At 36.1% G+C, this 72,089-nt stretch overlaps 2 protein-coding genes across 2 annotated transcripts; both read right to left on the bottom strand.

Moving 5' to 3' along the window:
• Positions 1 to 26,192: 26,192 nt before the first annotated feature.
• On the bottom strand, positions 26,193 to 41,292 carry LOC140162689 (partner of bursicon-like). Its single transcript, XM_072185961.1, has 2 exons — positions 40,723 to 41,292; positions 26,193 to 26,751 (listed from the first exon to the last, which is right to left on the bottom strand). Exons 1-2 carry the CDS (start codon positions 40,984 to 40,986, stop codon positions 26,599 to 26,601), a joined length of 417 nt encoding a protein of 138 aa, XP_072042062.1. The 5' UTR covers positions 40,987 to 41,292; the 3' UTR covers positions 26,193 to 26,598.
• Positions 41,293 to 43,571: 2,279 nt separating this feature from the next.
• On the bottom strand, positions 43,572 to 44,945 carry LOC140161764 (lengsin-like). The gene has a single exon (XM_072185062.1). The coding sequence runs from the start codon at positions 44,943 to 44,945 to the stop codon at positions 43,572 to 43,574; it is 1,374 nt and encodes a 457-aa protein (XP_072041163.1).
• Between the last annotated feature and the right edge of the window lie 27,144 nt (positions 44,946 to 72,089).

Genomic DNA, 72,089 nt, shown 5'->3' with positions numbered 1-72,089 from the left:
TTGTTATGGAAATGTATAAAGTAATATTAGTGTATGCAAGAGAGGATCTAGTATTATTATTAAAAGCTATAAAAACCAACGAAACTAATGTTTCAGTGTACAATTATGTTGTATGATTATACTATAGAAATATTCAATTATATAGTGCTCTCAAAGCAGAGTGCTTGAAACCAGATTCAAGGAGTACCAGGTCCCTAACTGTAAAAATCGGACCAGCCAAATTTGCACGCTACCGTGAGCCTGAAAAATAATATCCCGCGAATCACAAATTGACACACTTATGGGATCAGCCATGGGGTGCTAACGGCAATGCGGGGGTCGCCTGGGTGCTAACGAACGCGTCGTCAGCAGAAGCGTCCTACACGGTCAATAACGCGTATAGGGCGCATTCATGTGCGCCGTACGCGACCGATAGTTCGTAATACGCGATGACAAGGTCAATGGCCGCTTCCACCCAGTAACATACTTCTGAACTTGCTGTCAGGGTCCTGGGAGTACCAACTTCCTCTGACATTCAAATATGTCGACTTTAAGAAAGCTTTCTATTTTTTGTTGTGCACATAATGTTAACTAATATATAATTTGAAAAATTGTGCGACATTGATGGAGTTGAAACAACATCAAATATTTAACCAAACAGCAAGATGACCAGTCATAAAAATACATCTTAACTTTAACAAATAATTATACCAGCATTGTTGAGAGCGTGAGAATCTGCTTGGGACAGTCTGTATCTTTAAATACTGTATCAGAGCTAAATGTTAAAAAATAATCTAATAAAGACATCCAACCACTTTATGTTATTTGGTATTATCTTCAAATTATTTTCTTTGATGTTCAATTACCCTTCAATTATAATAAGCCCAATCGCCATTGTAACTTCTGGTTTTTGAGAGCAGTTTGGGACACTTTGACCTCTAACATATCGGGGAAATTGATTTAATTATTATTTATTAATTTATTATTGTCATAATGTTATCATTAAAAATATTCAAATAATTAATTTATCAAATAATAATGTTTTATAAGTTTGATTTCATTTTTGTAAAACATTTTAGATTACATTTTGTACGCCCGAAAACCAATTTTTCTGAATTTTTTCAATAGGTCAGAGGGCAAAGTGTCCCAAAACTGCAAAGATTTTCCCACAATGCATTGCAAACTTCCAATGCCGATTTGGCTTATTTCCACAGCAAGTATAATACATGCTTCCAATTAGTCCTCTCTTCTAATATAGACAATTTCTGGATACATGACTTTTGGGCATTATTTTGTCGGGATGCTCATCCTACCCAAGCATCCCGCCAAAAACTGCTTTTGTTGCAAACCCCCATATATCAGTGAATTTTTTGATGATTTGATGATGTGTTCTCAAAATTGGGCAAGTGGATGTAAGGGGTTTTGAAACTAAGCTCTTTATATTTAAAATTCTATAGACATAGGTATATAGAAGCTCATTATCCTCTTCAACAGTATGATTATTGATTGGTTTAAAAGGTGTTTGACTGCACTGGCGCTATCAAAATGAGATACATGTCGCACCAAATTGAGGTACCTATAAATACGACCTTCATTGACATTTTTACACTGTAACTTAGAATATAATTTCGGATATTTACGGCTCATTCGTGGTGTACGGTCACATTTTATGGTCATTTCAATTTTGTCTACTTACCCAACAATAGACTATGCCATAGTCGAATTTTATTAAAAATATGTTATTATTAGTCATGATGAACCCATTTCGTTGAACTCAAAATTATACTGATGTTTATTAAAATTAAAGTATTCAATAGTAAAATGGTCAAGAATTAAGAATATCAGATGATTAGTGACAATAAAAGTAATTGAATGCAACATTATCTTGCATAATAGCTCATAATTATAATGGCTCACTTTAATACTGAACAATTCTGATTTTGGAATCTACCAGTTTATTGATAGCGAACCACGAAAATCCGACTATGGACTTTGAATTTTAAGCAGAACTTTGCCCCGGGACTTTGCTCTCTAAAAACACACTGTCAAGCATACTTGTTTATCAGTCCATTAACCACAAGTACTAAGCATGGTATAGTACAAGACGCGCTAGATGTTTGATGAGAGATTAACTTTCTCGTCAACACAAAAGCGCCGCAAATACCACAGATAGTTGTGTACGGTGTAGTTAATGGTAATGGCGCGGGCCGGCCCGGAAGATTTAAACCATAGCGAGATATGGGCGACCAATCACAAGGCAGATCCATTTAAAGATGCATTACATCATGGCCAATTTTAATTAGGCCAGAAATTGGCCTAACTCTCCATAGAGTCCCGTGTTAAAAATCTTAACCGCAAGGCAAAGTCAGTAGTCCACTTGGGAAGCTAACAGACAGAGGGAGTGCGGTGACTGTAAAGATCAGATACAGATATGAAAATCTATCAGTTGCACACAAATCAATATAAATCAGAGTTTTATGCTTAAATGTAATAGCCAGAGTATGCAAAATGGGCAAGTGGACTACGGAGAAGTCTAACCCAACAATAACAAGACGTTTTACAGTAAACGTTTAAATCTGATTTAAATGTTATTTTTATTACATAAAGGGTTCAAAACGTTTTTATAACACCCGGGAAACACTTTATTTAAGTTTTCAAAATATTTTGCCAAAAAATCAAAAAAAAAAAGATATCAAAACAATTAATCAACAATAAACATTCTCCATGTTCTGATACAGACAATGCGCCGTAGAAGTAGTGATGTAACAGGATTAATTACCATAGCGATAGGTGAATACAAGTTTTGTAATCGATACGTCACGCCTACCTTTTACAACCTACAGTCCATTTAGGGACCGTTCACAAACACTTGTTGGGGGCTGATGCGAAAAGAGGGGGGGCTGAAAAGTTTTGACACTCCTAAGGGAGGAGCTGAAAAAATGACCACACATACCTCAAATCGGGTCAAAGTGTATAAAATTCAAAACTATATATATATATAGGTTTCAACAATTCCAACAGGTCTATTTTTTTTTATTTGATTTTAATGTCACGCATATCTTTACCAGAGGAGCCACGGGCAGAGCGGACTTTTTTTTTCTTTTTTGGTCCTGGGGAATTGAACCCAGGACCTCTCGCACCAAAGGCAAAGATCTTAACCAGTGCACGATGCTCCCTTCCTTATATCAGGATTTTTTTTTTAAAGCGCAGTGATTTATAGTGTGCTACGCACAGGCACAACGCCTAGACGTTGATCCACAAGCCTCAGCACACTTTACCATTATAGTTCAAGTGGAATTGCGATAACGGTGCCAGAGGGTGTTTAGATGTTAAACGTAATAGCCCATTCTAGGAATACATCAGAATAATATTAATATGAAACTTAAACATCAAAAGAAGAAGCTATTTTCAGAAGTATTGATAATGTGGAATTGAAGAAGAAGAAGAAGAAGAAGAAGAAGAAGAAGAAGAAGAAGAAGAAGAAGAAGAAGAAGAAGGGCGCATTCATGTGCGCCGTACGCGACCGATAGTTCGTAATACGCGATGACAAGGTCAATGGCCGCTTCCACCCAGTAACATACTTCTGAACTTGCTGTCAGGGTCCTGGGAGTACCAACTTCCTCTGACATTCAAATATGTCGACTTTAAGAAAGCTTTCTATTTTTTGTTGTGCACATAATGTTAACTAATATATAATTTGAAAAATTGTGCGACATTGATGGAGTTGAAACAACATCAAATATTTAACCAAACAGCAAGATGACCAGTCATAAAAATACATCTTAACTTTAACAAATAATTATACCAGCATTGTTGAGAGCGTGAGAATCTGCTTGGGGACAGTCTGTATCTTTAAATACTGTATCAGAGCTAAATGTTAAAAAATAATCTAATAAAGACATCCAACCACTTTATGTTATTTGGTATTATCTTCAAATTATTTTCTTTGATGTTCAATTACCCTTCAATTATAATAAGCCCAATCGCCATTGTAACTTCTGGTTTTTGAGAGCAGTTTGGGACACTTTGACCTCTAACATATCGGGGAAATTGATTTAATTATTATTTATTAATTTATTATTGTCATAATGTTATCATTAAAAATATTCAAATAATTAATTTATCAAATAATAATGTTTTATAAGTTTGATTTCATTTTTGTAAAACATTTTAGATTACATTTTGTACGCCCGAAAACCAATTTTTCTGAATTTTTTCAATAGGTCAGAGGGCAAAGTGTCCCAAAACTGCAAAGATTTTCCCACAATGCATTGCAAACTTCCAATGCCGATTTGGCTTATTTCCACAGCAAGTATAATACATGCTTCCAATTAGTCCTCTCTTCTAATATAGACAATTTCTGGATACATGACTTTTGGGCATTATTTTGTCTGGATGCTCATCCTACCCAAGCATCCCGCCAAAAACTGCTTTTGTTGCAAACCCCCATATATCAGTGAATTTTTTGATGATTTGATGATGTGTTCTCAAAATTGGGCAAGTGGATGTAAGGGGTTTTGAAACTAAGCTCTTTATATTTAAAAATTCTATAGACATAGGTATATAGAAGCTCATTATCCTCTTCAACAGTATGATTATTGATTGGTTTAAAAGGTGTTTGACTGCACTGGCGCTATCAAAATGAGATACATGTCGCACCAAATTGAGGTACCTATAAATACGACCTTCATTGACATTTTTACACTGTAACTTAGAATATAATTTCGGATATTTACGGCTCATTCGTGGTGTACGGTCACATTTTATGGTCATTTCAATTTTGTCTACTTACCCAACAATAGACTATGCCATAGTCGAATTTTATTAAAAATATGTTATTATTAGTCATGATGAACCCATTTCGTTGAACTCAAAATTATACTGATGTTTATTAAAATTAAAGTATTCAATAGTAAAATGGTCAAGAATTAAGAATATCAGATGATTAGTGACAATAAAAGTAATTGAATGCAACATTATCTTGCATAATAGCTCATAATTATAATGGCTCACTTTAATACTGAACAATTCTGATTTTGGAATCTACCAGTTTATTGATAGCGAACCACGAAAATCCGACTATGGACTTTGAATTTTAAGCAGAACTTTGCCCCGGACTTTGCTCTCTAAAACACACTGTCAAGCATACTTGTTTATCAGTCCATTAACCACAAGTACTAAGCATGGTATAGTACAAGACGCGCTAGATGTTTGATGAGAGATTAACTTTCTCGTCAACACAAAAGCGCCGCAAATACCACAGATAGTTGTGTACGGTGTAGTTAATGGTAATGGCGCGGGCCGGCCCGGAAGATTTAAACCATAGCGAGATATGGGCGACCAATCACAAGGCAGATCCATTTAAAGATGCATTACATCATGGCCAATTTTAATTAGGCCAGAAATTGGCCTAACTCTCCATAGAGTCCCGTGTTAAAAATCTTAACCGCAAGGCAAAGTCAGTAGTCCACTTGGGAAGCTAACAGACAGAGGGAGTGCGGTGACTGTAAAGATCAGATACAGATATGAAAATCTATCAGTTGCACACAAATCAATATAAATCAGAGTTTTATGCTTAAATGTAATAGCCAGAGTATGCAAAATGGGCAAGTGGACTACGGAGAAGTCTAACCCAACAATAACAAGACGTTTTACAGTAAACGTTTAAATCTGATTTAAATGTTATTTTTATTACATAAAGGGTTCAAAACGTTTTTATAACACCCGGGAAACACTTTATTTAAGTTTTCAAAATATTTTGCCAAAAAATCAATGGAAAAAAGATATCAAAACAATTAATCAACAATAAACATTCTCCATGTTCTGATACAGACAATGCGCCGTAGAAGTAGTGATGTAACAGGATTAATTACCATAGCGATAGGTGAATACAAGTTTTGAATGTATTGCTCCGCACTAGGCGTACGCTGTAACTTTGCATCGCACCATTGATTATCAAAGAATAGAGATAAAGACCTGGATGGTAATTATATATAGAGATTTCAAATTAAGCTGACATCACTCAATAGATATTTCAAATTATGCTGATATCACTCACACCTGTACGATTAGTGTCTTTGAAAAGAGCGGTTTTGTATTTAATCTATGATTGCACAGGTACACAGACATAACAGGTGATTAGTACAGCCTACTTGTAGTGCTGGGCAAAACATTCAAAAAATATATTCATTATTCGCTGTCGTAGTGCACGTTAGAATATGACCGTTGCCAGGTCAACTGGATCACGCTTTCTTTGTTACGAACCACTGATCGAAATGATCACAACAAACAGCCTATGGCATATCAAAATTCGGAACAGGTGTAGGAGTGAATTGCTGTGGTAAGTAATCATGTTACATCACTACTTCTACGACTAAAAAAAGTCGAGAGAAGGACTTGTTGACACTTTTGTGTAGAGGCATTGTAGATAATATATTTATATCACCTTACACTTGTAAATTAACTTAACATCCGATTATATAATAATACCTCCACCAATACAACAAGATAATCATCTAAGAATACAGCACACTGATTGCTTTTTCAAACTTGTTTATATAATATGTGTGATGCGATCAAGCAAAATCAGTCGGAAGCTGTCCCAGGTCAATTTTGTGGTTCTTACATTTTCATTATTAGCGTATTCAAAGCTCTACGTTAGTGAAAACCCCATGTGAATACAACCTTTAGATACAAAGTCACAACAATTTGAACACCGGTACATAAAAAAGAAAGGAACGGAGAAAATTTAAACATGTTAAAGAGTACTTTAATTCAGTCATTTTAACACATTTTAAACACACCTAAAATACATGTAAATACATAGTCTCAAGTTAGCAACGATACCTTTGGTCTAAGATATGGATACGAAATTTGGCATGATTTATCCAAAGCAAACAAAGACTAGAGATATTTAAGAATTCTATGGACATAGGTAGAAGCTTATTATCCTCTTCAACAATGATTATTGATTGGTTTAAAATGTGTTTGACTAGCGCTATCAGAATAAGATACGTGTAGCACTAACTTGAGTTACCTATGAATACGACCTTCATGCACATTTTACACGGTAACTCAGAATGCAATTTAGTACATTTACGGCTCATTCGTAGTGTACGGTCACATTTATATTATACTTCCATCGCGTCTTTACCTAACCCATGAAGACAAAATCAGTCAATAGAAGTTGACTGACTTGGGATATTGTTCAAAGTAAAGACCAAAACATTATTATTTACCAACCAATCTTGTACAATTTTCACCTGATTTTTGGCTGAATTTAACAGGACATCACTATAATGAAAGGCATAGATAAAAAGACTAAAACTAAAAGCCGACCTGCCCAGTACGGCATTGTCTGTCTAGTTGTCAGAATTTCAAACGCGAACTAGTCTTTTTATCTCTGTCTTTCATTATAAACCTCAACATCAATTTATACTCACTTGGAATATTTTTGTAAGAGCAAAAATAATTCACTATGGACCACAATGGCCTCATCTCAATGGCATAGTTCATTAACCTCAACAATCATAGTGCAAAATTTGACTTCAAGTTACAGAGTATGAGTTTTTGTCCTCAAATTTTCATAGGTCATTCAATGAATGTACAAATGTATTGGGGTTAAAGAACTGTGCCTTGATAGATGAGCATGTTGTGGATCCTAGTGATTATCAGTGGGTTTCTCCGTACGCTCTAAGTTTGGTCGCCCACACGTGGTAGCTCAGTGTTTCCACTACAATAAGCGCAAGGTATGGTCATTATATTAATAGATTAGACAAGGTCATTTGTTTGTTTTAATGCTGAAGTGTTTAATTGCACTGGAAAAATATCTATTAGGGACGAGGGTTGTGGGTTCTGGCATCTGATTATGTGTAGTACACTTATCCATAGACAATGTGTTGTAATTACTAATTACGTTCTTGAGTACCAGAAGGTAATTCAAATTTTACGATAATTTTGCTAAACGAATTATTCTGCAAGAATTTTTTGTACATAAACATTATGTAGCCAGAGGTTTCCAATTGTTTAAAAATCTCAACTATTTTTGTGAAAAGTGGGAGATGATGCTGTGGATCACGAAATGGCCTTTTAAAGTAATCTAGGAGAAAAAGCCGACCATCGTATGAAAATTTTGAACTTTCGTATTGAAGAAATATATGAAGTTTCTCAAAATACCTACAAGGTATATTTCAAACTTCATGAATATTTTAAACATCGTTACTGGGCGGGAAAAACCTCTGTACTTTTGGACCTTGAACATGGATAAAGCCTTGCAGGTGTAGACTTTATATTGAAGAGGTTGCTTCATCCATGTTTAAGGGCCAAAAGTACATGCAGGAAACACCTCATATTTACTTTTGGCCCTTGAAAATGGATAAAACCTTGTCGGTGTAGACTTTATATTGAATGGTTTGCTTCATCCATGTTCAAGGGCAAAAAGTACATATGAGGTTTTTCCCGCCCAGTGACGATATGAAAGGTAAAGTTTGTCCTATGGTCGTCGGCTTTTCATCCAAGCTACATACACTTTAAGTACATGCATTCGATTTTACTTCGAGGACGAATTGTATCGCGAATTTCAAAACATTATTGGATATCGGACACATTCCTTGTATTCAGAATGCAATTTGGTGTGTCTGATGTGCTCTCAGGTCCCACAAAAAATACTATGCAAAGGTGGGTGACACAGGCCTTAAAGGTGCATATAAATATAACAGATGTGGAAATAGGAGTATAAACTGACCAGTAGATACCAGTTGTAGTCCTACTGTAGGCCTATATGGCATATTGGATGGCCTAGGGGAAAGTTAGCCCATATTTGCAAGACTATCCTTGCCTTCAAGGTGAAACAAACCTACTCATGTTACCCTCTGGCTATCATACCCTGCTGTCAGATCTTTCCCAGGGAATGATGACATTCCAATATTCCCCTTTAAATGAATAGCAGTAGTTTTTGATATCTGTTGCTGATTATTACGTCCTTACGGTAAGTTTAATAAGGTCAAATTAAAAAAATGTGCCTCAAAGCTCATCCGATGTCGAAAATCTAATGCAGAATGTGGTTTTTATTTTAACAATGTGTTTCGTTTTCATATTATCGGCAACTTATTGCCAAACGCATTTCGTACTGATATTCAATATTTATATGCGCATGAACATGACACAGTGAAGAAAATTCAGAATATTGTTGTAGATATCTGCCTTCTTTCATGTCTTAAAGGGTGAAAAATTAAATCAAAAGAAATCCCCATAACTTTTTGCCAATATTTAGGCGTGATTAACACGCACAAATTTATTAATGCGAGCTGAAGCTTTAAGAAAGTTGGTTTTATGGTCAGCACAATAAAGAAGGTAGCTGTTCATGAATCCTGGCCTTAGCATTCGAAATCAAGATAACCAAATTTGTCTGGGTGTACTTTGTTGTTTCTTAAATTGATGTAAAGCAACATTATTTTGTTAAGATAGTATCAATATGTAACAGATATCAGTTACTATGGTTACAAAGGTCTTGGATCAGATTCATAGCAGAAACAAGTGTCTTATTCCGCGTGGTATCAGCAAGGTTTGTAATCGATACGTCTTGTAATCGATACGTCACGCCTACCTTTTACAACCTACAGTCCATTTAGGGACCGTTCACAAACACTTGTTGGGGGCTGATGCGAAAAGAGGGGGGGCTGAAAAGTTTTGACACTCCTAAGGGGAGGAGCTGAAAAAAATGACCACACATACCTCAAATCGGGTCAAAGTGTATAAAATTCAAAACTATATATATATATAGGTTTCAACAATTCCAACAGGTCTATTTTTTTTTATTTGATTTTAATGTCACGCATATCTTTACCAGAGGAGCCACGGGCAGAGCGGACTTTTTTTTTCTTTTTTGGTCCTGGGGGAATTGAACCCAGGACCTCTCGCACCAAAGGCAAAGATCTTAACCAGTGCACGATGCTCCCTTCCTTATATCAGGATTTTTTTTTTAAAGCGCAGTGATTTATAGTGTGCTACGCACAGGCACAACGCCTAGACGTTGATCCACAAGCCTCAGCACACTTTACCATTATAGTTCAAGTGGAATTGCGATAACGGTGCCAGAGGGTGTTTAGATGTTAAACGTAATAGCCCATTCTAGGAATACATCAGAATAATATTAATATGAAACTTAAACATCAAAAGAAGAAGCTATTTTCAGAAGTATTGATAATGTGGAATTGAAGAAGAAGAAGAAGAAGAAGAAGAAGAAGAAGAAGAAGAAGAAGAAGAAGAAGAAGAAGAAGAAGAAGAAGAAGAAGAAGAAGAAGAAGAAGAAGAAGAAGAAGAAGAAGAAGAAGAAGAAGAAGAAGAAGAAGAAGAAGAAGAAGAAGAAGAAGAAGAAGAAGAAGAAGAAGAAGAAGAAGAAGAAGAAGAAGAAGAAGAAGAAGACGACGAAGACGAAGACGAAGACGAAGACGAAGACGAAGAAGAAGAAGAAGAAGAAAAGAAGAAGAAGCATAGATGTAAGACATAGCCATTTGCAATATTATTCTTACTCCCCTGTGTATGATACTTCCAAAATCTTTCTCAAGGGTTAATAGTGACATGTGAACTTTATTAAATGGAATATTCAAATAAACACCTTAGCGGTGTTTTAAAATGATTTTTATTTTGTTTTTTTTTATTCAAACACAAAATGGCTTTTAGATTCGAGGGCCATTAGATTGAAGTTTAATATCACTCATTGGAGAGAATATGCATTATACCACTTTTGGTTTTAAAATACCCTTTTAGCTTCCGAGGTGTCATTAAAATCTAAACCCACTCGTCAAATATTGTTTTCCAATGGCTTCCGGTTCCGAAGCCCTCCGAAGTAGAAAGATAATTATCATAATGAGTTAATATGCGTGCTGAGCCGATAAAGTCTGGATTTTGTAAGTGATACACTGATTTATCAACGGTAGCCTGAACACAGTCAAAACAATCCAAACAATGTCACCTTCTTTAAGACCTTTCCATGTAGAATACCATAATATCCGCGTTAAAAGCAGGTTTGGCACTATATAAAGTTATTTATAAATCATGATTTAAATTAAATGATTTTTAATCACTGATTTTAAATTAAGGTTTTAAGTCTTTACCATTTTTGATAAATGTAAGTATTTCTTTATTAAAGTTTTACCGCATTCCTAATGTTTCTACAACTTTTGGATACAATTAAATTACTCGATGATATCATTTGATCTATTGTTAACAATTCATCTTCAAGGTGCATAATTCATTACGGCTTTACTTATAAACCCATGAAGACAGGTAGACATTTATAAGATCCTGTGTCATATACTGGGGTACCCAAAAAGGTGGTTTTTTTACATTTTGATGTGCAGCTTGGATTTTAAAACACTTTCTCTTGAGTGAGTATTCCTTCACTTAGAAGATTCAATTAGGTCTTAAATTGAGGCTAATTTATTCTATATTACTCATGTTTTTTATCCTGTTTTAAAATATTTTTAAATTATTTTCTTATGACGTTTGGCATGCAATGTGCCAAGGGTGGTTGAGGATTAGGAGGAGGAGGATTAGGAGGAGGGATTCGTATCGTAAACTTGATCTAAAACCCCCATTAAAAATTTGAGTCTAGTAAAAAAATGTCTAAATGAACTCCCAGACATCTAAACCAAGTAAATAAATACAGAAGGTCATTTAAAAGACTAATACTTGCTCAGAATGATTGTAAATGTGGAAAAAAGAGGTGGGGTTAAATCCCACCTACTTTGTGATTGTTTTTGCCCGCACTCTCTCATTTTTTAACCGATTTCCATAAAAAAATGTGTCAAAATGCTCAGGAGGATGAACCACTTCAAATGAGACGTGTAGGTAAAATGTTTGAAACATTTCATTTTTCTACTATGTAACACAAAGGTACCCCAGGATGTTACACAGGACCATAAGAGTTTGAAAGAACAATCAGTTGCTGGAACTTAGATATACTTTTTGAAGATAAGGAAAGGGTTATGGTTCTAAGTTGAACTAGATTATGAATAGTCTACTAAACAACCAGCTCCCAGCGACTGAGAGTCATTTGGTGATATGTTGTATCAAAAAGGGTTTGAAATGGCGACAATTGAAAAAAGGGGTAGTATTGAAGAATTGTGAGACACCAAAGATAGCCTACAGATCCTAAGTTTTGGTGGCAATAGGTCTTACGAGTAGATAAAAATAATATTATCCATGTTAACCCCGTATTGCTAATTTTAATAGTGTAATAGGCTTCGTACATGATTTAAAGAAGTATGTTTTGTGGTAACAGATCCAAAATATTTTAACCCCATGAGAACTACCTGCCGATTGGCCAAAAAGAAGGTTTCATTATCAATTGGACCAATCCAGTGGCGTAGATTTCTTTTTGACATGGGGGGGGGATGAGGTTGGAAAAAAAATCTTGAAATATAGTGAATCCGTCACCTTTTGGCGACAGAATAAGTTTGGTACAAATTGAGGGTTGAAATGGCCAAATATGAGGTTAATTTGGTCAGAAACCCACATACAGTCATCAACATTGGGGGGATGATTGTATGGACCATCCCCCCTGGCAAAATATTGGGGGGGATTTACCCCCCCCCCCCGGATCTACGCCTATGGACCAATCAGTAACATTGTTGAATAATTTCACCACGCAAAAAATTGGGGTGGATTATTTGCAAAGCTCCATTCTGATTGGTGATTAAAGTGAAGCTATCACGTAATTGACCAGTCAGAGGTAATGTTATATCGGCAGGTAGTGCTCAGGGAGTTAAAACATTTTAAAAATATTATAGTCAATGTTTTCACTACCCGCTAAATGTGTGTCAACATCAACTCTTAATAATCGCAGTGCGAACACCATTTAAGTAGCTGTCTAACACAAACATGTGTACACGGAAGGTGGCAGCATATTAGAATTTTAAACGGTCTCAATGTGCTATAAATAACGCTTGAATGGAAGTGTGCTGTTTAAAGGTATTCAGAAGTCAGCTCGGTGTCCCGGTGTTAACCCCTTGGACACTAACTTGTCATCTAACAGCATTTCTGATTGGTTGATAACTTGTAATGCTCATTTCAATCACCAATTTCAATCACCTATGTTCTTCTATCATCACAGCGCACAGCACTCAGAGCGCACAGCACACCTGCTTATGTAGTAGTCCGAGGTGCTCTGACGATAATTAGCTCGTTCACGTAGCGTTTTCGTGCTAACGTAGATTGCCTGGCGATCGGAGTGTTATCGTCAGAGCACCTCGGACTACGCTACGTGAACGAGCTACTTATGTAGGGGAGAATGGAATGTCAGTGGTGTGTTATTGTATGTACATACCTGCTTATAGGGGAGAATGGAATGTTAGGTTGTGTTATTGGAATGTGCATACGCTTTGGCTACGCGTATGCGCTCCACCTTGAGGTAAACAACTTGAAATATTTGGGCAAAAAATTTGATATTTTCTCTTTAAATCACACTATTTTGTGGTAATAGAATAGAAATAAAGGGTGCAGCATTATCCTTTACACGCAAATAATGTGTCCTCGGCAGTAAAACGTTTAGATAATGGGTTCGGCTGCGCCTCACCCATTAATTACGTTTTTACTGCCTCGGACACATTATTTTCGTGTAAAGGATCATGCATTACCCTTTATTTCTTAAATATAATTAGCTCGTTCACGTAGCGTTTTCGTTGTCCCTACTAACGTAGATTGCCTGGCGATCGGAGTGTTATCGTCAGAGCACCTCGGACTAAAATATAATGAGCAGAAAGTTGCACAGAGATTGAATGCAGCTTCACCAGATTTGTCCAATGAAATGGTAGAATAAATGATAACCCATTACAAACTCTGCTTAGACTGAATTAAAATTAAAATTTAAGTCCCATTAAGTGAAAAAATGCACTGTTTTCGGGACGTATTCTAAATCGAAACTATAGCCATGATAGGAACGTGGTTATTTATTGGGCAGAATTAGGGGAGACACATTCGCCCACGTCTAAATTTGAGATTTCTTGATACAAGTTTATGAACACTAAGAAGTATATTCTTTCACTTGAAACTGATAATATACAACTTTCTAATATTTCCTTCCATTGTTTCTTCCATTGTTTCTTGATTATTTCACTCTTTCCAACCATGATGCAGTCATGTCTACAGTAGAATTCACCTCGACCTTTGTAGGACTTAAACCCCATTAAAAGCTATTAAACCAAGATAACACTCATTGAAAACAGCTCAACTGATTAAATCATAAATTATCTTCTCTGGTTAAATACACACAACATATGTTTCTGCTTTACACGTACAATGGAGCAATGAGATGGGATTATAATTTCAGTTGGGTGAACGATTATAAAGCGAGCGCTAGAGAACAATTCTGTGTGGTCTTTGTTTACGAAATGAGACAATACGTGCTTATTGTTAACCAGCGTTCTTGAAAATGAGAAGCATGGTGGTTTGCAGACTTAACACGGTTTGGAAATAATTTCTTCATATTTTTGGTGTTACCTGTCGTTTACATATCCTTCCTAAAACACCAACACAGCGACGTTAACTAGGCAATGTACTATTACCTACAACATACACTAAAACACCAAAGTACGCATATTTCCAAACATCTAAATTAGCTAAAAATTAAGGACATGTTACAAAACTATATTTTCTAGAACTTTAGAAGAGTACTTTTAATATTGGCCGGTTATTTTCACACAGCGACGTTAACTAGGCAAATCCCCATACTTTTAACGTAGGCTATTTGTAGAGGTCACGCGTCAATGGTAAGAGCACTGTGTGTATTGTGTATAGGAAAACGGACAGTAACTGCAGTATGCTCTAAAACGTCACATGTCTCAAGACAGGTGAAGTGAATTGGCGGAAAAATATGAGTCTGGAATGCGCGAATGCGAAATATTGTGATTAAGACGTACCTGGCAAGTTCGGGATCAGACACTTGACCTCAAAACTCGATCGTACACTCTTGATAACTTATATCGGCCCCATCACGGTTGAATGATGATTGGTTAACCTTCGGTATCTTAAAGGAGTATTTCGTGATCCTAGCATCCTCTATTTATGTCATTTTTCATTAGATATCCACGGAAAAAACCTATTCCCAAAATTTCAATTGATTCCGATTTTACGTTCGCGAGTTATGCATGATTATGTGTATTACACTGCTCCATAGACAATGCGTTGTAATTTCGTTCTGGTGCACCAGAACGAAATTCAAATTTCACGATATCTTTGCTAAACGAATTAATCTGCAAGAAATATGTTGTACATAAACATTATGTAGCCAGAGGTTTCCAGTGATGTAAAAATCTCAACTTTTTTTGAGAAAAGGGGGGGATGAGGCTGTGGATCACGAAATGCCCTTTTCAGATCTCACACCACCAAATCAGAGTCCCATAGAGATATGTGCTAAATTTGCCTTAAGAAAACGTCATTTTTTCTTCACAGGAGCGACTCAGTTTTAAGCGACAGCTATGATGGTTGAAATCAGCCCTTGCCTGATCCCTCTGGCTGGGAAAAAATATAGGTTGACCGTCATTATTTTTTACGACTGGCCCTCGAAGTCTACGATGTCTGGGAATTGCCTATTTTACAGGCAAAACCATGCCAGTGTTTCTGTAAAGAAAAGGCTGCTTAAAATCATTAAAAGTTATTTGATATCGCCCATCTGTGGTACACTTGCAGGAAATAATATTACTAATCATGACCAATCCAAATTTGGCTAAAATTATGCAAATTTCTGCTCATTTTAATGCTTAAATTGAGAATACATGGGTTTTTCTAAGAAGTGAAATTAAGGGCGCACAACGATATAATTCTATTTGGTGGTGTGAAATCTGAATGATCCAACATGTTTCTGATTGTCCTTAATTTCAGACTATTTCAATCTAATTAACTTATTTTTAGCATAATTTGAGCAAGAAGCTGGTTAAAAAAAAATTTCAAGCAGAATCATTGTGTCTCTGACATGTGCTATCTACTGAAGATAGCATTGTGATTACCAAGTTAAAAGTTCACCAAGACTTAGGCTTTCAGAAATTTACAGTCAAGAGGGACAAGAAGCCAGGCAGACACACAGAAACAAAGAAGAACATGTCCACAATGCCTGAATTATAAGTGTTGAATTATATGACCTATTAATTGTGAAATCTTAAGTCTACCCCCCCCCCATAAGCTTACCTGATCCAAGGGCACATTTTATGAGCTCCAACCAGTGCCCTAGCCCACGTGCCACCATATACTGATGTCTTCTCCATCTGGTACTGAGTCACTGCATACCATCATGATTGTAAACATTACATGGGTTACCAGTAGTGGAATCATATTCATAAGCTTAGCCTACCCCCCCAACAGACACACACAAACCGTAAGCTTACCTGATCCAGGCGCCTATTTCATGAGTTCCGACCAGTACCCTAGCACCATACTGGTGTCTTCTCTATCTGCCACTGTGTCATTACATGCCATTGATGATTTAAGCTTACCAAATATTATGATTGTAAACATTGCATGGGCCAAAGTCACTCTACGAAATGGAATCTTTCACTCAAACACACATTTCGGGTCAAAACTCACCTTAGCACTGGTATATTTGTAGCAAATGTTGCAGTTCTCTTCAATTTTAGCCTTTAATTACATAAATTCAGTCAATGCACTTCTTCGGTGGATGCAAACGCAAATTTGGAACAGGGCTAACTTGCTCAATCAAAAGTTGAGACTCACACACACAGCTCCATTCAGATCTCACACCACCAAATCAGAGTCCCATAGAGATATGTGCTAAATTTGCCTTAAGAAAACGTCATTTTTTCTTCACAGGAGCGACTCAGTTTTAAGCGACAGCTATGATGGTTGAAATCAGCCCTTGCCTGATCCCTCTGGCTGGGAAAAAATATAGGTTGACCGTCATTATTTTTTACGACTGGCCCTCGAAGTCTACGATGTCTGGGAATTGCCTATTTTACAGGCAAAACCATGCCAGTGTTTCTGTAAAGAAAAGGCTGCTTAAAATCATTAAAAGTTATTTGATATCGCCCATCTGTGGTACACTTGCAGGAAATAATATTACTAATCATGACCAATCCAAATTTGGCTAAAATTATGCAAATTTCTGCTCATTTTAATGCTTAAATTGAGAATACATGGGTTTTTCTAAGAAGTGAAATTAAGGGCGCACAACGATATAATTCTATTTGGTGGTGTGAAATCTGAATGATCCAACATGTTTCTGATTGTCCTTAATTTCAGACTATTTCAATCTAATTAACTTATTTTTAGCATAATTTGAGCAAGAAGCTGGTTAAAAAAAATTTCAAGCAGAATCATTGTGTCTCTGACATGTGCTATCTACTGAAGATAGCATTGTGATTACCAAGTTAAAAGTTCACCAAGACTTAGGCTTTCAGAAATTTACAGTCAAGAGGGACAAGAAGCCAGGCAGACACACAGAAACAAAGAAGAACATGTCCACAATGCCTGAATTATAAGTGTTGAATTATATGACCTATTAATTGTGAAATCTTAAGTCTACCCCCCCATAAGCTTACCTGATCCAAGGGCACATTTTATGAGCTCCAACCAGTGCCCTAGCCCACGTGCCACCATATACTGATGTCTTCTCCATCTGGTACTGAGTCACTGCATACCATCATGATTGTAAACATTACATGGGTTACCAGTAGTGGAATCATATTCATAAGCTTAGCCTACCCCCCCCCAACAGACACACACAAACCGTAAGCTTACCTGATCCAGGCGCCTATTTCATGAGTTCCGACCAGTACCCTAGCACCATACTGGTGTCTTCTCTATCTGCCACTGTGTCATTACATGCCATTGATGATTTAAGCTTACCAAATATTATGATTGTAAACATTGCATGGGCCAAAGTCACTCTACGAAATGGAATCTTTCACTCAAACACACATTTCGGGTCAAAACTCACCTTAGCACTGGTATATTTGTAGCAAATGTTGCAGTTCTCTTCAATTTTAGCCTTTAATTACATAAATTCAGTCAATGCACTTCTTCGGTGGATGCAAACGCAAATTTGGAACAGGGCTAACTTGCTCAATCAAAAGTTGAGACTCACACACACACAGCTCCATTCAGATCTCACACCACCAAATCAGAGTCCCATAGAGATATGTGCTAAATTTGCCTTAAGAAAACGTCATTTTTTCTTCACAGGAGCGACTCAGTTTTAAGCGACAGCTATGATGGTTGAAATCAGCCCTTGCCTGATCCCTCTGGCTGGGAAAAAATATAGGTTGACCGTCATTATTTTTTACGACTGGCCCTCGAAGTCTACGATGTCTGGGAATTGCCTATTTTACAGGCAAAACCATGCCAGTGTTTCTGTAAAGAAAAGGCTGCTTAAAATCATTAAAAGTTATTTGATATCGCCCATCTGTGGTACACTTGCAGGAAATAATATTACTAATCATGACCAATCCAAATTTGGCTAAAATTATGCAAATTTCTGCTCATTTTAATGCTTAAATTGAGAATACATGGGTTTTTCTAAGAAGTGAAATTAAGGGCGCACAACGATATAATTCTATTTGGTGGTGTGAAATCTGAATGATCCAACATGTTTCTGATTGTCCTTAATTTCAGACTATTTCAATCTAATTAACTTATTTTTAGCATAATTTGAGCAAGAAGCTGGTTAAAAAAAAATTCAAGCAGAATCATTGTGTCTCTGACATGTGCTATCTACTGAAGATAGCATTGTGATTACCAAGTTAAAAGTTCACCAAGACTTAGGCTTTCAGAAATTTACAGTCAAGAGGGACAAGAAGCCAGGCAGACACACAGAAACAAAGAAGAACATGTCCACAATGCCTGAATTATAAGTGTTGAATTATATGACCTATTAATTGTGAAATCTTAAGTCTACCCCCCCCCCCCCCCATAAGCTTACCTGATCCAAGGGCACATTTTATGAGCTCCAACCAGTGCCCTAGCCCACGTGCCACCATATACTGATGTCTTCTCCATCTGGTACTGAGTCACTGCATACCATCATGATTGTAAACATTACATGGGTTACCAGTAGTGGAATCATATTCATAAGCTTAGCCTACCCCCCCAACAGACACACACAAACCGTAAGCTTACCTGATCCAGGCGCCTATTTCATGAGTTCCGACCAGTACCCTAGCACCATACTGGTGTCTTCTCTATCTGCCACTGTGTCATTACATGCCATTGATGATTTAAGCTTACCAAATATTATGATTGTAAACATTGCATGGGCCAAAGTCACTCTACGAAATGGAATCTTTCACTCAAACACACATTTCGGGTCAAAACTCACCTTAGCACTGGTATATTTGTAGCAAATGTTGCAGTTCTCTTCAATTTTAGCCTTTAATTACATAAATTCAGTCAATGCACTTCTTCGGTGGATGCAAACGCAAATTTGGAACAGGGCTAACTTGCTCAATCAAAAGTTGAGACTCACACACACAGCTCCATTCAGATCTCACACCACCAAATCAGAGTCCCATAGAGATATGTGCTAAATTTGCCTTAAGAAAACGTCATTTTTTTCTTCACAGGAGCGACTCAGTTTTAAGCGACAGCTATGATGGTTGAAATCAGCCCTTGCCTGATCCCTCTGGCTGGGAAAAAATATAGGTTGACCGTCATTATTTTTTACGACTGGCCCTCGAAGTCTACGATGTCTGGGAATTGCCTATTTTACAGGCAAAACCATGCCAGTGTTTCTGTAAAGAAAAGGCTGCTTAAAATCATTAAAAGTTATTTGATATCGCCCATCTGTGGTACACTTGCAGGAAATAATATTACTAATCATGACCAATCCAAATTTGGCTAAAATTATGCAAATTTCTGCTCATTTTAATGCTTAAATTGAGAATACATGGGTTTTTCTAAGAAGTGAAATTAAGGGCGCACAACGATATAATTCTATTTGGTGGTGTGAAATCTTTAAGAAAGAACTAAAGCTAATCGGAGGGGAGCATGAGTTCGCAAAGTTGCCACGGAAAGTGGAAATTTACGTAATTGTTTGTTTTTTCCTCAAAAGTGGGGTGGGGGCTGGGGGCCTGGGGGCAAGAAAAATATTGTGGGGTAATGCCCCTTTACCCCCCGTAGCGCCGCAACTGCTCATGAATGTATCCTGTGATGAAAGAAATGGCACACGCAGTAGAACAATTCTGGTATAGTTGGTATTCCATTTTAATCACAGTAATTGTCCATGTATTTCATTCATGTGTTATTATATGATACACTTAGTTTAATAACTGTAGGCTTTATTTTTACTTAAACTACAACCAAAACATTTAAGATTTCACACCACCAAATAGCATTATACGGTCGTGCGCCCTGAATGCATTTCTCAGAAAAAAAACATGCATAGCCTAAAGTAAGCATTAAAATGAGCAGAAATTTGCACAACTATGGCTAAATTTGGATTGGTCATGATTAGTAATATCAAAACCTGCAAGTGTACCACAGATGGGAGAGATCGAGTATTTTTTAATGATTTTAAGCAGTCGATTCTTTACAGAAACACTGACATGATTTTGGAGGTAAATTAGGTAATTCCCAGACATCATAGACTTTGAGGGCCAGTCGTAAAAAATTATGACGGTCAACCTATATTTTTCCCAGTCAGAGGGATCAGGCTAGGGCTAATTTCAACCATGATAGCTCTCGCTAAGAACTGAGTCGCTCTTGGGAAGAAGAAATGATGTTTTCTTGAGTCAAATTTAGTACATATCTCTATGGGGATTTATTTGGTGGTGTGAAATCTTAACATAAGTAACATTACATTCATGGCAATTCGACATGAACATAATTTTTTTTGAATTACAGAACATGCAGGACATCGATAACAGATAAACTGAGTATGTTTGTCACATTAAATGTTCAGTAATTAGATAACTTTAAAGTGAAAAACATTGTTTGTGTTAGAAAAACTTAGGTTTTCAGTTTGAAACTGTAAGCGTTTTCGTTTTATCTAATCATTGAATACTTTGCGTGATCAAATTAAGATAAACTGAGAAGGACTTATATCAAATCATCGACGTATGTTAACGTTAGTGCTATGTATGATTTTACCTACTCTCTGCATATTCACTGTAAAAACAGCCCCATCCCAAATTATATAAGCCTGCAATTCGAGCATCTACAGTAAGAGCTCCAAGAGCATGTATTCAAAGAACAAAAATTTTGAGTAAAATGATAATTCAAAAATTCAACCACCCCGGATTTGAAGGAAGAAAAGGAACCGCCTGTCCTTGTAGACAAAGTCAGCCGATTCCAAAGCTGCACAATGCGATTAAAATAAAAAGTCATGTGCGCTTCGGTTTTGCAACGTTGAATTTTAAGTTTAAATGGATCGGAAGATAATCTAGTGGTGGGATGGTCCTGCCCATTACCTTGGCTGAATTTAACATAATTATTGATATTAATATCATAGTATTAAATGTTTAGCATTTAAACATTTTAATGTTTAGATCCTAAACACACTTCATATGATTATGTGTTTATATGTTTATGATCTAAACATTAAAGTGTTTAAATGCTAAAGATTTAACTTTCTAAACACCAATTTGTCCCCGATTTCTAAACACTGTTTTTTATAGTGCACAATGTGCACACATACAGTACATTCAGCAGTGCCCTGTGGTTTTTGAGTTATGTTGTAAAGAGGGCTGTAACAACAACACTTTTGTAAAACGTACATAACTCATTAACAACAATAAATCAAGCAAGTTTTCAAGATACATGTATATGATTTGAATGAACTTTTGCAAAACATTAAAGTGTTATTTTCCAATACAATGAAAATAGATTTTTTTTTTTTACTTCGACAAACAAAAGATCGCGTCGCCTTAAGGACACTTATTTCAGCCGTGACTTTCACGTGATCAGACAGAAAAAATAAAAACATCTTAACAATATTTGTTCGACACATCCTTCTACTGTGTTATAGGCACATTTTTAAGGCAGCATTATTTTAGACACATGTTAAGTTCTTTTGCAAGTAGTTTTCATAATGGTACTTGTTTTAATCGTTAAATAATTTAGAAGTTTCACCAGAGTTTAGTTTTGTACCCATTCATCAACAAAATTGCATTAATTATCGGCTGACTGACACGCATCGATACTGAGGCACTGCAATAAAATTTCGTTTTCCCTTTTTTGCTCGGTTCAATATTACAGGACCACATATCTGATTGTAAAAACTAATTTCCAGACCCAATAAAACATCAAATTTTGTTTTTGTTTACGTTGATGATGTCAAATTATGTTAACTAGTTTCAAAAGCACTAATAGCTCCCTGCGAGCTAAATATTTTCACACCATCACAATACACTAATGCTCAACATAAGTCTTATGTCCTGTCAGCTGTCTGAAGATCATATGCCTGTAGTCTAGATACGGTCGCTGATGTTTACAGGGAGGGTGCCGCTGATACCTTCAGAAACTTAATCATTCAATGGTCATAACATTTCATAATACCTGCAACAATCAAATCCAAACTCTATGAATTTACGAACCGCGAAAGACGGGTGATCTCCTAGTATACAAATATTGACTGCTATAAGGGGCATGGTTAAAATTATAGGCCCAAGGTGATCTCAAAACCATGACTATGCCCCGAGGCGTAGCCGAGGGGCATAGTCATGGTTTTGAGATCACTGCGGGCCTATGATTTTAACCATGCCCCGAATAAAAAGCAGTCAATATTTGTTTTATATACCAAATCTTAAGATTCTTGTCATCTGTTTGGTTAAGCATCGATTTTAGGAAATTAATAGTTTCAAAGCGAACGGCACACAGATTACAATCTGCGATTTATGCGTAATTATAGCGCGTGAAAACATTAACGCGTGCGTAATACCATTTTACGCTGGGAAAAACGCGCAGTTTGATCGTGACGCACGTGACCGGTCCATAGTTCATTTCCATGGACCGGTCCATAGTTCATTTTGCGGGCATAGTTAATTCAATGACTGCACTTTCAACCAATCAGATGACAGGAATCTATATATAAGGTATATAATTGACGCTAGTAGTACTAATTTCATTTTGACCACAATGCTCCAATGGCACTATTATAACCACGCTATCAATAATGTAATGTAATCATTATATTTCTTATCACAATTTGTATCAGATTACTGTCATTAATTTCCTGCCATCAAACCTTTCAAATGGTGGCCCACATGTCAGTCTCACAGGCATCAAGATTTTTAATAATATACACAATTTTGTTTACCATAAAGAGTGAAACAATTCAGATAAATATACAATGTTATCACGTTTACATCAAATATTTCTTTCAAAATCACCTACATTTTACGTTTGTTATTACATTTTTGATCAAAATAAAGCAAATATTATTCTGCATATACATGGAAAACAAGTTAATTACAAAATATCAAAGTTCAGATTAAAGATTGCACAACTTACAAGCGTAATAAAGTTTGAAATCATACCCAGCAAACACAAAACGTTTTCGACATCATTCCCAAAAGGTTATAAAAGGCTGTCAGAAAATGTCGGGTTATATAAAGGGTACATTAATGGTATAAAACGTTTTATAACATTAAATAACATTTGTTGGTAACTTACTGCACAGCAAACACAAATGTTTTACAGAAAACATTTAAATGTCGGGTTATATAAAGGGTATAAAAACGTTTTAATAACATTCCAAAAACATTTTTGAAAACTTGGTAGAAATCATTCTAAACAGAATGTTATTTTGGGGTTGAAACAATATTTTGCAAAAAATGTTTGCCCAAAATATTTACAATAACGTTTTTAAAATGTTTTCAGGACCTTTATATAACCCGACATTTAAATGTTATTAAAACGTTTTGTAAAAAACAGTTTAAGAACATTTCTGTGTTTGCTGGGTGCAAATATTTAAACATAAGGTTATTGAAGTGTTGACGAAATGTTTGGCCAAAAATGTTTGCAAAAATAGTTTACAATGACATTTCGAAAACATTTAAAAAATATTGTTGTAGTGTGTTTTCATACAAAACCTTTTAAAACGATTTCATGACCTTTATATAACCCGACATTTTAATGTTATTAAAACGTTTTTACCTAAACCAAAACCCAAAATAAAACTTATTTAAAACGTTTTAAAAACGTTTCTGTGTTTGCTGGGATATTTAACCATGCTAGCTATCGTCTTCTTTATCAACATGACTGACATTTAAAGCCATAAAGGTAATTAAGGTAAAGGAGATGATCCTGTATAAACAGTGATCGGAGTGCCCATCTCTCTTTCATTGGCGATTGGGCCAGACTCCTCCATGCTATAGGGGGATCGCTACACCACAGCGAGTCTGTTACCTTCCCATCATTTAAGAATACCGGTACCCATTTATACACCTGGGTGGAGAGGATAATATAAATATAACGAAAGTATAATTTTTCATTTTACCATATTTATGTGTAAAAATGGTTTATAAATTATCTGTACATTAACAATTACTTTTAACAGTGTATACAACTACAGACCGCACAAAAATTAAGGTACCAATTATTTTTACCCCAGTATAATTTTTATCCTCAAAAAAGACAGATGTCAAATTCAAAAGTTGCAGTTTGCTCCATTGCATGCCCTGTTGATTTGTGCATATAGCGTTCTCGTACACGAGAACTGGCGCTGTGCTTTCATTTATTTTATAACAAAAGTGCAACTTTTGATTTCCTTTCTTCCTTGGGTTTTAGATCGCCGTTTCTTTAATACTCAATACATTCAATAAACGAGGTTTTAAATAAGAGCTAAAGGGTACATGTACTGGATACTTGTTTGGATTTTGACATATTTTTCTTTGTTTAGGATATAGAGGGTGAAAATAACTGGTACCTTGATTCTTTTTGTATTTTATCAAATTTCATTCATGTTGCATGAAGTGTCCGTTTAAATGCCGACTGGCAGAAGCCTCCTTCATGTAAAATTGTGTTCTTATTAGGTTGTTTTTGGTCTTATCTTGCATGGGTATGCTAGCACGCCCACATTTCTTACAAAAATATAATATTTGATTATTTTTTTAGCTTCATGATTTAGCAAGCACTGAAAATAAATAAATCTTTCACGCAGGATCAAAACCAATTAATCAAGCGAATCAATCTGTATACGAAGACAAGGAGGCAGTATAAAGAACACTCTCATGAATGCAGACGAGTATGGCAAGCCAAGGGGGCCAAAAGCGTGGAACAGCTACGCGTAGCTTCTTTCTCGTTACGAGCAGCTGTTTGACCAATCAAAATAGTCAAATTTAATCACGTGGTTGGGTCGTTAGCTGCGCGTAGTATAGTTATAGGTATCCTCTTTCACAATTATTATCTTGTAATTAATTTACGGAATTAGCATAGATAACGAACGGGTAAAGGAGGCCAAAGCACAGCACGTGTCAAGAGAACATGTTGCTAATGCCTGGCTAAAATGACACAAAGCATATTTATTTAGTGTTACCAAGTTTACACCGTGTTTAATAGCAAGTAACTTTATACTCGGGCTGTATTAGCGGTGCAGGGGATATGAAGGTCAAACAACAACTACTACTGATGTAAAGCGCTGTGTAAAGATATTGCAGGGAAAGCGATATCACATGCCATTGTGTAAATATGGAGAGAGTAAAATGGGTCATCATTTTTTTCTTTTTTGATGGGGGGGTCCTAAATTTACAAAAAGTCGGCGTCAATAAATTGCGGCCCTCACTATTTCGGCATCAAAATGTTATGACCCCGACTCCCACCACCGATACACCTTACCCCCTAGACAGGCTAAAATTGTATTGAAATCAGTCTTTTTGAATACAATAAACACACTATCTGTAGTCATCTTGTGACTCCCCTACATTTTGTCATTATCAATTTATGACCCCCCTCCCCTTATTTTTCTTTCCAAAAAGTATGACCCCTATATTTGGGATCCCTTCCGAAGAAAAATGATAGCCCCTAAATATAGAACAATCATCATTCTGTTCAGATATTACTTTAATAGCACCTATACCATTTTTTTTTTGATATACTACAAATATTTTCATTTACAAAAATTAACAACGTAATATTTGTGAGAGAGGATGTTTACATCAGCTCCACGTGTTTAAAACCGCGAATCTGATTGGTTAATAAGCTGCACGTAACGAGAAAGAAGCTGCGCGTAGCTAGTCCCACGTTCTGAGCCGCTTAGCTTGCCATAGACGAGGGCCCTATCAACTTAGTCATTTTTGATTAGCCGATCTAGAGGGCGTCACCCAGGGACGTCATCCAATGATGACCAAGATCAGCTGCCAGTTCAGTTTGAGAAAATATCTTGTTATTGTTTTTTTAAATTTCCAGAAAATTTGGAACTTGTCGTCTGCGAAGGTTTAACCCCATGAGAACTACCAGCCTATTGGTCAAAAAGGAGTTTTCATTATCAATTGGACCAATCAGCAACATTGTTAGAATAATTTCGCCGCGCAAAAAAATGCGGGTGAATTATTTGCAAAACTCCGTTCTGATTGGTGATTAAAATGAAAATATCATGTAATTGACCAATCAGAGGCAATGTTAGATCGGCAGGTGGTGCTCAGGGAGTTAAAACATTCTATCAAACAAATTCTATCGTTATCCCGTACACTGTTGACATCTGCAATGGACTGGTTCCGTTACGATCACACTGTGTCCTTTTCCAGGCCTCATGACGCCATCTAGCGTGTGACACTCAGATAGATACACTTTCCGCTCTTGCACTTTGGTCTCTCGACAGCAGTGACATTTCTGGAAAAAAAATGAAACGAAGGGGATAAACATTGAAAATATTAAGGGGTGTCGTCGCATGGCAGGAAAATGCTCCTAAGCTCCTAATGCTCCAAGTGCCATTTTGTAGATCTAAATCATTTGATATCAGACAGTCAGACGGCAGGTCACGATCTATGCATTACGAGGTCACAGTTTCTATGCTCGCAATTTCTCAACCCAGTCACCGGACTGATTTTTCCGAAGTTTGCCGAAGTAAAGGCCCATCTTAAAACCATTTTCTGATAGTTATGGAGTAGTCATCAGTTGTGTTAAAAGCCTCAAAAGTATGTTTGTAGGTTTTACCTTGTCTTATCATGCAAAAAACTGGTATTCATAAAATATTTCTGGAAAATAATTGCGTTAAGATAATATGATAAATTTGAAGGTTTCATGAACTGTGCCCAAATAAACCGTGGACCTGACCGTTTACAACCTTCCCCTAGAAAATAACCATAGGTAAATTGCTCATAAAACATTGATCTGTCAGTTAATAACAAAATCAGAAGTGTTCAACGATTTTCATTAGGACAAAAATGGAAGTGAAAGTATATAAAATTACGACTAGATCGGGTTTTTACGCCATAGAATATTATGGAATCTGCACCCTCATAAACATGACAAAGTCGGGCAGTATCACAATGGATTTTTGTCTAATAAAGCCATTGCGACTTTATGCATGTTTTGTTGTAGCAGGTCTGATATTACACAGTTTTCCGAATACCACGAGTCAATCCGATCGGTTGAATTCGCCACTTGCACAGTTCCGCCATTATGCACTATGTGCGGGAGAGCCTCGAACTGGCAGCATACATGAATGGGAATTGAACCAGTCATATAACATTCTGTGTAAGGTTACGTAATTCTTCCTTTCATGTATGCTGCCAGTTCGAGGCTCTCCCGCATATAGTGCATAATGGCGGAACCGTGCAAGTGGCGAATACACGCGCCTGTATAAACTCCACGCACGATTGGTTCTATGTCCTTGTCTACTACAAAAGCAATATTGATTGATTCCGTGGCTTCTACACAGACGAAATTTGACAAAATATTTTATATGCGTTTTTTGGACTTTTTTCGTGGATTTGACCGTTTACAACGTTGATATGATATAATTTTCATGGCTTTTGGAAGGGAATGATGTAAAGTTTGTACACTGAAAAAAACAGAAGTATCTGTCTGCTGGAGATATGCTTTAAGACAAAAAAACTACCCGACTTTGTACCCAAAAATTGAGCAATCTGTTTTGTTCCAAAATCACATTTCTTCACTCATTTTCGCTAAAGTGAAATCTGGTAATGATAGATTGGACCCTGTACAACCAGAAAACCTTTATTATTTGTCATTCAAAAATTAATAGCATTGCAAAATTAAATAAATACAAGGTTATCTCCACTTAATTTGTACAATTTCACAGAGGATAGACCAAGTCAGATGCACTCAGAAAAAAGAAAACAAGGCCTATATCTGTGACCGGCCGGTTGACTGCAGAAGGACATTCCTCGTATTCAAAATGCAATTCGATATGTCTGATGTGCTCTCAGATCCCATAAAAAATCCGTGAAAACGAAACTATCCGAGCCCTTAAGACACAGTCAATGAATATGGCTAATATGGCAATTAGGTGTATGTTGTTTAATAAAAAAAGATGTTTGGCCAAACAATTTTTTTGTTACGTTGCACGAAAAAATTTGGGCCAAAAAAACCCGTTTTGGGGGATTTTCTCCAAAAATGAGCATTTTGGCCCAAATTGGACCTCACAGATGAATTCATCAAGTCATTTCCATTCTAAAAAGGTATACTTTTATATTCTTTAGACTAATAATTTAGCAGTTATGAGGCCCGAAAGTTTTCATAATTCCAGGGTTCAGACCAACCTTAAGGGATCTAAAATGAACGTTTATTGCGTTTCGACAGTATTTTTTATGGGACATGAGAGCACCTCAGACCTATCGAATTGCATTCTGAATACGAAGCATGTCTTTCTGATATCAAATAATTTTCATTTTTCGAAAATCACAATATAATACAAATTTTATGACAAATTATAAAAATTTGATATTTTTCAATTTTTGATATATAACAGTCCTCGAAGTAAATTATATAAATCTAATGATATATTCTTAAAGTGTATGTAGCAGGGAGGAAAAGCCGACGGTCAATTGAAAATTTTGACATTTCATATTGAAGATATGAATTTTTTCCCAAAAAGACCTAATTTTTTTTGGTGTTTTTGGAAAAAAAATCCATATCTTCAATACGAAAGGTCAAAATTTCCAATTGATCGTCGGCTTTTCATCCCACCTACATACACTTTAAGTATAAATCATCAGATGTATAAAGTTTACTTCAAGTATACAGTTAAATATCAAAAATATCAATTTGTAATGATTTGCCATAAAATGTGTATTAAATTGCGAATTTCAAAAAATCAAAATTATTTGATATCAGAATGACATTCTTCGTATTCAGAATGCAATTCGATATGTCTGATGTGCTCTAATGTCCCAAAATAAATACTGTCCAAACGTTCATACCCCAGCCCTTAAAGGGATAACATAACATAACATAACATAACATAACAACGGCGCTTGATATAGCGCAATACCAAAAATATGAACATTGCGCTTTACATACAAAAATAACAACAGCAAAATACATTAGATAAAAATTCCCTTTAAAAGGGAAGGCCAGCGTCAATGCAGAAGAGGTCTTGTAAATAGTTTGGGTCACCGTGAAAGGCATTTTTTAGGATCACGCTTACATCCATGTTACATGACCATCAATGATGACAGTTCACCAAACCATCAATGGTGAGAACATGCACACTGAAACAGCAAAACACATTAACTCCTATAACTCCTGTCAACTCTTTAATTCATTACTCCAAATTGTTCTGTATTTTTGTCTTTACTGCTTTTTACCCATGCTTATTATAAAAATCAAGAAATACACTGCAGTTGTTAGTTATTTCGCTATGTTAACTCAACTTACATGCACATTTTATTTTAAAATAATTTTATATTATTTCGCAATGTATAGTTTACTATAAAGTAGATAGTGGCAAGCACATGATAAAGGACTGATCATTCACTACAATCTTCACTTTTAAACTGTATTTTTTGAATGTGTTGATTGTTAGTCCGAAACTCCTGCAAAGCTATGGACATGGCATCTTACCTACTCCATTCTGTAGTCTGCATTGTGTGTTTTCTCAGTCTTCAATCATTTTGTTGAATGTAATTTTATGAATCAAATAAAAAAGATAGAAATTGGCCTCACTTTAGTTATGTGTCATTTTACAGTATTTATCATTTATAAAGTAAGACAATAATTTATTTATTTTCTATAAGTGCATGTCAAAATATGGGATATATTGTTCAATATTATAGCTAGCCCTAAAAACTTTATTTTCAATCGGATTTTTCCCGTTGAAAAGACAAAACTGATGTTAAAGATAGCAATAATATCATCAATAACATTTTGAGTCAATTTTATCCATAAAACGATACAGGATAGGATAGATAATTACTTTGACTTCAATGTGGTCCATATAATGAAGATTTTGATTCCACAACATTATTAGATCTGTTATCAACATAATCAATTATGCACTCACAGGCAACCAAACATCATGCTATGCTCCACTGATATGACCTCGTGATCATTCCCCCGCTTTGACCATGTCATTTTTTTGATATGCTGATTGCTGAACAAGTTTATGTTTATATGTGTAGGCCTAACCTATGATAACTTTTTAAGTCATAATTAATTCAAACATAACTTTGGCAATACTCAATCGTTTTCGTTCGTTGAAACGGCAAAACATACTTTCTTTTCCTTGCAAATCGAATTAGCAGACATCAAAAACATTTCCACCACGAGAAGTAAAAAAAATAATTCATACCAATAGAAGAAGGCTATAATCTTAGCTAATCTTTAGTGTACACAAACCCCATCTCAGAATTAGGTACCAGCGCCCTATGCGCTGGCGAAAATATACGTTTTAAGACCCTTTTTAAAAGATTCAACTGTGAGAGCAGTGCGAAGTGTAGCCGGTAACTGGTTCCAGAGGGTTGGACCAGACACACTAAATGAACCATCACCAATTTTTCTCTTACTCCTGGGGATGACAAGGCGAGTAATATCAAGCTCAGGGCGAAGGCCCTTCCTAGGTGGAATGTAGGTAGCGATGTAGTCAGTGAGATATATCGGTGATAGTCCATTTAGCACTTTGAATACGTGAAGAATAATTATAAATCGAATTCGTTTATCAACCGGTAACCAGTGAAGCGAGTTTTACAAAGGAGATGTACAATGACGTCGCGGAACTTGGTAAACTATGCGAGCCGCCCGATTTTGTAGGCGCTATAGACTAACAAGATCTTTTACGTTGCATCCAAACAGGAGTGCATTGCCATAGTCAAGTTTAGATAAAATAAGTGCCCGCATGGCATTTGAGGAAGCATTATGATCTATGAATGCACATGGATGTGATTTGATTAGACATAGTCATAGCAGCGTCAAAAATGATACCCACATTTTTAATGGTGGGAGATGGAACAATATCAGCGCAACCAATTTGTATTGTGATCGCAGACAATCTGGGGATGGGGTATGAACGTTTGGACAGTATTTATTGTGGGACATTAGAGCACATCAGACATATCGAATTGCATTCTGAATACGAAGAATGTCCTTCTGATATCAAATAATTTTGATTTTTGAAATTCGCAATGTAATACATATTTTATGGCAAATAATTAAAAATTGATATTTTTGATATTTAACAGTACTCGAAGTAAACTTTATAAATCTGATGATTTATACTTGAAGTGTATGTAGGTGGGATGAAAAGCCGACGATCGATTGAAAATTTTGACCTTTCGTATTGAAGATATGGATTTTTTTCCCTAAAACACCAACAAAAATTAGGTCTTTTGGGGAAAAAATCCATATCTTCAATATGAAAGGTCAAAATTTTACATTGATCGTCGGCTTTTCCTCCCAGCTACATACACTTAAAAAAAATATATCATTAGATTTATAAAATTTACTTCGAGGACTGTTATAGGGCCTATATCAAAATGTGAAAAATATCAAATTTTAATAATTTGTCATAAAATTTGTATTATATCGTGAATTTCAAAAATGAAAATTATTTGATATCAGAAAGACATTCTTCGTATTCAGAATGCAATTCGATATGTCTGATTTACTCTCATGTCCCACAAAAAATACTGTCGAAACGCTCAAAACGCATGATTCCAGATCCCTTAACAAAATTAAAATATTAAACGTTGGTATAGAACAAATATTGCAGGTAAAACAAACATTGGCAATGTTGGTGCATTAAGTTCAGAATATAAATTATATAGCGTACATGTACAACTAAATACTGCATTATAGAAGTGCGCACCTGCTTAAAGCCATAATGTGTGATTTGCTTCACAGCGACGCCCTCAATTTTACTCGGATTTCTACTTTTTGCATAATTATAATGCCCAGTGGTGTACTAAAATACTACATAAAAGACTAAGCCTGAAGTGCTTTAATAACAGTAAAATTTAACTTTTTTTAAACCGGGTCGACCCGGTTTTATTCAGAGTTCATCGATCGACTGCTTGCTAACATCTCCCGTGGATGTCAGCTTTATAATGTGTACACACGTCGAGCGCGATGCTCCGTGCAGTATTACCATACTGCAGTTACTGTCCGTTTTCCTATACACAATACACAGTGCTCTTTCCCATTGACGCGTGACCTCTACAAATAGCCTACGTTAAAAGTATGGGGATATGCTTAGTTAACGTCGCTGTGTGAAAAATAACCGGCCAATATTAAAAGTACTCTTCTAAAGTTCTAGAAAATATAGTTTTGTAACATGTCCTAAATTTTTAGCTAATTTAGATGTTTGGAAATATGCGTACTTTGGTGTTTTAGTTAATGTTATAGGTAATAGTACATTGCCTAGTTAACGTCGCTGTGTGAAAAATAACCGGCCAATATTAAAAGTACGTTTCTAAAATTCTAGACAATATAGTTTTGTAACATATATTGGAAATATGCGTACTTTGGTGTTTTAGGAAGGATATGTAAACGACAGATAACACCAAAAAATATGAAGAAATTATTTCCAAACCGTGTTAAGTCTGCAAACCACCATGTTTCTCATTTTCAAGAACGCTGGTTAACAATAAGCACGTATTGTCTCATTTCGTAAACAAAGACCACACAGAATTATTCTCTAGCGCTTCGCTTTATAATCGTTCACCCAACTGAAAGTATAATCCCAGCCATTGCTCCATTGTACGTGTGAAGCAGAAACATATGCTGTGTGTATTTAACCAGAGAAGATATGATTTAATCAGTTGAGCTGTTTTCAATGAGTGTTATCTTGGTTTAATAGCTTTTAATGGGGTATAAGTCCTGCAAAGGTCGAGTTGAATTCTACTGTAGACATGACTGCATCATGCATGTTACGATCGGCGAGCATAGTACACGTCTTGTAGGCGCTGGAATAAAATCGCAATTTTCTTCGTCATACCTCAATTGTTTGGCTCGAAATTAAAAGGGGATAATGTGATCAGTGAAAACAAACATTTGAATAGGAATCTATTCCTTTTGCAAATCACACATTATTGCTTTAAGACCAAAATGAAAAAACAAAGAAAAAAGGAACGAGAAAAAAGTAAAGAAGAAGAAAACAGAAGGAGCAGATGACAATAGAACGAATAAAAAAGAGATAGAAAAAAAAACGGCAAGGGACAAAAGAAGAACAAGAAACTCTGATGAGATATATTTGGAAGAAATTTTACTTTATTCGATAATCACATTGTTTAGTTATAAAATAATTGATATTTGTACTTCAAATGTGTAAATCAACCACAATTTTATGCAGTGTACTTTTGAACATTCAAAAATGACATCTTTATTCACAAGGAAAAAAACGGATTCTGCATTCGTTTGTGAAACTGTCATGGGCTTTGAGACATAATTATTTTTGTTTTACAATATAACAACATCAACATAATATTATTTATAGTGAGTTTAGTTCACATATTATTTATTAGCATGTTCCTTGTTCATTTTCTCAATAATTACGATAACCAGTGTATCAAAGAAGGACACTCTGTCGCCATTTTACCTCACAATTGTGTTAAATATAATTATTGAAATCAATAATTTCAGAGAAATCGATTCAAGCCATTTTATTAAATGGACACAAATTGGCGCCAAGTTGACCTTAACCTCCTGAAACCATTAGTAAACGTAATGTACGTCGTCTGCTCACAGTGTCGTCTGCTCAAGCGTACGTCGTCTGCTACAGGAAATATCTTGGCAGTACTCAGATCATTGTAAAGACGCATTATAATGCCTGTACACCTGACTATAAGGCCAAAAGTGTGTTTTTTGGCCTCACTTGGTTATAAAAAGGGCTTGTCATTCGGTGACCTTTTTTTTACATTATAAAGTAAAATCTCTAACTGGTATACCTGTAGTTGCCTAAATGTGTAACTTGCTAAATATTATATGCTATTGTTTGTGCTTATTTTACATGTTAAAGCAAATTTAAGTGATAAATGCTGTTTTTCAACTTAAATTTTCAATTTCAATTTAAAATTTTAATGCAAAAAATATGGACTAGAAAAAAGGATTTTCAGAAATTAGGTTCGGTATTATTTTGTACAGTAAAAATGTTTTTCCCATTATTAAAAAAGAGGGTCGGTCGATAAAGCGAAACGAAAGATACTCAAGATAGCTACTCTTATCTATTATCTCTTATCTTGCTATCAACTGAAGTAAGATCATATAAATGTTGTTATCTACTGAAGATAGCCTTTGTCGGATCATATTAATGCTGCTATCTACTGAAGATAGCTTTTGTCCGATCATATTAATGTTGCTATCAACTGAAGTAAGATCATATAAATGTTGTTATCTACTGAAGATAGCCTTTGTCGGATCATGTTAATGTTGCTATCTACTGAAGATAGCTTTTTTCCGATCATATTTATGTTGCTATCAACTGAAGTAAGATCATATAAATGTTGTTATCTACTGAAGATAGCCTTTGTCGGATCATGTTAATGTTGCTATCTACTGAAGATAGCTTTTGTCCGATCATATTAATGCTGCTATCAACTGAAGTCAGATTATACAAATGTTGTTATCTACTGAAGATAGCCTTTGTCGGATCATGTTAATGTTGCTATCTACTGAAGTTAGCTTCTGTCAGATCATATAAATGTTGCTATCTACTGAAGATAGCCCTTGTCGGATCATGTTAATGTTGCTATCTACTGAAGTCGGGTTTGTCAGATCATATAAATGTTCTTATCTACTGAAGATAGCCTTTGTCGGATCATGTTAATGTTGCTATCTACTGATGTCAGCTTCTGTCAGATCATATAAATGTTGTTATCTACTGAAGATAGCCTTTGTCGGATCATGTTAATGTTGCTATCTACCGAAGATAGCTTTTGTCCGATCATATTAATGTTGTTATCTACTGAACATAGCTTTTGTCCGATCTTAATAATGTTGCTATCTACTGAAGTCAGCTTCTGTCAGATCATATAAATTTGGATATCTACTGAAGATAGCCTTTGTCGGATCATATTAATGTTGCTATCTACTGAAGATAGCTTTTGTCAGATCATATAAATATTGCTATCTACTGAAGTCAGCTTCTGTCAGATCATATAAATGTTGTTATCTACTGAAGATAGCTTTTGTCAGATCATATAAATATTGCTATCTACTGAAGTCAGCTTCTGTCAGATCATATAAATGTTGTTATCTACTGAAGATAGCCTTTGTCGGATCATGTTAATGTTGCTATCTACTGAAGTCAGCTTCTATCAGATCATATAAATATTGCTATCTACTGAAGATAGATTTTGTCCGATCATGTTAATGTTGCTATCCACTGAAGTCAGCTTCTATCAGATCATATAAATGTTGTTATCTACTGAAGATACACTCTAATTTTACACTATTTAATTTTTTGAATAGAAACCCTATTCATTCATTTTTAATAGGTATATTATCACTTTGAACCGAAAAATAATCTTATAATAAATATATAGTTTCCGTTTTATTTTAACAAGTAACTTTCCAAAATCATAAGATGTTAAACTCATTATTTGATCAGATTACCCATTTCATTTTGAAATGTTTCTGTTAAGTCCCCCTCTGATAAGACAAACTATTCAATTTTTTCATTTTTGATAAGAACCTATTCAATTTTTAACAAGAACCAATTTATTTTCGATTTTACGTCATCAAACATTCGTTAAAACTAAAAACACTACTGGAAATAGAATGGCAATAGATTAAGTAACGTAGATAGGTTACATACAATATTGTAGGTCTAATAAAAAGTCTGCATACTGCTTAAGAGAATGGTTTTTGTATAGAAACCTTTCCATATGTAAACAAAACATATGCAAAGTCAATCTAGAAAAACTAAAATTTTATGCAAAATTGAATTCCAAGACAAATATGGGGCCCTCTCTTAAAGAGAACGCTTCAAACGCAAATAATATTTTTCTCCGGATCCTTTACCATGTTTGCGGGGATAACTGATAACCTTTAGTATGTTATGTTAAAATAGATGCAAGATTGAATTTGAATGGTAAGAACACAATTAAACTTAGAACAGAATGACCTTCTTGAAATTACCTGAATTTGGCTATAAAAACAGGTAAAGATGGTGCATTGATTATACTAGATACTTGAAGTACTTTTGAATAGCACTTGCCTATTCATAGCAAGTGAATGAATTAAATAGAAAATTGTCAAAATCAACTCAATAAACATCTCAAAGACAGTAACTTAACCCCCTTAAATAATCGCAATTATTCAAAAACGGGCAATTGTATTACAAATCTGTAAAATGTGTTGAAAGCAGAATTTATTTGTACGCATTTTGACACCTCATTTGTATCAATTGTCTAAATATTGACGTCACAGCGTACATTTAAATCAATGTATTCCAAGATTTGAAAGTTGCAGTAAATTCTATTAATTTGTATTCAGTGTAATGGAAGGAAATCTGTGTAATGATATCTGAGTGTTTTTGTATATTGTTGTAAGTGCAACTTTCAAATCTGGATCTCACTACATAAAATTGACCGGTGTTTTATTGTTTTCTGGGCTATCGTATCAAATGAGGTGTCACAATGCGCAGAAATAAATTCTGCTTCCAACGCATTTTACAGATTTGTAATACAATAGCCCATTTTTGAATAATGGCCATTATTTAAGGGGGTTTAGTTCATTTTTGTTTAGATGTTTATTATGTATGAACGTGACGTGAAAGCTATGTCAAGTATTTGGTTTTAATGGTTTGGGTTCATATTTATAAATCGGTACAAACGAATGAAAAAAGAACGAAAATTTCCAAGAAATTAAGGTCACCAACTATGTTGCGATTTGGTAGTTCACAGCATCTTGCGATTGGTAGTGAGCTTTGGCAAAAATTGCAAATATCACAGATATATTTTTGTAGGTCCTGTGGTTCTTAAGTTATATGTTATAAAGAGGGCTGAAACAACAACACTTTTATAAAACGTACATAACTCAATAAAAACAATAAATCAAGCAAGTTTTCAAAGCATATGATTTGTATAATGAACTATTGCAAAACATCGAAGTGTTATTTTTTTAATAATATATTGATTCAGATAATGAAAATCTATTTTTTGGCTGCTTCGACCAAAATACATCATGTACCCTTAACCAAAATTATTGTATGCGAGTTTTATACGCTTTTCATCTCCTTTATACCAAATTGAATGAATGCTGGATTAATTTTTATAAATTATTCATCGTTGCAGGTGAGAGAAAAAAACGTGTTTCCGCCCGAGCTCGAACTGGGTACCTTGCACGTGTAAGGCGCACGTGCAAACCGCTACACTACGGAAACCACTGTGACCGATGAGGGATTTTCCTATACTTAGGGTACACTATATTAAATTGCGTTTCCAGCGAATTTATATTTTTATCTGTTCTAAGAATTACCAACCTTAAATGTGAATTCTCAGAAATAAAATCAAAAGCTTAAGGGGTTTCATAGCAGTCTTTTTTTTTCCAGGTTACACCAACTATTAATGCGTGAGAACTACCATGGGTCAGTAGGAAAATATTTTTGGAAAATGTTTTTTACGTTTTTCCAAGAAATATTTTCGCACAAGAATTTTCGTTGTTTATTAATAAATATTTTCGGAAAATTGTTTCTACGTTTTTCCAATAAATACTTTCGCACAAGAATTTTCTTCGTTTTTTTGGAAAATATTTTCTGAAAATTGTTCAAAAATATTTTCGCACAAGCATTTTCTTCTTTTATTAATAAATATTTTAGAAAAATTGTTTTTTACGTTTTTCCAAAAAAATTTTTTTTGAAATTCGCAATGTAATACACATTTTATGGCAAATGATTAAAAATTGATATTTTTGATATTTAACAGTATTCAAAGTAAACATTATAAATCTGATGATTTATACTTAAAGTGTATGTAGGTGGGAATGGGATGAAAAGCCGACGATCACTTGAAAATTTTGACCTTTCGTATTGAAGATATGGATTTTTTTCCATAGTCTTTTTGGGAAAAAATCCATATCTTCAATATGAATGGTCAAAATTTTCAATTGATCGTCGGCTTTTCCTCCCAGCTACATACACTTTAAGAATATATCATTAGATTTATACAATTTACTTCGAGGACTGTTTTATATCAAAAATGTGAAAAATATCAAATTTTAACAATTTGTCATAAAATTTGTATTATATCGTGAATTTCAAAAAAGGAAAATTATTTGATATCAGAAAGACATTCTTCGCATTCAGAATGCAATTCGATATGTCTGATGTGCTCGAATGTCCCACGATAAATACTGTCTAAACGTTCATACCCCACCCCTTAACAAAGTCACAAATGTCCCTACCGCACCCGCACATACCCATAGAAACAGCGCATAAAAATGACAAAACTAAAATGAACATTTCCAACTATCCTCTTCTGAAAAGCTGCACTTTATAATACAAACCATCATGTCAACAATTTAAAAAGTTTAACATCAAGTCAAACAAATACAAAATTAAACATTAGTCGGAAATGTTTTCTTTCCCAAAAATACCACATCTGTTCCTATCCAAAAAGTGGTCCACTACTTTCCATATATTCACATTTTTCATCACACAATAATCTCACAAGCCGCACAAAACATTTGCAACAGTTTAACAAAGTCACAAATGTCCCTAGAAACGGCACATATCCAGAAAAACCGCAAATAAAAATAATAGAAAAAACTATTTCATCATCCTCTTCTCAAAAGCTCCACTTTCTCCCACAAACCATCATTTAATAATTTAAAAAGTCCCACATCAAGTCACAAAATTTATATTTAAACAGTACTCTTCATTGTTTATTCTACCTATACACACACATTTGCTTTTACACAAAAAATGTGTCTTTACCTTCAACATATTCACATTTTTCATCGCATTCTTCTCAAGAGCTGCACATTCACATACAAGCCATTCGCGTCATTTTACCAAAGTTGGATAAAGCTAAGACCCCTATGCGACTCCTTAAAAAAGAAGATGATGAGCACAACAATATGTAACACGCGCCAATAAAATACGGCACGTCAACGACTAAGTTATTCTTAGAATGCAGTACGCCGCGCGCCTCCACTTCATGACTTCTGTTATAATAATTGTACTAAAAGTGCGACTGGTTTTTTTTCAATTGTGCAATATTTTATCCCAAAATTAAGGAAAAGTTTAGTATTCAATTTTATACTATAGCAAACCAACTCATGGGGGGGGGGGAGGGGACAGGGCCGTAGCAAGCGGGGATGCCATGGCCGCCCAACTTTTTGAGAAATTTGTTATGTTTTTCTTTATATCTTTATTTCAATTTGGTCATATATTTGTATTTTGACCGCCCCGTATTGGTCATGGCCGCCCCACAGTTTACAACCTTGCTACGGCCTGGGAGGGGGTGTGAACCCCGCCCCCGCATGTATATACATGTATTTGTGACAGGTCTTACAAAACCCAGTATGTGTCTTTGTATATTATGTATCTTTGCAACGCCTATATTTTTGGCATGCTGCGACAATCAAGTCCAAAGACTTGTACAAAGACTAATTTCAGATTACGGGTTATAATTTTTGGAAAACATAATTATCTATTCTCTTTTATCAACATTAACATAAAATATTAAAATTCACACAAACTCTTAACTTATGCTCAAGATTTTGAATGTGTAGACTTTTGACAAATACTTAAATTGTGTGCCTTAAGGGGGTACTACACCCCTGCCCAATTTTGTGCCTATTTTTGCATTTTTCTTAAAATTATAAAACATTGATGACAAGTAAGATATTATGTATATTATAGGGGCAAGGACTACAACTGCTACACTGGAAATTTTATTTCAGCACAGACAACAGAAGTGGAGTTACAGCCAAAAATGAGGGAAAACCAATATTTGATCAATAAATTAATAAATACTTGCGTTGAGTTGCTGAATTTTCAGTGCAGTAGTTGTAGTCCTTGCCTCTATAATATACATATCTTACTTGTCACCAATGCGCTATAATTCTTGAGAAAATGCAAAAATAGGGGACAAAATGGCCAGGGGTGTAGTACCCTTAAATCGTGCAATTGTAAGAATTGTAGCCAAAATTGCACGTTTTTGGAAATTTTTCCCTCAAATGTAATTTAAAAAATACTAAAATTTGACTTTTATTGCCAGTTGGTGTTAATTAATAGCTTAGATCTTAGCCCCGGGAACTTAGCTATGTTTCCTTCAGTAAAACAATCTACCCCCAAAAAAAAAAAAAAGAAGAAGGAGAATATATATTTATATCTGGAATCGAGAGTAGTTCACTAATATTTAAACAATAAACATTATTCTTTTAATTGATATTACATACCTTTTCCATTCCTGATAAGACACTTGGTGTAGTCTCAGACACGCATTGTCCCTCGCAGCTTGCTAGCGTCACGTTCCCAAGGCATATCAGTACTTCCAAATCATTGTCAAAAGGCACCACTTTTCTCTTCAATTCCATTTTGTACGGTTTAATCTTACAGCCAGCGTCCTTTGATTCTACAATTAGCGACAATGTTGTGAATACAATCAGTAGTCTTAACGCACTTGTATGTGTTACATGTGCAGATGTCCTCTTTCGCGGCATTTTTCCACAACAATTTTCTCAAAATTGTCACGAAACCAGGGATGCTGTTACAATATAATGACGTTATTCATTAATTACATTAGAATCATGAGGAGAGTTGAATGTATTTATTGTCCTCCGGAGTCAAGAGCAGACATGCAGGTTACATCTGTATATGAGTTGTGTGGTTTTTCCGGATGTCGTCATACTCACGGCTTTATGATTAAACGCAGCAGCAAAATGGATATACATCAAACAAACAGCGACCTAAAAGGAAATTTGATTAAATCTCGCTTGGTTGATCAAAATGAACTTGTATATAATTATTATTAGAATGAAGTGTCCTTTTGAAGGTTATTATTATATACTTGATATTAGGTTATAGATGATATCAAAAGATAAGATATCACACTTAAATTATTGATATAATCAAAACTTAATTACCAATACACCCCCACACCATGTCGCCCACCACTTCTATAATTGTAAGACCTTTTTACAAGTAACATTGTTTTCTTTTTTGTTCACGGAGTGAACATTTCCCCCACTTGAACCCATATCTCATATGCACAGTTTATCCCTTACATACACTGTGTCTTGAATAACTATTGTAGCCCATCAACCCTGTGGATAAGAGGCTAGGAAATAATTCCTAATGTCTCATACCCAGGTTTGTATCCCTTTATCTAATCTTGCCCCACATGACAAGGACTTTTTAGCACATCTTATCTTGTATTGAGACAATGGTAGCCTTTTTTCTAAGCATGTTTACTATTGGATTGAGCCATCACATGATTAAAATAGGCTTTACTGATTGGTGGGTAAGGTCAATGCTATTGTTTATTTTGGGATAAGGCTGAGCATATTACTGCATATATGATAAATACACTGCTATTTTGATACAGGCGATTTACTCAATTTAATACTTCCAACTGACACAATTTAGTTCCTGTTATCTACCCAGTAATGTTTGCTTATCTTAATTGGAACCTAAATAATTATTGGGCCAAGGTTATTATCTGCATTGTATATTAATTGAATTCCATGATAGTGATAGGCCTATTGATTTTAAAGTTTGTATTTCAATGAGTTTCTTGCTGGATGGAGAGTTATATAAGCCAGAGTCAGGATGTAGGTAGCATTATGCCTCAAATCACTAATTTATTGTAAGATCAGTGCAGAGTAGGTTAGATATGAAAATGGAAAGTTAGAACAAATTACTATACACACCTGATCCGTGAACTGTGTCTTTTGAAAGACTCTTCTTGTTACAAGTAACATAGTTTTCTTTTGGGGATTGGAGGAAAACAATTCTTGAAGTATAGTGAATCCAACACCTTTTGGCGACATAATAAAGTTATGGTACAAATGCGCGAAAAAATTATGCCATATGGAAGCTAAAATGGTGAAATGAGGTGCAAATGTGGCACAAATTCGCGGGAATAGCGCAACATTTTGGCATAAAATTTGTATTTCACCGCGAATTTTAAACAAAAATCAAAATTATTAGATATCAGAAGGACATTCCTCGTATTCAGAATATAATTCGATATGTCTAATGTGCTCTCAGGTCCCACAAAATAAAAACGTGTCGCAAATTGCAGAATCAAAGGATGCTGGCTGTAAGATTAAACCGTACAAAATGGAATAGAGAGTTCCCGTGTTTTCAAGCGGAACGGACTACAATAGTGTTTATAACGTGATTCGCACCGCCGTATTCCTCATTCCTTTGATTTGGTCAATGACCCTATTGGTGCTACATTCTACAAAATAACATTTGCTAATTATTGCGCGAGTGTTGGTATTCTGAAAATTGTAAATGGAGTTTAGGTTTCCCTCCAAGATGGCGGGTAACCCAAAACACGGGAACTCTCTATTGAAGAGAAAAGTGGTGCCTTTTGACAATGATTTGGAAATACTGATATGCCTTGGGAACGTGACGCTAGCAAGCTGCGAGGGACAATGCGTGTCTGAGACTACACCAAGTGTCTTATCAGGAATGGAAAAGGTATGTAATATCAATTAAAAGAATAATGTTTATTACATGCTAAAGTATTAGTGAACTACTTTCGAGTGGACAAAGCACACTTTAGCGCGTGCGTTGACGCGATACTTGTACTCGCTATTTGAACCAATCGGAGGTGCATAGCAACAACGGGACTGATCGATTCCAAGCCCAAGTTAAGTTCCTTGTAAAATGTAGGATTTAATTAATTTGATTAAAATTTGATATATATACTTCTGATTAATATATTTATTTGAATTGAAGTGTTTAAGAATGAGGATAAACGTGTTGTTTTTTAACTGCTGTCGTGCATCTATCGTCTCATACGTATAATACGCGACATTATTATTTTTGGCGTAAAACCTTCGCCTCGTTGTTTTATTTTACTTCAAATATTGCTGTCGCCCATGTTATATGAAACGATAGAAGCACGACAGCGGCTATAATACATTTATTCTCTAATTAAACTAAAAGTTATATAAATGAAGCTACATTCTTACCAAAAACGATGACAGAAAGTCGCTTCATATTTTGAAGAAACATCAAAACACGTTTCCACTTCTAATGTTTAACATTCATTATAATAATATTCCAAAATTAGTTACATTCTTTCAAATAGGAATTCTCTTTCCCAACTTGTGTTTCCTTTTTCTTTAGCTTCTTGCTCCATGAGTATTTCACTCAATTTGAAACCAGTGTAACACTGGTAGAAGTCTTCACCGAGTGCTTCACGTATACCATTATCATTGCTGAAGTGCTCCAATGCAGTTTTCATATCTGTAGGAAGCATGGCAGTCTTCGCTGGGATATTTGCAGGCTCACATGCATTCCCTTTGACATCTTCAGGTGGTTCCATCTCATGCTTGATACCATCAATACCAGCTGCAGCAGTTGCAGCAAGTACAAGATACGGATTTGCAGCTCCAGAACTGAGTCTATTTTCAATGTACATATCACCGTTGGTGTTCTGTGTAACGCGGAGTGCAGTTGTACGATTATCGAAGCCCCATGTAACTCCTATAGGCGCGCACGAATATGCTTCATATCGCTTCAGACAATTATTTGTAGGTGCCATCAGAACAGAAATGGCAGGTGCATGGGCCAAGATGCCAGCTATCCAATTCCGGGCAACCTTAGATAACCCATTGGAACTATTTTTATCCATCATCTTGCTATTCTGACCCTGGACATCCCACAGAGAGTGGTTAAAATGAAGACCACTTGCGTCCTTTCCTGCCCAGGGTTTAGTCATAAAGCTTGCTATGTAACCATGCTCCAAAGCAATTTCTTTAACAGATATATGGCACGTGTGAGAGGTATCTGCTGCTCGGATACCAAAAGAAGGCTTGTGAACGATTTCTACTTGACCAGCTTCGAATTCGTTCTCGAACACTTCTATATCAACGCCGACTTCGGGAAGATCTGTAAGGATCTGATGTGTAAACTCAGGATCTGCGTAATTGCGAAGCGTTGATCGCGCAATGTTTCCCTTGCTGTACGGCTCCAGTGTATCTTTATCTACGATAAAAAATTCGTGTTCAAAGGCAGATAAGAGAGAAAATCCATGTTCCCTCAAGACGTCAAGTTGTCGTCGAGCTACGATTCGTGGATGTGCAGTAAGCGGCTCACCATTAAGTGTTGGTTCAATAAGAATTCTTCCGGTGTTCTTCCGCCACGGAATGGTTACATAAGTATCCAAGTCAGAAAACATTACAGCATCAGGACGAATTCCAGCAATGAAAGAGTACTTGGGGATTGGTAGTGAGCCATCATCACGGTAGTCCCATCCTAAATAGCTTGGATTAAATTTCAGTCCCCGTGTCGCTTTCTCTATAAAATGAGATATTGGGATAATCTTGGAGCGTGAAACACCATACATATCACCGAATTCAAACCTGACGAATTTGACGTCGTCAGTTTTCATCTTTGATATGATTCTGTCGAGTTGTTCTGCGTGTTCTATCATGGAAGCCATCGAAGAAAAATTGCATAAAATGCACGCATGTGCCTACAATTTCATATAATTACCTCTACGCGTGTGACGCACAGCCACAACGCCTGGTAAATAAATGTATTGTACAGACAGGGAAACTAACAATACACGTGTATTTGCTGCTATGCACGCCGATACAAAAATTCGGATTTTATATGTGCAGAACAAAAAAAATGACTGCTGCCCTCATTCGTCAACCCCGCAGGGCCCAGAACATAACACGGTACTAGGCGTAGTGTAGACCACTGGTAGAGGTAGTCTAAAGCAGATAACGTACCAGGTCAGTGACAAGGCTATTGTCAATAGCCTTAGTCCCTCGGCCCATGGTCTCAATCAAAACTATTAAACAGGTCGGAATAAAATGGTCATACGTGGCAGTTGAAGAAATAGTGCCTACCATCATCAAATGATCATGGCGATTTCTGCCATGAAGATATCATGAAGTTCATCCATAAATTTCCATTCGGTAACAGCAGACGATAGCAGCCAATCAGAGACGTTTCCATGTACGTTTCAACGCAGTAAATACGCGATGCACGCCTAAAAACGCTCTCGTCAAAGCTATCATGACTATTGAGAGCATTAATATAACCGCACATTCACAGTTTCACATAACTACAGAACGGTCTCTATAATATTTGGCAGTAAACCTTTGCAGATATATTATGTAGATATGAGAGAATGAGCTATTAATAGAATAGGGATTTTCCTGTTTTCTTTACTATATAACACTTGCGATTGTGGGGCAGATTTTCACTACATGTGACATTAAATATATATGTGATTATAATCTATGTTCAAGGAAAAGTGCTTGTAAGTCAGGCATATGTCTTTTGTGTAGTTAATGTGCTAGCAATTAAGCTAAATTATCCAGTTGGCACGAAGGTGACTCGAAGTATGCCAAACTACACATCTTTCCCAAAATGGAATATATTCTTCTGTCGACTTGCTGAAGTCTGGTTTATGAAACAACACATATCTCAATATAAGTGTAAACATAGTGAATGAATGTCTGTTTGCTGAAGAAATTGTGTGAATGCTGAAAGCAGCGCCGTTTTAGAAATTGTCTGCTGTGTAAGGATTCTGTACGCAAAGGACGCAAGTCTACTGTCTACAAGTCTACTTCGCTGGATAAGTTTGAAACATGATATATATCAGTCATCCGGAACATTGAGAGCAACAAAACTTTATAATCAGCAAAGGGAAGACTACCAGATAAGCATGATAATTTTGTTAACAATCTAACATTGTAATGTTGTAAATCATTGCAATTCATTGTTTATAACCCGGTTATAACCACATTGTCAAAAACAATAATGGAAGTAGTATTAGATCTAACCCAATGCTACTTAAAGTACGCATCTATAGTGACTGATTTTTACAAGCCGACGACAAAGTCGGCTTGTTCTGTCTTACGCCAATTCTTTCTTTCTTTCTTTCTGGCAACCAGCCTCTTCTTCTACAAATAAAATGTGCTGAAGCTCTTATTAATGCATGTTGGTCATCAGTACTGGCATGGGTATTCAGGGTGTTCACAGCTTGACAATTGCTTGACCTTTGACCTTATGCAATACAAACTAAATTTGAACAACAAGATATGTCAAGTCATAGTGCTGCATATGATAGACCTTAGTGAGACAAAACAAAAAGTCAATGGTGACCTCCTTGTACAATGTTTACTTTGGGGTCAAAAGGTCAAAATGTGTAAAATTTCAAACAACGAGGTATAGCAAATCTGAGTGCTGTATATGATAGACCTTAGTGAGACAAAACAAAAAGTCAATGGTGACATCTTTGTACAGTGTTTACTTTGGGGTCAAAAGGTCAAAATGTGTATAATTTGAAACAACGAGGTATGGCAAATCTGAGTGCTGCATATGATAGACCTTAGTGAGACAAAACAAAAAGTCAATAGTGACCTCTTTGTACAATGCTTACTTTGGGGTCAAAAGGTCAAAATGTGTAAAATTTGAAACAACGAGGTATGGCAAATCTGAGTGCTGCATATGATAGACCTTAGTGAGACAAAACAAAAAGTCAATGGTGACGGTCAAAGTTTAGGGGTCGAAGGTCAAATTTTGAAATTGGTCAAAATTGACCCATTAATGTTATATTTACTGCCGGCGGCTTGTACTCAGAATCTATTGACTCTAGTTCTTCATGTGTTAACTTCATTATGAAAGTATAATAGTTTGAAAGAGGCTAGAGCAATTAGTTAGTGGAATTTAGAGATGGTTGAACCCGGGACCTCCTATTGAAGTTTAAGGTTGGAAGTGTTTGTATTGACCATCTATGCAGAAATTGTGGGAAAAATTGTAGATTTTTACATTAAAATGATTTTGATTAATTGTACTTTAAGTATCATTGGGTTAGATCGAATACCGTAAACGTTCGCCTAATGGCGCTTTTGGATTCTTAGAAATGTGAGAGCGCCATCCTTGTAAAATCTCAACAGCATTAAGGATACGTGTATGTTAAATTGAGCAACCTGGACATAATGCCTCAGAAAAAAATATCGTGACATGACCCAATACTTTAGGTCACTAGGTTAGTTGCTAGAGCAGCAAATGTTTTGGGGTTTCTTCAGGTATTCTTTCTCAAAGTGCCATTGGACTTAATTTGTAAATCGATTCATACGTTATACCCCCTAACTCATTTTGGTAAATATTTTTATAACATTGTAATTTCTTCATATTTTTTTAATATTCTTCAGTTCAAAACTACACCCTTCTATTGTCTGACCCGTTAGCTCAGTCGGTAGAGGGTGCGCCTTGAATGGTGAATGGTGCTTGTTCGAATCTTGATTTCTGCCCCCACTTTTATGTGAAGAAGGGTCAAGAAATGTTTTTGGATTTTGTCCCCATTTTACGAACGAATTGTGAATTTTTTTAAATTTAATTTTAATTTTCTTATTTTTTTATAGATAAATAGGCACTGCGAACAAACGGCAACAAAAAACCGCTGACAAAATTTGCTCCACCTGCTACCTATCAATGCGTGATATATTCCACTACATTTAACAGTTAAATGACCTTTGAAAAATAGAACGGCCTCAATGTTTCAAATTGTGTAACCACATTACTTTATTCATTTATGCATTATAAATGATCAGCTATTTTTTCTTTTCTTAAAAGGATCGAACCCAAGTAGATCAGACCATTGATCATATAACTATCAGACCACGAAGTAGTTACGTAACTCCGTGATGGTATCGGAACCAAGCACTGTTTGTATGGCGATCATTACGATCACGCTATTTTGGTATGCCTTTTTTGTGTACTGATTGTTTCGATCGTGGTTCATTACGTGATCCCGTTGACATAGTAACATTACGTAACTTCGATACCGGGTTTCGATACTGAATAGTTGTTGAGTGCACATAATATGGAAAGCCATTGGGGTATTGTGTGCCTTCCAAAGCGCCTTATAACATGTTCTCATTGTGTTGTGGAATCCTAGCCAGTATTCAACGATAGCTATAGAGGCCTTGCGTTTATCGATTGGCTCCAAACAAAGGATTTGAACCGGTTTCTTCCCCGTAATCATGGCGCAGTGCAGTCCATTCAATCAAATGTTGTCATCAACCTATTTGATCGTAGTGCATTTTGTTATGTGTGTGAGACGAACTGTCGCGGTAGATGCAATCATGCTTTTGTTGAATGCATTTGAGTAGTCCGCCATATTTACGGGATGATACGTCATATGCACAGCCACTATTCAGTTGGTCGTTGTATGATTTTGTTCGTTCACTCATTCAAATTTTATTTATATCATTTGAAGACTGAGCCTATTATGATACATCCTCCGTGGAACAGTTTCAAACAAATATAGCTAGGGATTACTGGGGCAGAGGTTATCTTTTGAATCCTCTTAGAGGGCTATCATTTTTTTTCGGAAGGGGGTCCCAAATTTACAAAAAGTCTGCGTCAATAAAATTGCGCACCCCCTATTTCGGCAACAAAAATTTTATGATCCCAAACCCCAAAATTGTATTGAAATCAGTCTTTTTGAATAAAATAACACACTTTCTGTGGTCATCGTGTGACTCCCTACATTTTGGTCATAAAACATTTTATGACCCCCTCCTATTATTCTTTCCAAGACTTTATGACCTCCGTATATTTGGGACCCCCCCCCCCCCTTTCGAATAAAATGATATACCTCTTATGACCACTGATGCATAGGCAAGGACACTCGCGCGAATTGAAAGACTTGTCGCACGCGACAGTTCGTCTCACACACATAACAAATGCCTATATACAATCAATTAGGTTCATTACAACATTTGATTGAATGGATTGAGTTACTCTAAAATGAAACGATAAAAACAAAGAATCATGAAAAAAGACACATACAAGATAAAATAATAAAATTATTTAAACAATGTTAAAGATAAAATCAAGAAAATAGAGAATAAAATTTCCTCAAATCAGAAAAAAAAAACATTGACAGACATCATAATATGTCAGAAATTACTGCATGAGATTCGAACCATCAATCTTCTCCACAAGTTCTCTTTATCCTCGCACTATAGTCTAATGCTCTGCTCACTGGGTCACAACGTATCAGGTGAATGATTACCGCATTATCATGAACAAGTTTGTTCGATCTTGTTCATAATAATGTGTCGATAGGTTTCACACCTTTAACTACACGTACCCTTAATGATCAGTGATAATAGTCGGCTTTTACAGGGATGGCGCTCTCTCATTTCCATGAACTCCGTAGCGCCATTAGGCGAACGTTTACGGTACTTCCTTTATTATTAAAGTTAAAGTTGAACGACTCGAAGACAGAGCTTTTCCTGATTGCATCTACTTGGCATACAAGTGCTGTATCTCACCTTTATTTGAAAATCTGTGAGTCCATCTACTTCTATTAAAAATCTTGGCATTGTTTTTGATAATAGGCTTGCAATTAAAAACCATGTTACCTCTTTGTGTAGAAGTGTAAACTTTCATCTGCAAAATTACTACTTGTGCATATAAGCAGTGAGATTCTTTCTCGCCTCGCCTGGGCTATGGCAACACTTATTATGCTTGGCGGTTTGTCCGTATCCGGTATTCAGCGTCTGCAAAAGCTGCAAAATTATGTGGCGCGTCCTCTAATTCCACTGGTTGCCAGTCCAGCAGAGGCTTGCATTTTAGACCTTAAGGGAGCGCACCACCATTAAACGCGCCCATTGAAATACACGGTAAAAGGCCTACATTTGGATCTCGTTTGGCACTTGAATTACGTATTTCAACTATAAAGCTTGGTATCAGATTAAAGCTGATCATGTGTAGAATATTATTCTTTTAACGGAATATATTGCTAACCACCGACTTTTTCTGTTATTTTGCCGCAAAGAAAAATTGTGCAAATTTAACCCTAAAAATCACTCAATTTTGGAAACCGGACGTTGTTCAAATTCGCGCCAGAACTTCAACTCTGAAATAAAAATTGGGACTTTTTCTCCGAATTCTTCATGTATATACTTGTCGGAAGCAAATGAGCTGAAAACGGGCAAAATTTGACTATACGTTTAGAAAATAAAGCCGAAACAAGCTCAAATAAGCGGTGGACTATTTTAACCGAATTTCACTGTTACATAAATCGTGGAGTGATTTGGTGGTGCGCCCTCTTATAAACGTCAATAGTTATCAAAATCCAAATTATTACTTTTTCAAGTAAACTAGAGATAGTTTCTAGTCATTTTGCAAAATTTCATCCCTCTGCGACATTCCGTTCGGAAGATATGATGTTTTAAAACTCAGCTCAGAATCACCAAAAAACCCAAATTTCATCATGTTCATCAACATGCAGAGTTTTGCAGAGGTTGGACAGAAAATTGAATGATTGATGCAAAAGGACACTTTCTAATTTAAAACTTTTAGTTGAGAAAAGTACAAAATATGTGTATTCATGTTTTGAATATCTTTAATATAGGCCTATTTCCTTAATTACGTTCAAAGTACCCCCCCCCCTCTTCTCTGTCTTCAAAACAAGGCCTACTGATATTGGCAATTTAAGCAAAAATACAAGTTGTATGCGTTATTCTGATCTGGTATAAATTTACAGCAAAAGCACTCACGAAAGCGATTTTTCATGCTTTTCTTGACGTCAGAGACCTGTATTTTTGGGTAAATTTTTAAACAAATGTTCCTAAAATTCATCACAAAAGTTATTTAAAGCATTTGTGACTGAAATAAACTGATTTTTTAAGACTTCCGCCCTTATTCGATGTCTTTTTGTACAGAAGCGCGAACATAGTAACACATCTTGAAAGCCTCTTATAAGGGAGCGCACCACCATTAAACGCGCCCATTGAAATACACGGTAAAAGGCCTACATTTGGATCTCGTTTTGGCACTTGAATTACGTATTTCAACTATAAAGCTTGGTATCAGATTAAAGCTGATCATGTGTAGAATATTATTCTTTTAACGGAATATATTGCTAACCACCGACTTTTTCTGTTATTTTGCCGCAAAGAAAAATTGTGCAAATTTAACCCTAAAAATCACTCAATTTTGGAAACCGGACGTTGTTCAAATTCGCGCCAGAACTTCAACTCTGAAATAAAAAATTGGGACTTTTTCTCCGAATTCTTCATGTATATACTTGTCGGAAGCAAATGAGCTGAAAACGGGCAAAATTTGACTATACGTTTAGAAAATAAAGCCGAAACAAGCTCAAATAAGCGGTGGACTATTTTAACCGAATTTCACTGTTACATAAATCGTGGAGTGATTTGGTGGTGCGCCCTCTTATAAACGTCAATAGTTATCAAAATCCAAATTATTACTTTTTAAAGTAAACTAGAGATAGTTTCTAGTCATTTTGCAAAATTTCATCCCTCTGCGACATTCCGTTCGGAAGATATGATGTTTTAAAACTCAGCTCAGAATCACCAAAAAACCCAAATTTCATCATGTTCATCAACATGCAGAGTTTTGCAGAGGTTGGACAGAAAATTGAATGATTGATGCAAAAGGACACTTTCTAATTTAAAACTTTTAGTTGAGAAAAGTACAAAATATGTGTATTCATGTTTTGAATATCTTTAATATAGGCCTATTTCCTTAATTACGTTCAAAGTACCCCCCTTCTTCTCTGTCTTCAAAACAAGGCCTACTGATATTGGCAATTTAAGCAAAAATACAAGTTGTATGCGTTATTCTGATCTGGTATAAATTTCCAGCAAAAGCACTCACGAAAGCGATTTTTCATGCTTTTCTTGACGTCAGAGACCTGTATTTTTGGGTAAATTTTTAAACAAATGTTCCTAAAATTCATCACAAAAGTTATTTAAAGCATTTGTGACTGAAATAAACTGATTTTTTAAGACTTCCGCCCTTATTCGATGTCTTTTTGTACAGAAGCGCGAACATAGTAACACATCTTGAAAGCCTCTTATAAGGGAGCGCACCACCATTAAACGCGCCCATTGAAATACACGGTAAAAGGCCTACATTTGGATCTCGTTTTGGCACTTGAATTACGTATTTCAACTATAAAGCTTGGTATCAGATTAAAGCTGATCATGTGTAGAATATTATTCTTTTAACGGAATATATTGCTAACCACCGACTTTTTCTGTTATTTTGCCGCAAAGAAAAATTGTGCAAATTTAACCCTAAAAATCACTCAATTTTGGAAACCGGACGTTGTTCAAATTCGCGCCAGAACTTCAACAAAGAAATAAAAAATTGGGACTTTTTCTCCGAATTCTTCATGTATATACTTGTCGGAAGCAAATGAGCTGAAAACGGGCAAAATTTGACTATACGTTTAGAAAATAAAGCCGAAACAAGCTCAAATAAGCGGTGGACTATTTTAACCGAATTTCACTGTTACATAAATCGTGGAGTGATTTGGTGGTGCGCCCTCTTAATACATGTCTACAAATGGGCTATTCCATTTAAAATCTACACTACCCCTGTGGAAGATTTAGCTAAAGTCTTCCACAGAGGGAGTATGAGTTTTGAATAGAATAGACAATTGGGTAACTTCCATTTGAAATACTCACTCCAGTTGTGGAAGATATATATAGGTAAAACCATAATACAGGGGGAGTATTGAAAAACATGCTCCCCCTTCCAAAATCTTCCACAGGGGTAGTGTGGATTTCAACTAGACTAGCCCTTTGTGTAAATAGTTCAGCACCTACCTATTTACAACATAACCTTACTAAATACAAAACTGGTCGTCTAGGAAAAGGGCTCAGATTTAACCAAGAGCATACCCGTATAACCACACACTCAACTGAACTATATTTTCTGTTTTAGGGCCCAGACTATGGAACAACTTGCCTGTGTATGAAACAAACGTGCGTGCTGTTCATAACGTACAATGTTTTAAAAACTATTCTTTTTACAACGGTTTAAACCGTAGTCATTTGTTTTTCATTTTGGCTAAATTTATATATTTTAGTTTTTAGTTTTCATATATTTTAGTTTTTCAAAGAGATTTTTAAAAAGTATCTCTTTGAATGTTCATATAAATATTGTGGTTTAAATTACTCTTCTTTGAATTGCTATGCAGACATGTATAATTTCTTTTCTGTTTAATCATAGGCCTACCAAGTTTTCACTATTTCTTGATTGGTTTGAATTTTGTTATTGCTATAAGGCTTTTGATATGTATTTGATGTCACTTGTACTTTAGTGAATATTCTCAGTCATCCAGTCGCTAATATCACGAAGTTTTGATATAAATCTAATACTGAACTTGCTTTTCCAACTTGCTACGTTGCGTCTGATACCATCAGACTTCATCAGGCAACTGACCCGCTGGGCCGGGCCGCTGGGCTGGTCATGTGATACTTGAAGACAAATATAGGAGGCCCAGCTCAAACGAGGCCCGAACTCCACTACTGGGACACAACTTATCTCACGCATGGGACCGGGTCATCAAGACGATCTCTAGTCGTCTTCAAGTGTCACGTGACCAGCCCAGCGGGTCAGTTGTCTGATGAAGTCTGATGGTATCAAACACAACGAAGCAAGTTGTAAAAGTAAGTTCAAGTATTAGTTTTATTTCAAAACTTTGTCACTTGTACTTTGTATATATGCAAAGCGCATTGGTTTTTTTGGGGTTGTATTTACATTTGTGTATTTTTTTTACGAAAAGCGTAAACTCTATAAATCGTGTAAATTAATACAAATCCTGATTTATGTATATAAGCCAGAGCATGGGCAAGTAGATTAGCATCCGATAATTTTATTTGGGAAACAATATATTACAAGCCTAAACAAACAAAATAAGTGCACAATCTTGGGTTTTGACCCAGCATATTAAATTTTATTGAACACACATAAGTAGCTTTACCTTACTGATATTGGGTCTGTTAAGACCCAATCTCAGCAAATATTAAGATTGGGTCTTTTATTAAAAAATATTAAAATATTTGCTCCAATATGTATCCCGGGGGGCACTCACACTTTGTAGGTAAAAAGTAGATTGAACAATTTGGAGGTGTTCAACGATGTTTACTGACATAAAATTATATACTGACGTTTCGTACAAAAGTACTTTATCAAAAGTAAAACTTATACCATGCGATGTTACGTGGGAATCCTAACTTTTATCCACTTTAGAAGTGACGCGTATGTAGGGCTGTTAAGACCCCCTTTTTCAGCATCGCTGTCACCCAAAGACCCCATATTTTTTTTACGAACATATGCTCTGTCACCCGAAGACCCCTTATTTTTCCATTTGATCTGTCACCCAAAGACCCTTACTTTTCAATTTGAACTGCAACTTTCATTTATCACTGATTTTGTTACTTAATTTGAAAAAACAAATAAACTTGAAGCCATTTAGATTCGATGTTCAAGGTTTCTGTGGCGCTGTTTCGGCTCTCACCTAAAGGTTCCATTTTTTAAAAAAAGGTTCATGTTCTCGCCCCATGACCCCATATTTTCTACATTTTGCTCTCACCGAATGCCAAAAATCATGCTCTCACCCAATGATCCATCTTTTTTACATTTTGCTCTCACCGAATGCCCCTTAGGGCCTACTGCGAAAGTGCCAGTTCTACACCTATATAAATTTCACATTGAAGTGCCCCACATCCCGGATATGTATATAATAGAGAAAATTGGAATTTCAGAATACGTGTGGCACACACACTTTACAATTATTTTGTAGGACCCCCCCGACTTTTTTTTTCCTTCTTCGCAATTAAACCTGAAACTTGCCATTGATATTGGTGAAGGCATTGAACTTTCTCTGTATATCAAAATGTATCGAAGTAACACCTTAAATATTGTTGGACACTATTGAGTTAAATATTTACACAGAAGTGAAATATTTATACCATTAGCTCTATACCGACTGTAAATAATGGCCATTACATCTGGGTTAAAAGCATGATTTCATCACGCAATTGTGACGATTTTCAGTCTTAAATCTTGCGTTGATTTACAAAATATGTGACATAATATTGATGACAAAGTGAGCAACTGGTTTGCAGTCAAAGAGGTATCATGTCGGTATTTAAAGTAAAGCTATTATGTGTATGCCTGTTTTTACAGGCCTTGGTGCTACATCATGCAGTTATTGTTAACTACATGTATGCACACAACACAGGGGCACTCACAATAGGCAATTGAACCCTACTGGTAGCGCTGTATCGTAGCTATTGGGGATGAACTAGTTAGTATCATATATCAAAAAGTATAAAAGCTATGATTTTAGTACTTTCTCTCTGTTTCAATTACTTATTCTTTTCCAAATATCTGAATCTTCAATCCGGTACAAGCTTTAATAACGGGGAACATACATTTTATTAAAAAGAAATCCTACCATCTATCCAAACTCGCCGTGTTATTCCAATGCACATTTTACTTCACCGGGCAGCCATTTTTTGATCGTATTTTGAAGATTGGCGTCATAAAACCGTCATAGGTACAAATTTAGTACTTTCTGTCAATCAATTATGGCTTATTCTCTACATGTCAATCTTTAAATAACTGGCATAGTCCTTATAATAACGGTACTCCGCCTTGATGAGTAAATGATAACAAACAGCTGCAAACCAGTGAAAAATATCCCAAAACTCGGTCAGTGGGGCTCCGTTCGTACATGTCAATAGAGTCATTATCGATTGGATTAGTCGTCCGTAGCGGACAATTCGGTCGCTCATTGGATCAATATTATCAGGTGGTAATAAATTTGCATTGGACAATAGATTACTATATCATGGTTTAGTACTGCATATATCGGTTTAATCTTCAATAAGCGGGTTTATGGCTGGAAAGGTCACGGTGAATTCGCCGTGGACGTAAGTGCACTATGAATCTCTGTTTCGAAGTGATTTGGGGCTAGACTCCTCTGTGTATAATGTTACTGAGGCCGCCAAACCTCTCACAAAATGGGTCTGTGTACCTTCCCAGCATACACCGATACCCATATACACCTGGGTGGAGTGAAGCAACCAGGATTAAGTGCCTCGCCCAAGGACACAACACGTTGGCTGGGTTGTGACTCGAACCTGCGACTCTACAGATACGGCGAAGCCTCCCGTAGGCTAATACGCTATGTCGGTAAAACTTAATTTTTAGAAGTGATATACAAATGATTATACATTTTGGATAATATTTTCTTTCGGACAAAATTGCACTATCCACAAATGCCGATTATTTATGGCCAAGAAAAATAACAGCTGGCACACTTGTTCATTGCTCAAAATTGCGTGTCGTATGAAAGTATGAAGGCGAGTGAAACATATGTCCTGTAGGCCTATTTGGAGCATATGCATGACTATAATCCTGTACCTGAACCTTCCCCACCCCTAACTCTTACAATATTGGAGGGTCTCACGGATCTGCTGAAATTATTCAAAAGGAACAACATGCCAATATCATTTGTTTGTTCATGAATTGTGGTTCATAATATGTGGCCGTACACCACGAATGAGCCATAAAGTCGTATTCGAGTACAAATTGTATTCGAGTTAGGCCTACAGTGTAAAATGTGCATGAAGGTCGTATTCATAGGTACCTCAATTTATGCATTTCATTTTGATAGCGCCAGTCCAACACCTTTTAAACCAATCAATAATACTATTGCTGAAGAGGATAATAAGCTTCTACCTATAGAATTCTTAAATAGCTCTAGTCTTTGTTTGTTCTGGCTAAATCCTGTTCAAGTGGTGGGTTACAAAGCATTGTATTTTGTCCAGGTATGTATAACCAACAATTAACAATGAGAGGACATTCCTGAACGGTGAACCTCGTTGACTTGGGGATGATTTGAAATGATTGCCAATTAAGACTGTTTGATGATTACCAGCAATGTGGAAAAAGAGACACATGTAGAACCGAAAAAGGTACCATTTTTTTGAAGGAGCAGAGTTTAACAAACCATAACCACGCTTCTGGATATCGTTTGAAGTCAAATGATATACCATTTTAAAGCTAATATGATATATTTTCTAAACACGAAATAAAACCAAATTGACCGGGCCGACTTTACGGCTCATTCGTGGTGTACGGTCACATATAAATCAAACGCTTTAATAAATCCGACAAACGTCTAGTTTTCTTGCTGCTTCAAAATGAATGTCAACGTTAACAGTTAAATTATACAGGTATAATTGATCACGTGATTGACACCCTAACCAGTCACCCAGTTTAAGCGTGGTAACTTCATGCTGAGTACTTTAACATTTTTGTTTATGATCTCCGAAATAATTCTATAAATAATCGTAAATATATCATCATTATATAACTGGAGGCGCGGATGGATGGGACAAGTTTGATTCAGAATTAGAAACATTGATTGTGTGATGCAAACTCAGAGTTCTTGCTAAAAGTGTCTATAACTGTATCAAATCTTCCAATATGATCGGAAAGTTTCCGAGACGGCACTCAATGTCACACATAAAGCCATCGTCAAAGTACTATCTGATGATAACTTTGATGATTTGTATGTCGGCGTCGTCGGTAACGACACTTCGATGTGATCTGACATCGTATGAGGGATCATTGTCGGAAATTGTGGAGCTTAGTGATGGGCGATTATTGATATGTACAGGGCTTGTTTCGCTTCATTCTTGCGATGGGAGGTGTATGTCAGACGTGAAGCCATCGATACAGCTGTCTACTGGATTGGAAAGGGTAAATATTATGTTAATTAGGGTCAGAGGCTCGGTTCAAAGGCTAAATATTTTGTTAATTAAGGGCTGGGGTATGAACGTTTGGACAGTATTTATTGGGGGACATTAGAGCACATCAGACATATCGAATTGCATTCTGAATACGAAGAACGTCATTCTGATATCAAATAATTTTGATTTTTTGAAATTCGCAATTTAATACACATTTTATGGCAAATCATTAAAAATTGATATTTTTGATATTTAACAGTACTTGAAGTAAACTTTATATATCTGATGATTTATACTTAGAGTGTATGTAGGTGGGATGAAAAGCCGACGATCAATTGAAAATGTTGACCTTTCGTATTGAAGATATGGATTTTTTTCCCAAAACACCAAAAAAAAGTAGGTCTTTTGGTGAAAAAAATCCATATCTTCAATATGAAAGGTCAAAATTTTCAATTGACCGTCGGCTTTTCTTAGATTTATATAATTTACTTCGAGGACTGTTATATATCAAAATTTGAAAAATATCAAATTTTTATAATTTGTCATAAAATTTGTATTATATTGTGATTTTCAAAAATGAAAATTATTTGATATCAGAAAGACATGCTTCGTATTCAGAATGCAATTCGATAGGTCTGAGGTGCTCTCATGTCCCACAAAAATACTGTCGAAACGCAATAAATGCTCATTTTAGATCCCTTAAGGTCGGTGGCTCGGTTCAAAGGGTAAATACCAGGGTAAATATTATGTTAATTATAGGGACAGTGGCTCAGTTCGGTTCAAAGGATAAATATTATGTTAATTAGGAACAGTGGCTCGGTTCAAAGGTTAAATATATCTTCGTGTCAGAAATTGCCATGATAATTTTCCCTTCCCTGTACTTATTCTTTTCTAGGCCTACACTTTATCACTCCCTCGCTCTCCTTGTCCCCTCTCACCCTCTATCTCTCATTCCCATCATTTTCATTATATTTCTATTTATCTACTTGTCTAGCCTTTATTATATCTCTTCATTTCTTCTTCTTTCTCCCTACCTCCAGCCCTCTCTCATTCTCCATATCCCCTCTTCCTCCCTCCTCCCCTCGCAAGACTTCTCACAGGGGTGAATCTGCCCCTCCCAATCCCCTTCCCCTCTTTGGATACGCCACTATTTCTATACCAATCTCCTTCTTAAAATAAAATTAAATGGAAATTTGTTAAAAGCAACCTTTATAGGCCTATACTTATACTTACACGTATACGTATAGCGATTACCATTATAGAGTAATATACGAGTATAGATATGTGGACATGGCAGCCTAATAATAGTACATTCTGATGTGTAATCGATCAGCAAAAGCATTCAATTTATTTAAATGAAGCGCCTAAAGTCAGGTGGGTGGTAAAGATGATTGCATCGACAGCTAAAGCCTCCTTTATAGACTTCAGACCCTTTCAAGCACACATACGTGAGAACAACCACTTTACACATGACTGCCCTTACACATGACTGTATTGTGGTCACTTATTGATACTCGCCTGTTGTGTAGAGCGTTAATATGATGCCGGATCAGTGACCAATTTAATGGCGGAACCCCTTTGTTCGAAACAATGGTACCACTTTTATGAATAGCCTGTCGCAAACTCTAATGGGCATCAAACGAACAAAGCATTACATAATCTATTGCCACTCTATAGTCGTGTTCACACTGTCGGATATAAGTGAGTTATTACCGGTGATAAGCGACTTATAACCGGTATTAGTGACTTATTACCGGTATTCCCGGTACAGGACTCAAGTCTGGTACTTATGGATATGTGCAGTCAAGGGTGAACAGTACAAACAACACATTACATATCAGTGTACGAGATCATTACGCATCATACACTGGAACATGGAAACATTCAAACATTACAACATTACTGATGATAGCATTGTTAGAACCATATGTTATCTACTGATGATAGCGTTGTTAGAATAATATGCTACCATAGCATTGTTAGAATCATATTCTATATAATTTATATATCTACTGATGATAGAGGGAAGCGACGAGTTACCCCAAGTCACAGCGGCAGGTAGTGACTGGGCCGCTGAGTGCAAATATGCATTAGGTTCATGTTTGTTGTAAATTTTGAGACGTTTTTTCCAAAATTTGATATTTTTTCTGATATTTCAAAAAAGTGATATATGCTTAAGACAAATCTTTGGGCACATTCTTTGTTATTGTTAATACAGTACTTTTCCACATACCTACGTTACCATTTGCTTTGGTGATTTACTACTATTATATATTTTGTGACTGCAATTTGGCGTTTTCAATGCGTTTTAAGCTTACCATGAAATTAACACTGATATCTGGACATGCTCCTTTTAAAAGTTATGTCTGATCATCGGCTTTTGCAAGCAACAGAATGCAGATTGGCTCAGGATAGATGTCGTATTCCTCTATGTGAGTCTCTTGACGATATAATTAATTTGAATCCAATGTGACAACATAGAAATTTTCGTCTGGAAACAGGGTTCCTGGCTGAGTTCAGAGCAGCTGTAGTCTTCGGTGCTGTATTAATATCTCATAAAAATAGCACGACTGTAGCGAGTGTAATCTGATTATTAAGCCGTGTTCACACGGTCGGACATAAGTGTGTTATTACCGGCAACCGGTATTAGTGACTTATTACCGGTAACAAGTGCCTTAAGTCCGATCGTATGAACAGGACTTATATCAACTGGATCACGCTTTTGAGTTTTACACCACGATCGAAATGATCGCAACACAAAGTCTATGGCATGTACTACCAATTCCAAAAGGTGCGTGATCCAGTTACCAGGGAGTAACCACTTCGCTGGCGAATTCTAAACCAATGAAAATGCCATGGTCGTTTATTTATCCATCTTTGTATTTTTCTTTCTCCAGAAATGTCAGGTGTGCAAAGAAACTAGACTACTGGAGCGTACAGAGACGCTTGGAACCTGTCGTGACGTAGATACTGGACAACTCGTCCGTGGAGAATCTATAGAAATAGTGTTTTTGGAACCAGCCCGATGTGCCTGTCGAAGACATTATTAAACGTGATGGATCCAAATGTACATTTGCCTGAACGACCTATTTTTATTACAAGCTGTAGTCGGACACGCCTTCTCTTCAATACATAAGGTGTTTTAAAAATAACAGGACCAGTGCTCATGTAAATTTCAATGCTTCATTAATTATTGGGCGGTTCAAAGAACTTGATTTTGGTACGGTTTGCTTTTTGTAAATGCAAACATTTTTGTAAATCCATTCAAATCCGCACGCCTTACAGCCGCCAGTTCGTAGATGGTATGCTGCCGTAATACTCCAACATCCATAACTATAAACTTTATAACTCGTAGTAGATCCTGTGTAATATACTGGGGTACCCAAAAAGGTGGTTTTGTTACATTTTGATGTGCAGCTTGGATTTCAAAACACTGTTTCTTGAGTATTCCTTCACTTACAGCCTGCCTAAACAAAATCGTGCAAGTGAAAAGCGCCCTCTATGGCAATTAGAAAATACCGTTGTGACATGATGCTTACATCAACGTCAAGGGCGTAGTCTCAGCTCTCAAATGCCGTTTGTTCTGTTCAATTAGCTAGTTTTAATCTCGAGATATGTTTAGTTAACAACGAAAGGTTAAAATCACAATTGTGCCACTTTTACTAGGGAAAATCATGAGGATTGTACATGTAAATCAATGATAGCATCAAGTTTATTAAGAGTTCCTTCGTGAAATCAAAAGAACGCATCAATTATACAACAATACACTTCTAGTGCCCGTTTCTATTCATCGTTATGTATTCTTCTCCCGTGCATTATTTTCGTGAACTACCCTTCACAGCCCAAATTATATAAACCTGCACGCTAAACAATGCATTATCTAAAACCTGCACGCTAAACAATAGATTCTAGATAATACGTGCACGCTCAAATACTAGAAATACTACTTTCACATAACCATATATAGTAGAGTTAGGTGACGCTTTCGACACAGAGGCAGGGGGATGACACTCACCTCATTTGCATGGCAAAATTACCCGTCTCCTCTGCAGCCAATTTGTTTTCGCTCCATCGAAATCAAGCTGGTCACGGAAGAGACTACCTTCCTTTGTGTTTGTTCATTTGTGTATGGAGAGCCTTTCTTGGAGTCCATGACTTAGGCTACTACGCTCTCAGCTAGAGTCCGACGCTGCATTGTACTAGAAATACCTTTTCTGTGAAATCGCTATAGAGCCAATCGGGAACACGTATTCAATTTATAAATATAGCATTAAATTAGTATCACATAGTGGCCTCCGTGCAGTGGAAAACCTTAATTCTTTCATCAAAAAGAAATGAAAATGACCAAAAAAACCGGATCCACCTGTACGCCTATAAAATGGGCACAGAAATTTGTCTCAAATATGAATGAATTTTAAGAAACATACGGGATATGATGAACCAATGACCTGACGCCATGATACCAGGATCTATTAGTTGTTTTATATACAATGCATATACCGTGTTGTCATAATACCAATATTTGGCATAATATATAACGACTAATATTTAGTATTGTAAATATGCAGTTCATATGCACAAACGAACACTGATCTTTATGATATTCAGGTTGTTGTACATCTCATATAACATGTCATATAGGAGGTCATATGTGTTGACCTTCTCCTATTGTATTTGTTCATCTGTGTATGGAGAGGATTAGCGCCATTAAAACTCCATCAGTATTAGGGCGTAGTTCAGTGAACTCACCAGATTGCTATTCCAAGTACTTTGATAAATACAGATAATATGTATTGATGGGTCGAGGCGATTGCATTGAAAACCTAATACATTATTCATAACAGTTACGTAATCAATCGATAGTGCGGACACTTTTCATTTGCAAACCACCAAAATTCGTGATCTTTTAGCGTTGGAAAAGAAACCACGTGAATAGAGTGCCCTCTCAAGAATATCAACTCTCTGACAGAGGTCACATAACTATGTTCGTTCGTTCGTTAGGTTCGCTCTCGTTGGAGCAGGGTCATTGCTAAAAGCTTGTCCCTCTGGTTGCAAAAATCTGTTCAAAAGAACAGGAACTGCGTAACTTTTGGTCGCTGTATAAGCCGACCCACTCTGGTTGGTCAATCTGAAGTGACTTCTTGAAGACTTGTGTTTCAGCGTAGCCCCTGTGGCAGCCATGTAAGGCGCGTATCGGTTTTATACTAGCTCGCACTAGTCCGAGTCGTCGGTTCCCTTATAGCAAACTGCCAAGTCTTGTGAATAGTAAATTATTCCCCAGTCCGTTAACCGGTCAAGCCAGTACAACGAACCATAATGGGATAATGTTACTATTCGGTATAACTTTGGTTCGACCTTATGCTGCTGGAAAGCTCGGGATAGCTTGGGTGCTTCGACACAACAGGTAGGCTCATGTGCAGTGACACGGCGGTATGCACATTCAAACGTCTAGCTGTTGCCGCCCTCGTCACTATCCTTAACCTTCTTAGCGCAATAGGTCTTGCCTCTATTGTACCTTCACGTGCTCGTACCGTAGTCACTTCCCGACCGCCACTCACGACGAGTCGGTGACTGATGTGTGATGATGATAACTATGTAATTGTCTGTTCGATATATATACCATCAAAAAAGTACAAATATACATTCTGTGGTGTTAAAATGGTATAGTTACAAACGGTGTTCTAGAATAGGGTACAATTACCGAATAGGGTGCAACTCGCTAGACTTGAGTCCAGTCCTCGTTTACGGAGTTTAGGGTTAGGGTTTGGGGTTGGGGTAGGGCAGTCTTGTAATAAGACTAGTAGAGTTGCACCCTATTCGACAATTCATTGTCATAAATTATGATTAATGTAAAATAAATCAAACATCAAATGAGAATAATCGAGCTTCTATTAATTAAAAAGGGCCAAAAACAGGTGGATCATAATTATACAAGATGACACCATTGCAAAATATTCAGCATTTTACAAATGAAATACATGTAGGCCTATATCTAAAATAACATAGCCGGGCCCGGGAAACACACACTAGCGCATAATATCATGATCATGCTTTATAATACCATAGGCCTCCAAACACATGTGTTTGAAGGCCTATGATAATACTGAACAAATTGTTAAATCCCAATGTCGTGTGTTTTAATATAAGTAGATTTTAAAGTTCAAATTATAGAGCTATAAAGTCCAGTTGATATTCACCGTAGTACTAGTCGGACATCTAAATCGATCGTTTCCAGGTGAACGGGTTCATTGCTCTAAATGATCACAACATAAAGTCAATTGGTTACAAACCATGCGTGAATAAGTTACTAAAGTATGACGTATGGCGCAATCGATACCATTGATAGCTAACTTATACCGGGATTGATTTTCTTTACCAGTTAAATGCTACGTAGCTGGTCAATGTCCTGACGGTGTTTTTAAAATGTAAGATATTTTCCCTAATATTAAAACTAATATAATGAATGCAGCAATTAATATTGCCTATATTAATAGGCCTACACTCAAAGTGTATGACGGATAATGTACTCGTGCAAATGCATTCGTCAAGATAATTGCACTTGCCATGGAGTTATTGCATTTAGCTCTTGAGCCTATCGGCTCTCGAGCTAATGCAATAACTCCACGGCGCGTGCGATTATCTTGACGAATGCATTGCACTCAGTTCATTATCCTTATCATAAAAATAGTTTTTACTGGTTTTTACTGTTTTATCATGAAACATGTATTGTGTGATTCTCTTTTACCACTTAAAACGGATTAAAAGAGAAATAGATATTTCACATTCTGCTGTAAAATTAAATACATGTGTATGTCAATGATTTCATCATGGTAAATACTGTTTTCTTTGTCACTCAAGACATGTTAAAAGACAAACAAATATTGCAAACTATAGGCTAATGAACGCGTATTACTTGTTGGGAGAGAAATTAGACAAAATAATGCATGCGCGCTGATGTCGATGCGTGTAATGCACGAGCCACGAAGGAAGAGTTCAATAGACGCATCAACATCAGCTATCATTAATTTACATGTGTAGCCCTCTTCCCTACTTGTTGGCGCAATTCAAAAGGAGTAAGTTTGGACAACTAAAAAAATAAGTGTAAAAGTTGCCAAAACAAAATTCATTTTAGTTATCCGAACTTAAAAAATGCTGAAAAAGCTCAAAAAGTTCCGTCAACTAATCAACTTTGTTGGCATTACTTAAAAAGATGATGTAAGTCGTTGCGTCAACTTTTTAGTAATGCCAACTTCTGAATTCAAGTTCAGGGAACTTAGAAAATAAACAAGGTTCAAAGAACCAATTAGTTGAGTTATTGTAACTCAACATGTAAGTTGATGTAACTCGTTCATATTAAGTTACTGGTACTTATTGTTTTGAGTTATTCCAATTTGGTACTTTGTTACTTAATTCACGTAATTGGATCATTTTCTGCACAATTAGCAGTATTCAAATATTTATTTTTGTAATCAGAGCAAAATTTTGTATACTATAGCACACCTCTAGAAAATTATGCTAATCTAGTTTCATTTTCTGAGTTGTAACAACTCAATAAAGGAAGTGCAAATGAGTGCGACCAACATAATGATATCGAGTCAGCCTTACTCAAAATTGTACGCGTTGGCATTACTCGGAAAGTTGACGCAACGACTTACATCAACTTACTGAGTAATGCCAACGAACAATTTCTATGAGTGTAGCAAAAGTGGCACAATTGTGATTTTACCCTTTCGTTCAAAACAAGCAAATTGAACAGAACAAACGGCATTTGAGAGCTAAGACTGCGCCCTTTACGGTAATGTAAGCATCATGTCACAATGGTATTTTCTATTTGCCATAGAGGGCGCTTTTCACTTGCACAATTTTTTTTTAGACAGGCTGTAGAGGATTCAATTAGGTCTTAAATTGAGGCTAATTTATTCTATATTACCCATGTGCCATGGGTGGTTGAGGCCTGAGGATTAGGAGGAGGAAGATTAGGAGGAGGGATTCGTATCGTAAATTTGATCTAATACCCCCATTAAAAATTTGAATCTAGTAAAATAATGTCTAAATGAACTCCCAGACATCTAAACCAAGTTAATAAATACAGAAGGTCATCTAAAAGACTAATACTTGCTCAGAATGATTGTAAATGTGGAAAAAGAGGTGGGGTTAAATCCCACCTACTTTGTGATTGTTTTTGCCGCACTCTCTCATTTTTTAACCGATTTCCATTAAAACAAAAAGTTTTCAAAATGCTCAGGAGGATAAACTACTTCAATGAGACGTGTAGGTAAAATGTTTGAAACATTTCATTTTTTTACTATGTAAAACAAAGGTACCCCAGGTTGTGACACAGGACCAGTATCATTTCATTCACATCAAATCCCGGGGGGATCACTCACATAAATGGTCTGTACGCATGCGTGACCAAAAAAACAAGGAAAAGGGGGTGTTTTTTAGGCAAGGCAAGTTACGTGAGTGACGCATTTAGGGTGAACAACTTGTTTAGGGTACCTTTTCAAATTTTTGGTAAATTACGAGTCCAAAAAGGGTACATTTTTTCATTTATACTAGCCAAAAAACTCATTTGGGGGTAAATTTTATATTAAATTACCTTATTAAGGGCCTAAATTTGCTGGTAGGGTAAAACTCGTTTAGGGGTGTTCAAAGAAAATTTGGTCACGCATGCGTACACTATCATACTTGAGTGGCCCCCGGGCATCAAATAACTAGCTTGTGTTCCGTGTGCAAAGTAAAAATGGTAAAGGCGTAAGGATTATTATATTCTTACAACAACATTGTTCAATAATCCTGGATTACTTTGTCGGTAAAACCGTGGCAAATGGCCTACATTTTCTGCTTCATACGTGCGAAATCTTCAATACGGCTAGATAAGGGACCGTTCACAAACACTTGTAAGGGGAGGCCTGATGCAAAAAAATTTCATCACGAAAAATTCTCGGCCCCCCCCCCCCCTTTACAGACCTCACAAATTTCAGCCCCCCTTTTTTACATGAAAATTATGGGTCAACCCCATAGAAAAGCATATAAACTCAATTTTCCAGGAAAATTTGTGGTCATTTTTTTCAGGGCCCCCTTTAGGAGGGTCAAAAAATTTCAGTCCCCCCTTTTTGCATCAGGCCCCCCCTAACAAGTGTTTGTGAACGGTCCCTAAACGACTTTGGCTGCAACACAGCATACTGACTTGGATCAGGGAACTTCGATCTCCGTATATTTATGTATTGCGACTGAAAAAGGTCACGATTCACAAAGGTGGTATATCAAATATCATCTCTACGATCTGAATGGACATAGAGCATTTTATTTAAAAGGCACCCTTGATGAATGTGTGCCAAAAATTGCAAAATTTTCTTGCACCCCTCCCCCTCACCACCTCCATTTTACCCTCCCACGAGGCTCATAATTATTGTTTTGAATTAATGCAGGTCAAAATGTATGATCGGGAATGGCTCGCGTAAAGGACTCAAGTCCTGGGTCATGGAAGAAAAAATCAGAAAAAAGCGTAATATATCCCCGAACAATAATTATGTATTACCAGAGGAGCATCAGGGGCCCATGGACAAGGAGCAGTACGGGTCTCTTTAACCAGGGCGGGATTTACCTTATGGGAGCCCTGGGCCAAGCCAAAATTTGGAGGCCCCGAACTCACGTGCCGAGGAAGGCATGTGCACTCAAGTCTGTTGCCAAGTTTATGTATAATATAGAGGGGACTAACATTTTTGTTCCAATGTGACTAGGATATTTTCAGACTATTTTAGCCCCAGAATAACATGAATTTTGTTATTTGAATGCGCGTGAACCGCGTAAAATTGTACAATTTTGCCCTATTTTGGCCAAAAAAACATGCTGTTGTTGGGGTTAACAGAAAGATGCATAGGTTATACGACACTTTTGGGGCCCCTGAAATGTTGGGGCCCTGAACCCGGGCCCATCATATTTTTGCTTGGGGCCCCTGAACCCTCGGGGCCCATGAACTTCGTCCACCCTGTCCCCCCGCTTGCTACACCCCTGTATTGCTCGTTTGAGATACACTGCATTATTTGAGATGCAGATTTTTTTAATAACAAGAGAATGGAGAATTCTATCCGTGTGACATTTGAAATTTAAATCTATTGGTTTGAAGTTAATTGAGGCATTATAAGGCCAACGTCTAAAAATATCTAAAACAAATCAACAAAACTATTGAAAATGTCAAACGAAATTGCATGAATGTAAGGCAAATATCTCAAAATATCTAAAAACACACCAACTAATCGTTATTTTCCACAAATTCTATATAGTAAATATAATTGAAAATGTCAACCACAATTGCATGAATAGATTTAGGTAGAACAACCTACCTCATAACTAATCTTAAAACGAAACAACAAATCGTTATATTCCACAAATTCTATTTGTGTGTTAACAATTTGTATGTCTTTGCACAAACTTTCATAATTTTAGAAATAGTCCTGTAAAGAAATCTGAAAGTGACCCTACACTTGTATAAAGTTCATTAACATCTTTCTAAAGGGGTGAAGTACCGAAGGTAAGGGACGCACCATTATATATTATGGGGGGGGCTAGGCCCCGATAATATCTAATGGTGCGTCGCTATAAACTACATGTATATAACCTATTGTTGGAAGTGCATGAAAGATGTCTTGTGCTAGACCTAAATGTATCTAAAATAGTTTTTTTTAATATCTACTAGCGTACCAAATTAACTTTTTTGTTACATACCCAGCATGCCTAGAGGAACTGTTTGAGAATAAGCGTTTAAAAAAATTATATTATCTGGTATTTTTGCACAACTTGTATTATTTTGTGGTATCATTTTTAAACTCTGCGGTTTTCTTAAATACTTTTTGCCTGATGTAACCAAGGTCTTAAAATGCACTTAACCCCTTTTATGTCGATAAATATTTAAAGTACTACATATTATTGCATCACTCTTGTCTTGAAAAATTCTTTTCCTTTGGTGTCTTTCATCTTACAGAATAATACGGTAAATTACGGTATTTTACCGAAAATGACCTGGTTTATTTTACTTACCGATTTAGAGCACTGTCTATATACTTCAATTAAACCCCGGGATTAAAACAATTTCAGCAAGAATTCAACCCATGCACACCCTGTAAATAGGGCAAACAACTATCATGGAAACATATTGATAAATTATTAAATTTGAATTGATCCGATGAGTTAAACATTTTTGTTTAAAGAGCATCTTTACTATTTAAGGTTTGTGACATATTCAAATATTTAAAGAAGATCTTATGGCTTTTCATTTCCGCAAATTTTCTTCTTCTTCGTCTATATCGAAGTAATATTTAATTCATTACATTTGAAGTAAGCCTATTATAATACACTCAGTGATAATTTATTTAGAAATTATTTAATATAAATAAAAGCCACCTCCCTCAGTTACTAATCACACATTAATCTACAAGTATAGAGCTCTTAAAGGGGAGAGTGAAGATGACAATGATCAGTAGCGCAAATATCATACCATTTTGAGTAATTTCTAGATTAAAATACTTCACAAATAAAGTAATTATTGGGTTTTTAATTTCCATAAAACTTCTAAAGTCTGCACAAAAAGTAACGCAGCTGTTATAAATACGCCTATAGCGTCAGAACTAATAATTGTTTTCACAATATTTCAACACAGAAAGAAGGATGATTTATTTTCGGGCATTTTGATACCCCATTTGTCAAATGGCGTTCAATGTTAACAACACAGTAGTGCTTTTAAAGTAAAACACCCGAATTTAAAAGTTGCCGTTTACAGCGATCAATGGTTATTACACAAGCATTGTGGCACGTATACCCCTCCATTATCTTTGCGCTGACTTCAAATCAATACAAATAGCGGCAACTTTTAAATTCGGGTATTTTTCTTTAAAAACACTGCTGTGTTGTTAATATTGAACAAAATTGGACAAATAGGGTATCAAAATGCGCGTAAGTTAATCATCCTTCTTTTATGTTGAAATATTGTGAAAAAATTAATAGATCTGAAGCTATAGGCGTATTTATAACAGCTGCGTTACTTTTTGTGCAGACTTTAGATGTACCTTATAAAAGAACATGCAACGAGGTACGTCTTTAACCTCATGAAAAGGTAAAGTCATACATCAGTCATTCAGTGGTGTAGTCACGTTTTTTGGAACGAAGGTAAGTGAGCAAACTTGTGAATGTACCGACAGAAATATTTTTGCAGACGCAAATAATATTATGAAGTAGGCATCAGTTATGGTTTTCACTCAACTGGGCGCATTTGGTCAAAAGTGTCCCTAAAAGCGCCCAATAGGGTAAATTTGCTTTCTGTGATAAATTGACATACCGATGGGTGGCAAAAACAGCAAAAAGTAGGCATAGAGAAAGTCAGCATCCGAAAGTCTGCGTGGCTCATCCCTGTAAAAAAAAATTTCCAAGCCCCCCCCAATCGCTTCAGATAATTCCTTTTTTATTTGTCTTATTATTTCATTAGTTCTTGTCCAAAGAGTGGTGAATAAATATGCTTGAACCATATTATTTTGCACTACAAACAAAAAGAGTTGGCCAATTATCGTAGCAGTGTGACGATATGATCTCCTAATAGTACTGAACTCGTTGCACAAACACAAGCAGGAATAAATATCTACAGGGTGTCTCAATAAAAATAGGCCCTGTGGATTGGGGGACGTAACTTAAAATGTCGGCAGTAAAATCAAAACTTTTTTAAAGAATCAAAAACTATGACGTTTCTTCTTTAAAATGGCGCACAAAACATCAAAATCCGTTCACGCGTCACTGAGATAATTGGGATTTTACAAATAGACCCATTTTTGGACCGTTCCAATGGGGCAATACACAACACTAATGTGCTGCATTGTAGTTTATAATGGACTAAAAGAAATGAAGTTGCTGGGTACGAATTAAAAAAATTAACAAATCAATTAATCTCTCAAAGAATGTTTTTCACACCTTCCTGTTCGGGTTTACAATGTGAAAATATATCTTCTAAAAATATTGTTCAAACATTTCTCAAGCAACAATAGGGTCACTTAAGTTTCATAGTATACACATGCATGACCAGAAAAACACGAAAAGGGTTCTTTCCCAAGAATGAATCTCACGATTGCGTTTAGTGGCCCAAAAAACGCTAGTTGATGCGCGACTAGTGATTTTCAAAACATAGCCTAAACAGGATTTACCCTTTTGAGCAAAAACATCCCTATACAGGAATTTAGCGCATTTTAACAACGAATAAGCAGGACTTTTATCTGAAAGGTAGCACCAATATAGGATTTAAAAAGAACACACCCGTTGTATGATTTCTTTATCATTTTCCAATATTTATAATGTTTGAGTGGTGGTCCTGGTGCAAATAAGTTGAGGAAACACGCTTTGCGAATTAGCGGGATCAATAAATGACTCCTAAACCATGTAACAAATGCATCGCTATAGCGAATCGCAATTCGCGCGATTCATTCTCTGAAAAAGACATTTTTTTCCTGGTCACACATGTGTACTGTATGAACTATGTTTTTAGAAGATATATTTTCACATATTTTTAACCCAAAGAGAAAGGTGTGAAAAACATTCTTTGAGAGATTGATTGATTGGTTGGTTGCAGTTTTCAACTCGTACCAAGCAAGACTGAGAGTTTGCTTCATTTCTTTCTTCCATTCTAAACTACAATGCAGCACATTTTGTGTATCGCCCCATTGGAACGGTCCAAAAAATGGGTCTATTTGTACAATCTCAATTATCTCAGTGACGCGTGAACGGATTTTGATGTTTTGTGCACCATTTTAAAGAAGAAACGTCATGGTTCTTGAATCTACAAAAAAGTTTTTACTGCCGACATTTTAAGTTACGTCCCCTAATCCACAGGGCCTATTTTTATTGAGACACCCTGTATTGGTCAAATATAAGACAAGGATGTTTTGACCAGGGGCAAGTTTGATATTAATGCTCTGCATGCTAGCCTGCCTAGCCATAGGCTTCAACATTTGACATGGAAAATAAGATCAACGCTTTTGGTACACCATGTT

Source organism: Amphiura filiformis, chromosome 10, assembly GCF_039555335.1.
Source record: "Amphiura filiformis chromosome 10, Afil_fr2py, whole genome shotgun sequence".
NCBI classification, from domain to species: domain Eukaryota; kingdom Metazoa; phylum Echinodermata; class Ophiuroidea; order Amphilepidida; family Amphiuridae; genus Amphiura; species Amphiura filiformis.
The sequence above is the reverse complement of the archived record's forward strand: the minus strand, read 5'-3'. Positions and strand labels throughout refer to the sequence as shown.

Excerpts from the sequence above, each read along its gene's own strand:
- LOC140162689 (XM_072185961.1), bottom strand. The coding sequence starts at position 40,986 with ATGCCGCGAAAGAGGACATCTGCACATGTAACACATACAAGTGCGTTA. Across the intron at positions 26,752-40,722 it reads TCTTATCAGGAATGGAAAAG|AAATGTCACTGCTGTCGAGA; the intron begins GTATGTAATATC and ends TTTTTTTTCCAG.
- LOC140161764 (XM_072185062.1), bottom strand. The coding sequence starts at position 44,945 with ATGGCTTCCATGATAGAACACGCAGAACAACTCGACAGAATCATATCA.